Source organism: Ovis canadensis, chromosome 18 (assembly GCF_042477335.2).
Source record: "Ovis canadensis isolate MfBH-ARS-UI-01 breed Bighorn chromosome 18, ARS-UI_OviCan_v2, whole genome shotgun sequence".
Lineage (NCBI taxonomy): Eukaryota > Metazoa > Chordata > Mammalia > Artiodactyla > Bovidae > Ovis > Ovis canadensis.
This window is the reverse complement of record NC_091262.1, coordinates 52,294,921-52,367,009: the sequence shown is the minus strand read 5'-3', so window position 1 is coordinate 52,367,009 and position 72,089 is coordinate 52,294,921.

The window sequence follows — 72,089 nt, the reverse complement described above, 5'->3', positions numbered from 1 at the left end:
AAATGGGCTGTATGGGGCAGAGCCAAAAGTAGAAATAGGAAAATCACTGGTATTTTCAGTTGAGAGATTATGCAAAGAATGCTTGAACTAATGGTATTATAGTGTGGTGACAGGAAAGAGATGAATAAAAGAGATTTTAATGAGAAAATCTGACACAATATAGTCATTAATTAAATATTTAGAGTAACCATAGCTATCTACAAAGATTCTGACTGGAATGGTGTGATTTATCATTCACTAAAGCAGGGAATGTAGGAAGGGGTGCTGGTCTGAAGGAGAAGAAGATGAGCTGAGTCTCTATAGATGTAGAGTGGCTGTGAGACTGAGTTTGGAGCTGAGAATAGATCATGGAGAGTCACCAGTTCATACAAGTTTTAGATGAAACCATAGGTATATATGATCAATGGAGTACATGCAATGCAGGAGGAGCAGAGGGTCTGTGATGCAATGCTTAGAAGGTATCAAAGATTAGGAAAGTGAAAGTGATGTCACTCAGTCGTGTCCGACTCTTTTTGACCCCACGGACTGTAGCCTGCCGGGCTCCTCCATCCGTGGGATTTTCCAGGCAAGAATACCGGAGTGGGTTGCCATTTCCTTCTCCAGGGGAGAAGATCCCCTGGAGAAAACAAGATCGATCTCAAAGATTAGAGAGAGCATAAATTGTGGGGGAGGGGACCATAGGGTTAGACACATCTTCTAAAGAGACATGGAGGGAAGGAAGTGCCAGTTTCACCTTAAAATTTAGGTCAAAAAGCCCCACTGGATTTGATCAGAACTGTATCTTTCTATTGTAAGCGACATAAAATCCAAACTCCATGTGTCATCTTATTTGTGTGTGTTAGCTGCTCAGTCATGTCCAACTCTTTGCGACCCTGTGGACTGTATCCTGCCAGGTTCCTCTGTTCATGGAATTCTCCACGCAAGAATACCAGAGTGGGTGGTCATTTTCTTCTCCAGGGGATCTTGTTTTTACCATGCTTCTCTTTGGGCTTCCCAGGTAACTCAGTGGTGAAGAATTCACCTGCCAAGCAGGAGACATGGGTTCAATCCTTGGCTTAGAAAGACCCCCTGGAGAAGGGGATTTTGTTTACCTTGTTTCCACTGGTAAACAAGACAGAGCATGTTCCCACTGTTAAACTGGTAAACTACAGCTGCTAGGAAGTATCTGATGCTCAAAATAAGTTAATTGGATATTTGACAAATAAATAAATACATGAAGTAGTGAGAAGGGTAGGCATTGGGGAGAGGAAAGCCCAGGGAAAAGTTGTACTACAGCATTTAGAAGTCTGAAAGCAATTGTTTTCTATTGAATTTCACAAAAGGGTCACCAAAGACACTGATAGGAGTAGTTTGACTAGAATATTAGAAGCAGAATTCAAACACCTAAGCCTGAGGAATGAAAGAAAACAAATGAGTGAAGAAAACAAATTTATTCTTTCCTTTCAAGAAGCAGGACTGTACAGAAAGAAGACAAAGAAATATTTAGAAGAGTAGCTCTTTAAAAGTAAATACAAGCAAGCATACAACCCAGAAACAACTTAGAGTGTTAGAGACACTTCTGAAAGCTATAAGGTCAATGTTTCTGTTTTGCTTACTTTTTAGTTTGAAACATTTTTGAACTTAAAAGGTTGCAAGAACGTTTCTAAGAATTCCCTTTTCATGTAAAGGCCGCATTCAAGTTTCAGTAATTATACCATTTAGTCTTTAAGCAAAAAGATCCAGTCCAGGATCCTGTGTTGTACACAGCTGTCTAGTAATACTAAAATTTTTCACTTTGAAAGAGTTCCTCAGTCTCACATTGACTTTTATTACTTTGATATTTCTAAAGATTGCAGTGCAGTCATTTTGTAGGATGTCCTTTAAGTTGGTCAATCTGTTTCTTCATGACTAGACCCAGGCAAAGTTATTCGGCTGGAATATCACAGAAGTGATGCTGGTTTTTTTCGCATTGTCTTCTACTGAGTGGTATGTGATATCGATCTCATTACTGGAGATTTTAACTTTCATCATTTGATTTTGTAACTGTAAAATCACATTTTATCCAATTTAATATCATATTTCATTAGTAAATATTTTATGGAGAGGCACTTTGAAATTATACAAAATTCTGTTTCTTATCCAACTTTCACCCACTATTTTGAGTATGTATTGGAATATATTTTTTCAATTATCATTACTGCAGTGGTGGCCAAATGGTGATTTTTCCAATTACAGCTTTCTTTCTTCATTTGTTAACTATCATTCTATTGTAAGGAAGAGCTAACTCTGCCTTCCATTATTTTCTTTCTTTATATCAAATTAAAGTCTTGAATTGCTATTTTATTCATTTGATATAAACATCACTGTCATTATTTAACTTGATGCTTAAATTGTCACAGATTTGGACACTGTAGTTTTTTTTTTTTTTTTTTTTTTACTTTACAATATTGTATTGGTTCTGCCACACATCAACATGAATCTGCCACGGGCGTACACGTGTTCCCCATCCTGAACCCCCCTCCCACCTCCCTCCTTGTACCATCCCTTTTGTTTTTAATATAGAAATAATTTTGAACACTCTTGCATTTTTGGAAAATAAACCAGTAGAACAGTGACGTTCTATCTTGGCTGTGATCAAATTCACCCAAGGAGCTTTTAAATATCTTAATGTCCAGGCCAAACACTGCACAAATTAAACAAGCATTTTTGGAACTGAAACCCAGCTATAAATATTTTTCAAGCTCTCCAGTGATTCTGATCTGGAATCAAGTTTAAGAACTTGATTAAGATCTGCAACCAAGTTTAAGAACCACTGAAGAGAGAGGGGAAGGATAGGAAATACAGCAGAGATAGATAAGTGATAAATGACATGTATATGAAGATTAGGGGAAGGAGGCTCTCTAAGGGCATAAGTATAAGAGCAGGATCCAATTTGTTTTCTGTGGGTGAGGAATTAAGAGGCTGAAGAATTTCCCATGTAATAATTCTTTTTGTTTCTGTAAAGAATCCGGTGAATTTGTATGTTGAGATTTAGAGTAAATGGTGATGGAGACCAGCAAGGATTAAAATAGCTGTTGTGAGGAGTTAAAAATACAATGTAACCATACAACAGGTAGATTCTATTGAGATATTTAAGGTCTTTTCTTGAGGTGGGGAGCGGGGGTGGGAAACTCAAAATTAATGATAATTTCCCTCGAATTTGCATTTAGTCAAGTAAATGCAAAAAGATAAGAGTTTCAAAAACTGAAGGGCTGGGTTGAAATACAGGGGCTAGAATTGACAGAGAAGTTGACTATAAGAAGGGTCAAATTGTGGGAATATGAATAGTATCAGAGATATGAACATCTTCTAAACATCTTTAACAGCAGTGGTTGGATTTTCAGGCTCTGTGGCAGGAATTGTATTTGGAGGCACAAGAGTTATTTTTGGCAACTGTAAGTCATCTTTCCCTTCAATATATCAAAAGTGGAAAATTGGTGCCTGTTATTCTATTTTGCGTTTGTTGTGCTCAGGGGCTTGCCATGTTTAGGACACCTGAAGCGTTCTACCTGAGCTTCTACCTGTATAACTTGTGATTTCATGTTTTTGATACATAAGATGTCTTAGCTTTATCCTTTTATGGTTGCAGCTTACCCTGATTCTGATTCTTCAGCTTTGGTGCTTCAGTGCCTCTTTGTTTTCGTTTTCATCGTTATTAGGTAGACCCTTCCTGGTAGGCAGACCTCATGCGTAGGCTATTTTAGAGAAACTGTCATACAACGAGTTCTAATTACAATCCATTTGAAAAAAATATTCCGTTCAATTTTCTTTTTTTAAAACAAGCTCTTCAAAAGAAGACTGACTTTTATTTTCTTTGGTAGAAAATAGGCATTTCAGTAAAGCTCTGAGTCACAGTCTGTTATTCATAACAGGGATAAGATTTCAAGTATGAGTACAGCCATCACACTAGAGTTTTAAAATATTTCCTCATGAGTTTTCATTATTTGTGACTGTCATAAAATGATAGCAGTTTCATTGTGGTAAAATAGAACAGTTTTATGGCAAAAACAAGGCCACTTTAATTTTTTTAACTTGATAAATAGAAATAGATGGTGAATAATTATATATGTAACTAAATTAAGGAAAACAAAATTATTAAGATAAATATTGGGAAAAAAACCCTTAAATTCAGCACTGAAGCATGTGATGAAAAATTAATGCTGTAGCGAAGCCACAATACTGCAGGTTTAATAGAGCTAAAGCAGCAGGTTGCCCCATGTCAAGAATCTAGAGAACATAGCAAGCTTAGGCATGATTCAAGCAGGAGGTTCAATGTGATAACCAAGGTACATCAGGGAAGAGTTATAATTGGGGAAACAATTCACAATCAGCAGGAAGACGGTGACCCAAGGAAACTCTGCCAATTTTCCCACAATTATCTGTCAATTCTCCCATCAGTGGACAGGCAACAATAGCTTTGGGGAAAGAAAAAGGGTTAGATGCTTGTGTGGGTTTACCAAGGCCCTGGACTTATTTTTTTCCTTTAGAGCCTTGAGTACTTATCAGTTCCAACTGAAAACCATGAAGCTTAGTTAAGATGTGAACATCAAAGATCTCAAGCATTTCTCAGGAAACTTGAGACTGAGAGAATTAATTTACAAGAGCAGCTATATCTCCCTTGTTAATGCTTTCAGGATTGGTAGTGGCCTTGGGTTCATGTGGAGACAAAGTGAAATCAAACTGGCAACTGTTGAGCTGAATTCAGAATTTTAAAAGAAGAATAGAGAAAGCAATGAAGCTTTCAAAACAAATCTCTTCTGAGTACATGTTAAGACTTTGCTACCTTCCAGGAGACTTCCCTGGTGGTCCAGTGGTTAAGAATATACCTTCCAATGCAGGGGACGTGGGTTCAGTCCCTGACTGGGGCACTCAGGGAACTGAGATCCTACACGCTGGAGGGCAGCTACTGAACCCAGAAACCACAACTAGAAAGAAGGCCACATATGCAAATAAGACCCAATGCACCAATAAATAAATAAATAAATAAATAAATAAATAAAACTTTGCTACCTGCCCCAAATCCAAATTATAGATGCCTGACACAACTTACATTTGTATTTCACTAGTATTAATAATTCATGATTGCTGCTTGGAGTTGGTGCTTTGTAAGCACATTTTTTATACAGCAAAGTAAAGAACCCCGTAAGTTTCACTGTTGTATGGGACTGTGTACTGTGGGAAATGATTAATTGCTCTAGCCTGGAATCAAAGACCCACTTTGCCTCTAATGTTATCCATATTTTTCACTCCTCCTTACCATTACCCTTCTAAACATACATCTACAAACACACAGCTTTGAAACTAACAAAGGCAAAATATGATCTTTTCTAAGTTACTCAGTTTTTAAGTACTTGACTTCCCTATTATCTACCAATATTTTTAATTGATTAATAGTGGGTTTAGTTTTAAAACTTGTTAATAAGATTGACATCTTTTTAGATTTTTATTTCAGTCTTAGCATTTATTTTAGATTAGGAATCCATCTCAAAGAAAACAAGGAAATAGCATTTTCATATTATTTGCCTCGATTGATGTATTATCTTCCAGATTCTGCCTGAAAGTCACAGGATATTTTTTTTTGAGATTTATATATTTGTGAGTTTTAGATTTAGATTAAGAAAATCCTATTTTTAATGAAAGCATTACTTACTGAAACGCATCTTTTTATCTGAACACACTTCATTGATAAATTGAAATTCTAACTATTGATCTTTATATGTAAATCTGGAATGAAGTTTTTTTAAAAACGCCATTTTTCCATTTTATTTCTATTAGACTCCTTTCTTTGATATTTCATTTGTCAAATATCAGAGTCATCTCAGGAAAATTAGAATCATTGTTGGTGAATAACCAACTTCAACAGGTTTAGTAATTTTGTCTTCTGGGCCTATCTAGAGTGGCAATTACAAAGGTTACAGTGTCAGTTAATCTGTAAACAACTTTGTTTTGGAAGTAGGCCATTGAATAGTCAAATATACTCTTACTTTTTACATTTTACTCCAAATACTAAAATCATAACAAATAACAGTAGGAAATTTTCCCTTACTAGGGGTTTCAGCCACATATAAAAAAAGATTCTGAGGAAATACTTTGCTGTGTTGCCTGACCTTTCTGTTTTATAACCCATTAGTTTAGTGAACTTCAGAGAGATAACTTTATTTCTTTAGACTTTAATCAATTACATCAACAATGGGTAGGGTAAATTTTTACCTCTTTCCCTGGTGGCTAAGTCAGTAAGAATTTGCCTGCAATGTAGGAGACTGCCTGCAATGCAAGAGATCCCGGTTTGATCCCTGGGGGTTGGGGGTGGGGGAGGACGTGGGGGAATTTTCTGGAGAAGGAAATGGCAACTCACTCCTGTATTCCTGTCTGGAAAATCCCATGGATAGAAGTTCCTCATGGGCTACGGTCCATGGGGTCACAAGAGTCGGACATGACTTAGTAACTAAACCACCACCACAATGTACCAGATCTTTGAATAATATTCAGTAGCTAACACTAATATCATTTTTTATGTGTGAGGTGGTGCTCTAAATGTTTGCTGAATATTAATTCACTTAATCTTCACTAGGTCCCAATGAAGTATATGTTATTATCTTCATCTTACAATGAAGAAACTAAAGAAGAGAGAGGTTAAATAACTTTCCCCTGGTCACAGAACGCAGGCTATTTTACATAAGATTCTATCCATGGGCTACAAATTGAACAGGCTTAACCATCAATGAAAAGCATCAGGTCATATATTGATTCTATGATGTAAGTGATGTGCTTGATTTTGGTTAATTGGCATTAAATTATATGTAACTTGAACATATAACTTTAAAGTGGTGCTTAAATTATCAACTGATATAATCACTCATAGCTGTGCAACAGGCACAACTTTCCTCAAGACCTTTTTCTTCTCCTGCCTTCAATTCAGCTAGTGCGGTAAACTGTGTTCCCCATCCCAACTAAAAACAGAAAATAGTGGATTTAAACTCAGCATACAGAGAGGAGGTCTTTATCACGTATCCAAGATTGGTTCCCACAAAGAATAAAATGAACTAACCAGCTTCACAATGATAGGAGTCTTTTGAATAAAGGAAGCAGCATGTACAGCTGTAGCTAATTACAAATTTGGGCTTCACTTTTGTTAACAGCAGACTAATGTTTGCATACAAAGCATTTGTGGCAAATAAATAGCTTTAATAAGTGGGGAAAAAAGACAGTAAGCAATACAATGCCAGGGGTAATTACAGCTATGTTTGCAAAAGCCACAAATGCAGTATATAATTATCTTAATATGAAAAATGGAGATTATCTCATATTCGAAGCTCTTTATTAGGGATAATTCTAACATTTGCATATTCTAGTATTTGAACAGTTGTCTGATTTTGACTTAATTTTCTTGATGTTCTACTTTATATAACACATAGGAATACAAAATAATGCAGCCTCAATGAATAAATCTGTTTATGAATGAGATATTTGAAACATACTTGATCATAGATATATAGCTTTCAGCTTGGTATGATTTACCGATCTAGTTAGGCATGGTATAGAAAGGGTATTAAGAGTGCACATAACTCATCTAAAGTAATGCTACTCACAAACCATTCCTTCCACTGCTCTCCCCTCTCAAATAAAGATATCAACCCTTTTTATTCTGCCATGAAAACAGCAGTGTAGAACTACTGTATCACATTACAAGACTGATAGAAAAGCCAAACAACAGATCTAGGTTCTATGTCACCTGAATTAGACTTTGTCCTGAGAGGCAAATAAGGTTAATACAGAAGATAATTATACATTGACCTTCATGTAACAGTAATTGTAACTGAATTTAACATTCTGGTAAAAGATGGAAAGAAGAAATCATTCATAAAAAGCTTATATTTATCCATGCAAAAATCTACACAGAAATGTTTAAAGTAGCTTTATTCATAACTGCCAAATTGGGAAGCCATCAAAATATCTCTCAAGAGGTGAATGAATAAAGAAGTGTTGGTACATCCTTACACTGGAATGTTGTTCAACAATAAAAAGAAATAAGCTATCTAGTCATGAAAAGATCTGGAGGAACCTTAAATGCATACCACCAAGTCAAAGAAGCCAAACTGAAAAGACTATACATGCTATATGATTCCAACTTACATGACATTTTGGAAAAGGCAAAGCTACAGTGACCGAGAAAGATCATGGTTGCCAGAGGTTCAGGGAGACAGGGAGAAGAATGAATAGGTGAAGCACAGGGGATTTTTAGTGCAGTGAAACTATTTTGTATGACATTGTAATGCTGGATGCATGTCATTCTGTATTTGTCAGAACCTTGTAGAATGTTCAACACAAAGAGTGAAACCTGGTATAAATTACAGACTTTTGTTAATCATAGTGCATTAATATTGGTTCATCAATTATAACAAATATACCACACTAATAATCCAAGATGTTACTAATGGAATCCTGTGTGTTTGCAGGGGTAAGGAGGTTAAAGTATATGTGAACTTTGTATTTCCAGTCAGTTTTTCTGTAAACCTAAAACTTCTCTAAAAAAATTGACTATCAAAATATATACATATATGTGTACACATATATATATATAACATTAATGACAAATGGAAAGGGAGATTATTTAAAATTCAAGAACAGGAGCTCTGAAGTTATCTTACTTTTAGCAAGGTAAGATCAATCAAAGACTATTTCTGGTGAGTAGGGCCTAAAATTTTCTCCTAAACTCATGTTAGAATGCCTCTTTTTTAATTACAGAAAAATATTAACATTTAAAACACTGAAAGTGAGTATTGATTTGTCAGTATTCTGTGATTCTATTAACACTCTTCTATTACCAGAAGCTCTTATTCCTTTTTGTTAGGTTAAAAACTCAGTGAAACTAAAATGAGAAAAAAGTCATATACTTACTATATTTGCCTGGAAGTAGGGAAGCAAAGGAAAAGAAGCACTTACTGATACAAATAACAGGTATATTTTAAATTAGACACAAAAATCAAATAATATTTTTAAAGTGCCTTTAAATTACGATTATGTAAAAAACTGGATAATAAAGAGGGAAAAAATCTATACTCAGGGAAATAAAACCCACTCCAGTGTTCTTGCCTGGAGAATCCCAGGGACGGGGGAGCCTGGTGGGCTGCTGTCTCTGGAGTCGCACAGAGTCGGACACGACTGAAAGGACGTAGCAGCAGCAGCAGCAAGCCAAACTAAAATTTTGCCTCATTTTTTAAAAGAGAAATATGATAAAGAAAAATTTAATTTCAAAATAGCTTTTTAAACAAATAGGGTCACAGTATTAGTTTATGAGTTTATGGACAGGCTGTTCTAGAGCTGCTTAATAAACTAAATAAAAGCAGTCTACCTGGGTTATATAATACTTTTCTTATAGTTTTAAAGAAAATCTTTTTGTTGATAATAAGAAATTCTTTAAAATAGGAAGAAACAGACTGGGTTACAGAATATCCACTTGTAGGGCTGTTAGATAAAATTCAGGATGCAAAGTGAGGTCTAGTTTCAGACAAACACCATGTTTTAATTTTTAATATAAATATATTCCATAAAATATTTGGTACATATTTATGTGAAAATTTATTTTTTAAATAAAATTTTTCTGGATTTATTTTTGTTTTTAAATCTGGCAACCTGACATTTTGCCAGTCTTACATTTTTATAAGCCTTGAAGAATGTAGAATTTAACTAGTTAACTTCATTTTCACCCATATTTCTGGAATTGTCAAAAATACAATCCCAAAATGACAATGGAATACGTAAATAAGCACTCATGTTTTAAATGCTTGCTTCTTGTAAGATTCTGGGCTAAGCTTAGTTGGTAAATATTCTGCCTTTATAGAGGATATACCAGTGAAGCATATGCAGATGATTATAATGGACTATTATTTTAATTTGATGTAAATTTGCACATAAAGACATAACTATTGCATGTGATTGATACAGATGTTCAAGAAATCTTTTGATAAATATCCACAGCAAAAGCTATTTAAATAAATATAGCTGTCAGAAGCTAGAGGGATATCTTACAAAGAGCAATCAAATAGAAAGGATAAATAGACACTTCTGGCAGGAGCAGCATAAGTATCAACAGAGAAATTCACCAGAGATAAGAGTTTGGCTAGTTTTATTTAATATTTATATGCACTATCTGTTAGAAGAAGTGTACAATAAAATTCCCAACTTTGATTGAAATGCCAAGCTTATGAGGATAAACAGGGTATTTTTGGGAAACTGTGAATGTAGCCAAAACATGTGGTAGATGAATTCTAGTGTTGGCTATTTCAATGCAATGCCTTGCAGGAACATAGGCAAACTGTATTTTTAAGTTGCTGGCCTCCAAATTAGTTGTTTTGCAAGGTTACTAGGGCTAGTTATTGCAATCCCTAAAAAATTATCAGATAAGTATGCTACTATGACCAGAAACATCCAATACAATTCTTAATAACATAAGGCAAATTACAAGGAAAATTAAAGTTATTATTGTATACCTAGGTTAATCCATAGTACGTTTTTGTCTGGATTTTTATGCAAACCAATGCATTTAGATAATAATTTAAAACTGGAATTTGTTTAGGAAACTGGAAATGATCAAAGAGTAGAACATTGTTGTCACAAATAACTGGATTTTTCCCCTTTTAAAAGCTAACATTCCATTCCATTTTCTTTATTCATTCATCCCTCTATAGACATTTAGGATGCATCCTTGTATTGGCTATTGTGAATAATGATATCATGAATATGGAAATTCAGATGTCCATTCAAGGTCTTGGTTTCAATTCTTTTGAATATATTCCTAAAGGAGGGATCATATGATAGTACTATTTTCTGGATCATATGATAGTACTGTTTTTTTTGAGGAACTTCCATACTGTTTCCCATAGTGGCTGCACCAATTTGCCTTCCCACTTTTATGTTCCCTTTTGTCCACATCCTTGGGAATGTACATCATCTTTTGGTTTTTGATAATAGTCATCCTAAAACCACTGTCTCCTTTTCTTTTGATTTGCATTTCCCTGATAATTAATGATAGTTGGCATCTTTTCAAATACCTGTTGGCTTTTTGAAGGTGGTGCATTGGTAAAGAATCCTCCCGCCGATGCAGAAGACACAATTCGATCCCTGGGTTGAGAAGATCCCCAAGAATAGGAAATGGGAACCCATTCCATAGATTGTGAAGTCAGACATGACTAAGCACGCACAGATGCACAATTGGCCTTTTGTGTGTCTTCTTTGGAGAAAGGTCTATTCAAATCCTTTGCCCATTTTTTAAATTGAGCTTTTATTTTTTCCTATTGAGTTTTAGGAGTTCCTTATATATTTTGTTTTTGTTTTTGTTTTTTTTTTTCCTTTTTCTCTCTCTCTTTTTTTAAAATTTTATTTATTTATTTATTTTATATATAGTTTTTTATTTTTTAAATTTTAAAATCTTTAATTCTTACATGCGTTCCCAAACATGAACCCCCCTCCCACCTCCCTCCCCACAACATCTCTCTGGGTCATCCCCATGCACCAGCCCCAAGCATGCTGCATCCTGCGTCAGACATAGACTGGCAATTCAATTCTTACATGATAGTATACATGTTAGAATGCCATTCTCCCAAATCATCCCACCCTCTCCCTCTCCCTCTGAGTCCAAAAGTCCGTTATACACATCTGTGTCTTTTTTCCTGTCTTGCATACAGGGTCGTCATTGCCATCTTCCTAAATTCCATATATATGTGTTAGTATACTGTATTGGTGTTTTTCTTTCTGGCTTACTTCCCTCTGTATAATTGGCTCCAGTTTCATCCATCTCATCAGAACTGATTCAAATGAATTCTTTTTAACAGCTGAGTAATACTCCATTGTGTATATGTACCACAGCTTTCTTATCCATTCATCTGCTGATGGACATCTAGGTTGTTTCCATGTCCTGGCTATTATAAACAGTGCTGCGATGAACATTGGGGTACATGTGTCTCTTTCAATTCTGGTTTCCTCGGTGTGTATGCCCAGCGGTGGGATTGCTGGGTCATAAGGTAGTTCTATTTGCAATTTTTAAAGGAATCTCCACACTGTTCTCCATAGTGGCTGTACTAGTTTGCATTCCCACCAACAGTGTAGGAGGGTTCCCTTTTCTCCACACCCTCTCCAGCATTTATTGCTTGCCGATTTTTGGATCGCAGCCATTCTGACTGGTGTGAAGTGGTACCTCATTGTGGTTTTGATTTGCATTTCTCTAATAATGAGTGATGTTGAGCATCTTTCATGTGTTTGTTAGCCATCCGTATGTCTTCTTTGGAGAAATGTCTATTTAGTTCTTTGGCCCATTTTTTGATTGGGTCGTTTATTTTTCTGGAATTGAGCTGCATAAGTTGCTTGTATATTTTTGAGATTAGTTGTTTGTCAGTTGCTTCATTTGCTATTATTTTCTCCCATTCAGAAGGCTGTCTTTTCACCTTGCTTATATTTTCCTTTGTTGTGCAGAAGCTTTTAATTTTAATTAGATCCCATTTGTTTATTTTTGCTTTTATTTCCAGCATTCTGGGAGGTGGATCATAGAGGATCCTGCTGTGATTTATGTCTGAGAGTGTTTTGCCTATGTTCTCCTCTAGGAGTTTTATAGTTTCTGATCTTACATTTAGATCTTTAATCCATTTTGAGTTTGTTTTTGTGTGTGATGTTAGAAAGTGATCTAGTTTCATTCTTTTACAAGTGGTTGACCAGTTTTCCCAGCACCACTTGTTAAAGAGATTGTCTTTACTCCATTGTATATTCTTGCCTCCTTTGTCAAAGATAAGGTGTCCATATGTGTGTGGATTTATCTCTGGGCTTTCTATTTTGTTCCATTGATCTATATGTCTGTCTTTGTGCCAGTACCATACTGTCTGGATGACTGTGGCTTTGTAGTAGAGCCTGAAGTCAGGCAAGTTGATTCCTCCAGTTCCATTCTTCTTTCTCAAGATTGCTTTGGCTATTCGAGGTTTTTTGTATTTCCATACAAATCTTGAAATTATTTGCTCTAGTTCTGTGAAAAATGTGGCTGGTAGCTTGATAGGGATTGCATTGAATTTGTAAATTGCTTTGGGTAGTATACTCATTTTCACTATATTGATTCTTCTGATCCATGAACATGGTATATTTCTCCATCTATTAGTGTCCTCTTTGATTTCTTTCATCAGTGTTTTATAGTTTTCTATATATAGGTCTTTAGTTTCTTTAGGTAGATATATTCCTAAGTATTTTATTCTTTTCGTTGCAATGGTGAATGGAATTGTTTCCTTAATTTCTTTTTCTACTTTCTCATTATTCGTGTATAGGAATGCAAGGGATTTCTGTGTGTTGATTTTATATCCTGCAACTTTACTATATTCATTGATGAGCTCTAGTAATTTTCTGGTGGAGTCTTTAGGGTTTTCCATGTAGAGGATCATGTCATCTGCAAATAGTGAGAGTTTTACTTCTTCTTTTCCAATTTGGATTCCTTTTATTTCTTTTTCTGCTCTGATTGCTGTGGCCAAAACTTCCAGAACTATGTTGAATATATTTTGGATATTAACCCTTTATCACATATATGGTTTGCAAATACTTTCTTCAATTTCTTAGCTTGCCTTTTCATTTTGTTGATTATATCCTTTGCCGTACAAATGCTTTTTAGTTGATGTAATCCCATTTTTTAATTTTTGTTGCTGAAGCTTTTGGCATTATATCCAAGAAATCATTGCCAAAGTCAATCTCAGGAAGCTTTTTCCCTGTGTTTTCTTCATGGAGTTTCACTGTTTCAGGTCTTACATTCAAGGCTTACTTTATTTGAGTTTATTTTTGTGTGTATCATAAGGGTCCAAATTAATTATTTTGCAAGTCGATATCCATTTTACCCAACACTTTTTTGAAGAGATTGTTATTTCACCATATGTATGTAGTCTTGGCACCACTGTCAAAATTCATTTTACCATATAGGTGAAATTTTAGTTGTGTGTGCTAAGTCCCTTCAGTCATGTCCAACTTTGCAACCCCGTGGAGCCTGCCAGGCTCCTCTGCCCATCATATTCTCCAGGCAAGAATACTGGAGTGGGTTGCCATTTCCTGCTCTAGGGGATCTTCTTGACCCAGGGATGAAACTAATGTCTCTTATGTCTTCTGCATTGGCAGGCGGGTTCTTTACCATGAGTGCCACCTGGGAAGCCTGAAGATTTGTTTATAAGATCCTGATTTTCTTTCATTAGTCTGTATGTCTATTTTTAATGCCATAATCATTCTATATTGATTACTGTGGCTTTGTAATATGTTTTGAAATCAGGGATTATGGTGCCTCCAGCTTTGTTCTTTCTCAAGATCGTTTTGGCTATTTAGGATTCTTTCTTTCTCCATACAAATTTTAGTTTATTGTTCTTCTTATTTCTGAGAAAAATAACCACTGGAATTTTTATCAAGATTGTACTGAATCTGCAGACTTCTATGGGTGGTGTGGGCATTTTAATAATATTCAGTGGTGAACGCAAAATGTCTTTTAATTTATTTGTTGTGAAATTTCTTTGATGAATGTTCTGTACTTTTCAGATATGTCTTTTACCACCTTGGTTAAGTTTATTCTTAACTGTTCTATTTATGATCCTGTTGTAAGTGAGATTATTTTAATTTTCTTTTTAGAGTTCTTTTAGTTAGTACATCAAAATACAACTGATGTTTTGTATGTTTATTTGTATACTACAACTTTACTGAGTTTGTTAGTTTTAATAGGCTTTTTTGGTATAATCTTTAGAGATTTTATGCATGTAACAAGGAATGATGCTAAAGCTGAAACTCTAGTAGTTTGGCCACCTCATGCAAAGAGTTGACTCATTGGAAAAGACTTTGATGCTGGGAAGGATTGTGGGTGGGAGGAAAAGGGGACGACAGAGGATGAGATGGCTGGATGGCATCACGGACTTGGTGGATGTGAGTCTGAGTGAACTCCAGGAGATGGTGATGGACAGGGAGGCCTGCGATTCATGGAGTCACAAAGAGTTGGACACAATTGAGCGACTGAACTGAACTGATGAATATTACGTTATCTGCAAACAGATAATTTGAATTCTTCCTTTAAATTTGGATGCATTTACATCTTTTTCTTGCTTAATTTCTCCGGCTAGGACTTCCAATACTATATAAATAAAAACAAGAGACATCCTTGTCTTGTTCCTGATCATAGAGGAAAAGCTTGCAGATTTTCACTGGTGAGTATACCTGTGGGCATGCTGTGTATGGCCTTTACTAGGTTGAGGTAATTTCTTTCTATTCCTAGTTTGTTAAGTGTTTTTAATCACATGGATATTTAACTTTTTTCATTTGTTTTTTCTGTATCTATTGATATGATCATATAATTTTTACTTCTATTCTGTTAATGTGGTGTTTTACATTGCTCAGTTTTATATGTTGGATCACCTTATAGCCCAGGGATACATCCCAGAGACTTGTTCATGGTGTTTGAACCTTTTAATGTGTAGTTGAATACAGTTTGCTAATATTTTGTTGAGAATTTTTGTGTTTATGTTTATCAGAAATATTTGCCTCTAATTTTCTTGTAGTGTCCGTATCTGGCTTTAGTATTAGGGTAATACTAGTCTTATAAAGTGAGTTGGGCAGTCTTCCCTTCCTTCAGTGTTTTTTCAAGAGTTTGAGAAGTATTGGCATTAATTCGTCTTTAAATGCTTGATGAAATTTACCTGCAAAGCTATATTATTCTAGGATTTTCTTTTTTGGAAGGTTTTTATGTACTGATTAAGGTGATTAAATCACCATACTAGTAATTAGTATGTTCAGACTTTTTTATTTTTTCCTGATGCTGTCTTGATTGATTTTGGTTTTTGAGATTTATCTATTTTTTCTATGTTGTCCAATTGTTGGTGTATAATTGTTTATAAGTTCCTATGATCTTTTTCTTTATTTAATGTCTCCTATTTAATTTATAATTTTATTCTTCCCTTTTTCTTAGTCTAAAGTTTCATCAATACTGCAGATAGTTTCAGAAAACAACTTCTAGTTTTGTTATTTTTTTATTCTCTAATCTATTTCTGCTCTAGTATTTATCATTTCCTCTGTTCTGCAAAAAGTCCTTAGTTCTTTTTTTTTTTTTCAAGGTCTAAAGTTAAACTTTTATTTGAGGGAGTTCTTTTTTAATAATCCATTTATTCCTATAAGGAGCCCTCAGTGCTGCTTTTGCTACACCCAATAAATCCTGGTACGTTATGTTTTCGTTTTTGTCTTGTGATATTTAAAATTTTTCTTTTTAAAGATGTCTTCTATAAGCCAATGTTTGACCAATAGAATGTTTGTTAATTTCCACATAAATCTGAATTTCCTAATTTTCCTTATATTATTGATTTGTATTAATAATTTAATTCCATTATTGAATGAAATGATAATTGAGATATTTCAACTTTATTAAATTTATTAATACTTCTTTTGTGACATAATATATAATCTGTCCTGTATAATTTTCTTTCTGTGCTTTAAAAGAATGTGCATTCTGTGACTCTGGTGTGGAATGTATTATATACGTCTGTTAGGTCCAGTAGGTCTATAGTGTTGGACAAGTAGTTTGTTCCGTCATTAATTTTCTATGTGGATGTTCCATTCACTGTTGAAAATTTAGTATTAAAATCTCCCATGCTTATTGTGTAGCTATGTACTTCTTTCAGATCTGCATACTTAGAAACTTTGATGCTGGTTTAATCATGCCGTCATGACTGACTCTTGTGACCCCGTGGACTGTAGCTCACCAGGTTCTGTCCATGGGATTTCCCAGGCAAAAATACTGTAGTGGGTTGCCATCTGTGATACTTATGTTCTATTTGGTCTGACATGAGTATAGACATTTCTCTCTTTTGATTTTCATTTACATAGCTGTCCTTGAATCTAAATTATCTTGTAGACAACATGTAGCTGGAGCTTGTCGTTGTCTTTTAGATGTTGAGTTGTGTCTGACTCTTTATGACCCTATGGACTGTAGCCTGCCAGGTTCCTCTGTCCATGAGATTTCGCAGTGGGTTGCCATTTCCTTCTCAAGATGGAACTCATTGTTCTACTTAGTAACTCTGTGTTTTTGATTATGAAATTCAATACATTTACATTTAAAATTATTGATAGGTAAGAACTTATTACTGATATTTTGTTAATTATTTTTTGTGAGTTCTGTAGTTCATTTTTCTTTTTTCATTTTTGATTTGGTGTTTTTTTTATATTGATATGCTTTGATTTCTTTCTAGTTTTCTATTGCATGAGCATATTCTTTGAGTATTTAGTCTATAGTTGTCCGGAGGAGTATGTAAAAGATTTTATAGTTATAACAGTTTTTTTTTAAAGATGATAATAACAACTTTAATTATAAACTAAACTGTACAATTTTACTTCTTCCTTCTTACAGCATTTTGTTAACAATATAATAATTTGCATCTTTATTTTATACAATTATTATATTGTATTCCAGTTTGTGTAGTTATAGTTACCATAAGTCTTACACTAAAATTAAAAGTGCCTTAGGAACCACCTTTACAATTTTACTTTATTGTATATTTGTGTGTATATTTGCCTTTAACTGTGAAATTTATACTTTCATATCTTATTTTGTTGCTTTCAGGATTATTTCCTTTCCACTTGAAGAACTTTTTTTTTTTTTTAATTCTTATAAAGCAGGTCTAATGGTTATCAACTCCCTAAGTTTTTGTTTCTCTGGAAAAGTGTATTTCTCTTTCATTTTTAAAGAATAATTTCTACTGAAAATAGTATTTTTGATTGACTGCTCTTATTTCTTCCAGCGTTTTGAATATATCCTCCAATTCTGTCCTGACTTACAAGGTTTCTGCTGAGATACTCACTAATAGCCTTCTAAGGGTTTCCTCATATCTGATGTCTCTTTTTTCTTGTTCATTTCAAATTTTTTTCTTTGACTTTTGATTGTTATGTATCTCAGTGTAGAGTTCTTTAGATTCAATTCAAAGATTCTTGGAATGTTTTACATTTCATGAATGTGAATGCCTATTTTGCTCTCTAGATTTGAGAAGTTTTCAGCTATTTTTAGAATTTTTTAATTTTATATTGACAAATAGTTGATTAAGAATGCTGTATTAGTTTCAGGTGTATAGCAAAGTTCTCAGTAGGTCCTTGTTTGTTATATATTTATATAATGTATTATTATTATATATTTATATATGTTATATATAAATTATGTATGGAACCCCTTTCTCTTTCTCTTCTCCTGGGATTCATATAAAGCATAGTTTGTTTATGATGTGCCATATGTTCTATAGGCTTTCTCACTTTTTAAAATTATTTTTCTTTTTACTCTGATTGGGTTATTTCTAATGACCTATCTTCAAGTTGAATGATACTTTCTTCTGATTGATCAAGTCTACATTTAAACCTCTCTTGAATTTTTCAACTCAGTCATTGTGTTTTTCAGTTCCAGAAATTCTGTTTCTGTTTTATTGTTTCTGTATCTTTTCTGAAATTCTCATTTTGTTTTAGTATGGTTTTCTTGATTTCATTATTTGCCTGTCTATTCTCTTGTAGCACACTGAACTTCTTAAAGACCATTCTTTTAACTCTTTGTTAGTTAATTTGTAGATCTCCATTTCTTTGGGTCTAGTTACTGAAGTTTATTTTACTGTTTTGATGAAGCTATGCTTCATTATTTTTTTCTGTAGCTTTGCATTGCTATGTGCATTTGAAGTAGTCACCTCTTGAAGTCTTTATGGACTGATTTCAGGAGGAAAAGACTTTCACAGGACAACCAAGCTAGAGATTATATGTATATATCTATATTATTTTTTCTATTATAGTTTATTATAAGATATTGAATATGTACATTATCATATATGAAATAGCTAAACAAGGATTTACTGTTTACCATTATTTTCAACTCTGGGTGGTTGTTAAATTGGATTTCTGAGAGTGGATGTGTGCTGAGACCTCTTTTTCCATTGTTTTTCAGATTTCACTGCTTACCCCTTTTCAACTGGATTGTATTGATACTTAATACATGTTATTAAGGGAAATGTTAATCATTTGCCTAGTATATATATATAAGTGAAGTCACTCAGTCGTGTCCGACTCTTTGCGACCCCATGGACTATAGCCTATCAGGCTCCTCTGTCCATGGGATTTTCCAGGCAAGAGTGCTGGAGTGGATTGCCATTTCCTTCTCCAGGGATCTTCCCTACCCAGGAATCGAACCTGGGTCTCCCGCATTGCAGGCAGATGCTTTACTGTCTGAGCCACCAGGGAAGCCCCAGTATATACAGTATATATATATATATATATATGTTCTCTTAAATCTTCCATTTTTGTTAATGAGTCATTTATAATTTCTGTTGTTGCAATAAAGTTTTGGATTTATTAAAATCAAATTTATCAAACTAATATCAATTTTTTTTGCTCCTTGTGTCCTACTGAGATCTTTTTCTCTCCTGAAATATCAGTCTATAGGGCTTAATTTCTTTAATAAATCTAAAAATTTAGGTTTTCATTCACTTGGATTTTATTTTTATGAACTCTGTGCCATAGAATATGCTGTATAATATGCATAGACAGCTTGTTAAATCTTCCTAGTAATTTATGTCATTTATTACTATTGGTTTTTAATCCTAGAACTGCTTTTGTATCTTGTCTGCATTAGCAACTGCGAATATACTTGCCACCATTTGTTTATAATTTTAACTCAAACTTGACTGAAAATAAGTTGATAATCTTGTCTCCCAAATAATATAAACATGTTAGAATTTTTAATTCCAAGCTCCTCTCATACCATCATCATAATCTTATCTGTTATTGTTTTGCAATATTTTATTTTCAATTTGTTTTCAAAACTGTTCAAGACATTATTATCATTTTATACAACTGACTTTTAGTTGGATCAACTCACATATTTACTGATCTACTTGTTCAGTTTTTTTTTTTTTAATCTTATTTGTTCCTTCTGAGTTGAGATTCCTTCTTACTGGAGTTTATCCATTAGTAGTTACTCTAGAGAGGTTCCGTTAGTGGCAAATTATCTCTCCATTTTGTTGTCTAAATATGTCTTTCATTTGCTCTCTACATTGAATTATTGTTCATCTGAACTCAGAATTTAGGTCAACAATCATTTTCTTTCATTACTTTGCTGTTATTATCCCATTATCTTCTGGCTTCTGCTTTTGTGGCTGAGAGTTTTTTGTGTGTGAGGGGAGTGTAATTTTACTTTTAAAAATGCAATGTTTTAGCTTCAGTTCCCATAAAATATTCCTTTTTTTTTGGTTTCTATTTTAAAGTTTTAGCATGATCATCTAATCATGGAGTTATTCTATGTATTATGTTCAAGATGCTTTATAAATCCCAAATATGAAAACTCTCTGCTTTTTAAATATTAAATTTTTCTATTATTTGTTTTCTCCTTTGCAATACATGTTAGACCAAGGTTGAGCTCATCTTTGTCTACTCATCATGCCTCTTACTCTCCTTTCCTTAGCATGTTCTGCTTTATATAGTTGTGTTGCATTTGGGATAATTTTCTCCCATCTTTCTTGTAGTTTATGAACTTTCTCTTTAAACATCTAATTTATCATATAATTCACATATTTGATTTTTAATTTCTATGATTATATTTTCCTTGAAAGTCTGAATTAATTATATGTCTATATATGCCTCCTTTTAACAACTTATTGTCTTTGTTAATGTTTTCACTGTTTTTTTGGAATACTCTTGCTTATTTGATGATCCGACGGATGTTGGTAATTTGATCTCTGGTTCTCTGCCTTTTCTAAATCCCACTTGAACATCTGGAAGTTCACAGTTCATGTACTGTTGAAGCCTGGCTTAGAGAATTTTGAGCATTACTTTGCTAGAGTGTGAGATGAGTGCAAAAGTGTGGTAGTTTGAGCATTCTTTGGCGTTGCCTTTCTTTGGGATTGGAATAAAAACTGACTTTTTCCAGTCCTGAGGCCACTGCTGAGTTTTCCAAATTTGCTGGCATATCAAGTGGAACACTTTCACAGCATCATCTTTTAGGATTTGAAACAGCTCAACTGGAATTCCATCACCTCCACTAACATTGTAGTGATGCTTCCTAAGGTCCACTTGACTTCACATTCCAGGATGTCTGGCTCTAGGTGAGTGATAATACCATTGTGATTATCTGAGTCATGAAGATCTTTTTTGTCTAGTTCTTCTGTGTATTCTTGCCACCTCTTCTTAATATCTTCTGCTTCTGTTAGGTCCATACCACTTCTGTCCTTTATTGAGCCCATCTTTGCATGAAATATTCCCTTGGTATCTCTAATGTTCTTGAAGCGATCTCTAGTCTTTCCCATTCTATTGCTTTCCTGTATTTCTTTATACTGATCACTGAGGAAGGCTTTCTTATATCACCTTGCTATTCTTTGGAACTCTACATTCCTTTTCTCCTTTGGTTTTCTCTTCTCTTCTTTTCACAGATGTTTGTAAGTCCTCCTCAGACAGCCATTTTGCTTTTTTGCATTTCTTTTTCTTGGGGATGATCTTGATCCCTGTCTCCTGTACAATGTCGTGAGCCTCCATCCATAGTTTTTCAGGCACTCTGTCTATCATATCTAATATCTTAAATCTATTTCTCACTTCCACTGTATAATCACAAGGGATTTTATTTAGGTCATACCCGAATGGTCTAGCGGTTTTCCCTACTTTCTTCAATTAAAGTCTGAATTTGGTAATAATGAGTTCATGATCTGAGCCACAGTCAGCTCCCAGTCTTGTTTTTGCTGACTGTATAGAACTTCTCCATCTTTGGCTGCAAAGAATATAATCATCTAGTTTCGGTATTGACCATCTGGTGATGTCCATATAGAGTCATCTCATGAGTTTTCGGAAGAGGGTATTTGCTATGACCAGTGTGTTCTCTTTGAAAACTCTATTAGCCTTTACCCTCCTTCATTCTGTACTCCAAAGCCAAATCTGCCTGTTACGCCAGGTGTTTCTTGACTTCCTATTTTTTTTCATTCCAGTCCCCTATAATGAAAAGGACATCTATTTTGGGTGTTAGTTCTATAAGGTCTTGTTTAGGTCTTCATAGAACCATTCAATTTCAGCTTCTTCAGCATTACTGGCTGGGGCATAGACTTGGATTACCATGATATTGAATGGTTTGCCTTGGAAACTAACTGAGAACATTCTGCCATTTTTGAGATTGCATCCAAGTACTGCATTTCAGACTCTTTTGTTGACTATGATGGCTACTCCATTTCTTCTAAGGGATTCTTGCCACAGTAGTAGATATAATGGTCATCTGAATTAAATTCACCCTTGCCAGTCCAGTTTAGTTTGCTGATTCCTAAAAATGTTGACATTCACACTTGCTGTCTCCTGTTTGACCACTTCCAATTTGCCTTGATTCATGGACCTAACAGTCAAGGTTCCTATAGAATATTGCTCTTACAGCATTGGACTTTGCTTCTATCACCAGCCCCATCCACAGCTGGGTGCTATTTTTGCTTTGGCTCCGTCTCTTCATTCTTTCTGGAGTTATTTCTCCAATGATCTCCAGTAGCATATTGGGCACCTACCAACCTGGGAGTTCATCTTCCAGTGTCCTGTCTTTTTGCCTTTTCATACTGTTCATGGGATTCTCAAGGCAAGAATACTGAAGTGGTTTGCAATTCCCTTCTCCGGTAGACCACCTATTGTCAGAACTCTCCACCATAACCCATGCAAAAAAGCAAGAGAGTTCCATAAAAACATCTATTTCTGCTTTATTGACTATGCCAAAGCCTTTGACTGTGTGGATCACAACAAACTGTGGAAATAACTTAAAGATATGGAATTACTAGACCACTTGACCTGCCTCTTGAGAAATTTGTATGCAGGTCAGGAAGAAATTGTTAGAACTGGACATGGAACAACAGACTGGTTCCAAATAGGAAAAGGAGTATCAAGGCTGTATATTTTCACCCTGCTTATTTAATTTACATGTAGAGTACATCATGAGAAACACTAGGCTGAATGAAGCACAAGCTGGAATCAAGATTGCCAGGAGAGTTATCAATAACCTTAGATATGCAGATGACACCACCCTTATGGCAGAAAGTGAAGAAAAACTAAAGAGCTTCTTAGTGAAAATGAAAGTTGTGAGTGAAAAAGTTGGCTTAAAGCTCAGCATTCAGAAAACCAAGATCATGGCATCTGGTCCCAGCATTTCATGGCAAATAGATGGGGAAACAGTTGAAACAGTGAGAGACTTTATTTTTCTAGGCTCCAAAATCACTGCAGATGGTAATTGCAGCCATGAAATTAAAAGACACTTACTCCATGGAGGAAAAGTTATTAGCAACCTAGATAGCATATTAAAAAGCAGAGATATTACTTTGCCAACAAAGGTCCATCTAGCCAAGCTATGGTTTTTCCAGTAGTCATGTATGGATGTGAGAGCTGGACTATAAAGAAATCTGAGCGCTGAAGAATTGATGCTTTTGAACTGTGGTGTTGAAGAAGACTCTTGAGAGTCTCTTGGACTGCAAGAAGATCCAACCAGTCCATCCTAAAGGAAATCAGTCCTGAATATCCATTGGAAGGACTGATGCTGAAGCTGAACCTCCAATACTTTGGCCACCTGATATGAAAAACTGACTCATTTGAAAAGCCCCTGATGTTGGGAAAGATTGAAAGCGGGAAGAGGAGACGATAGAGGATGAGATGGCTGGATGGCATCACTGACTCCATGGACATGAGTTTGGGTACTCTCTGTCAGTTGGTGATGGACAGGGAGGCCTGGCATGCTGTAGTCCATGGTGTCACAAAGAGTGGGACACAACTGAGCGACTGAACTGAGCTGACTGAAAGTTTTCCATTCTTCTCTTACATATTTAATCATTTCGTGGTATACATGGTGGTTTAATGTTGATGTTACTTATATCTGAGAATTCTCAAGGCTAACAATTTCATTGTGTGTTTTTAAATTTTAAGCGGCATTATCTTCAATGAGGATTGAAGTAACAATATAGGGCAACCAGTGTGGAGGGATTTTCCTTCCATAATAGTTATGCATTTGCTTTTAAAAAGTACTTTAAAACTTCCAGTAGTTTCTGCCTGAAATTTTCGTTTATTTCTTTTCTGACCAGGCAGTGTTGAAAAATTTATCCCCAGATCTGTTGTGGTCAGGCATGTGGTTTCAGAACCTCAGGGCAAATATATCAGAGCATAGCCAAAAGAGACCACCTTGTTTGTCATACCATTTTACCAGAGTACAGTTATTTTTCTTTTTCAGCCTTTCATTGGAGTTCCACCCCCTTGAGTGGAACTTTATATGAGAATCTCAGTCCTAATTTTTTGTTTTAACTTGCTCCATGTCTTCATCTCTTAAATACATCGTGACATTAAAAAGCTGCAGGGTTTCTTGGGCTGGTGATTCTCAAACACACTTGGTTGAACCTTGTAAGCAAGTTTTGGTTGACACAGGTTGGAGACCATGTCAGATATTTTTAAACTGGGAGCCAGGGATACTAACCATCCTAAATTCCTATGTTACAGAGCCAAAAAATGAATAGTTGGCCTACCCTAAATACCACCAACTTCTCATGAAGAAATACTGACATCAACCGGGATAATCACTATGTCAGCCCATGCACTTACCATCTTCATTTTTAGTTCTGTGTTCATTTTTGATCTCTAGTAATATCCAGTAATATTCCTTACTTTTCTCCAAGCTCATCTAGTCTACAGAAAAAAAATTTATGGTGTAATACTTATCATTATACAACTTAAAGTTTTTTTTTCTTTTTTAAATTTTTTAAAAAAATTTTAAGGTTTTTTTTTTCCAACTTGTGTAATCTGTTATATTACTAAAACAAGATTTCTGAATTTCTGTGTGCATTAATATTTATAGTGTGCATCTATATCTGTTAATCTACATATCTCACTATTTATATGTCATATTATTTTTCTATTTGTCTTAATTTAAATATGAGTTGAAAATACATATACTTATATTGACCTTATGCTAATAATTATTATTTGTGGGGCTTCTCTGGTGATGCAGAGGTTAAAGCGTCTGTCTGCAATGTGGGAGACCTGGGTTAGATCCCTGGGTCGGGAAGATCCCCTGGAGAAGGAAATGGCAACCCACTCCAGTATTCTTGCCTGGAGAATCCCATGGACGGAGGAACTTGGTGGGCTACAGTTCACCGGTCGCAAAGAGTCGGACACGACTGAACAACTTCACTTATCTGTAACTTTTGATGTGATTTCTTTGCGAATTTTGAAATTTTTTACAATGTTTAAATTATGCATAATATCATGTTTTCTTTCTTTTAAGAGAACACTAGCTGAATGAATATATTTATTATACATGCATGCATACTAAGTCGCTTCGGTGGTATTCAGCTGTTTGTGACCCCATAAACTGTATCCTGCCAGGCTACTCCGTCCATGGTATTCTCTAGGCAAGAACAATTAAATCAGTTGCTGTTCCCTCCTCCAGGGAATCTTCCCCACCCAGGGATAGAACCCACATCTCTTTTATCTCCTGCATTGGCAGACATGTTTTTTACCACTAGCGCCACCTGGAAAGCCCCTACTGATTATAATTGAAGACAATAAAATCAGGAAAAGTTATGATGAAATATAACTGTTTCTCAAATCTCGGAAGCCTAGTATTAAAGATGAAAGTGTAGCCTTTCCTTTAGAAACAGATGACAAAAGCAGAGTAGCTCTGTCTGTAACCCAAAAGGCAGTCATCAAATTTGCCTCCCAAACACTATTCACATTAATTTTTTTCCTTTGTGTTCCTGTCTATGTAGGCTTGGAAACTGAAATTTCAACCTTCTATCATAGTTCAAAGCTAGGGGTCCTCATTTGATCTGCTTCTGGCCACTGATATTTATGTGGAAGACTCCCTGTTGGGATTGAGGGTAGTAGACAGATGTCTGTATTTAGAAGCTCAAAATTACCAGGTTTCAGGCTACGCCTTGATGATCAGTTTGGTTGTATTTACATGTTAAATGAGGGCCAGAAACATAAGAAATACAAGTTGACTGTATTTTTGACAGGAGAATTTTTTAAAAAACTCTGGCCCTGGCCAGCTACAGTTTGTTAATTCAATCCCTAATTCAAACACTGCATCTCTTCAGATGGATGAAAAATACTGTATCTCTTAAAATGAATGGAGGGGAAAGAAAAAGTCACTATAGCCATGCAGGTTGCAGGAAGAATATCTCTATCCCCTTTGTCCAAAGTGCTGCCTTGATGGACAATGAAAAAAGATTTTTGCGCTGAGGAGAGATGACAATTTCCAGTATATCTGATCAGGAAAATTTTTCCATTGTAGAGCAGTGAGTCTCACTAATCCTATCAGCTAGTTCTGATATATATTGATTTAGATATGAGATATAGATTGGATGCAGCTGAATGATTTTCATGCTCGCTTTTTCCAAATGGGATTTTTTTATTGCAGTTCCTTTCTTCTCAACCACTGTATATTTTGGATGCCAAGGGCAAATGAGTTATCTATTAGGCATGCAATCTGAATTCAGTGACTAGATGAACTTTGGAGCTTTCCCTCCTGAGTGGTGAGTGAGAATGTTCTGTGTAATGGGGAAAAGGATATATATGAATTTTGAGTAGACAGGGGTAAATAATTGATCTACCTCCTTTGAAGTCAGAATTGGGCAGACATGTTTCAATTTTAGTTGAAATGGAAGTATCCTGAGTGTAGTTTCTGTGATAATATAAAAGGACAGTCTCAAGGGGTAGAGCCTTTGACTCTTCTGTCTTTTGCCTTCCTGTAACTAAGATATGATGTCTGGATAGTCGGCAGTTCTGTTGTGAATTTTAGGTACTTAATGCAAAGACAGCACTATGATCTCTGATGTCACCACCGAGCCAACTCTAGCATCTCTATTTTTGGATTGTTGTTCAAGTTTTCTATTATATGCAAAATGGAGAGTTTTATTATCTTAACCCCTTTGGGAGTTACAGTGTGAAGACAGATATTGTTCTTGGATTTCTAAGACCTGTCTTCATTATTCATATAATGTTTGACTGGGACAATTACTGAATAGTGATTGAATCCACTTTTGTCTCCTTTGTCCTTTCCCTTCTTTCTTCTTTGTACATTTCCTTTTTTAATCATTTGAAATATTTGTTCATTTAATGGTCACCTGTTACCATCCATTACATTAAAATGGTATTCTATAAAGGCATTTTGCTGCACTGTAGCTCAGATTTGCTGTGAGGCTCTTCATTTATAAAGTAATGTATTCAGTTACTTTGCATTCAGTTTTGTGTTCAAATTTTAGTCATAATTTATTTTTGTTGTTAGACTTTCAAGATTCAGTTCAGTTCAGTTCAGTCACTCAGTCGTGTCCGACTCTTTGCGACCCCATGAATCGCAGGACGCCAGGCCTTCCTGTCCATCACCATCTCCTGGAGTTCACTCAGACTCATGTCCATTGAGTCCGTGATGCCACCCAGCCATTTCATCCTCAGCCATCCCCTTCTCCTCCTGCCCCCAAACTCTCCCAGCGTCAGAGTCTTTTCCAATGAGTCAACTCTTCTCATGAGGTGGCCAAAGTACTGGAGCTTCAGCTTTAGCATCATTCCTTCCAAAGAAATCCCAGGGTTGATCTCCTTCAGAATGGATTGGTTGGATCTTCTTGCAGTCCAAGGGACTCTCAAGAGTCTTCTCCAACACCACAGTTCAAAAGCATCAATTCTTTGGTGATCAGCTTTCTTCTCAGTCCAACTCTCACATCCATACATGGCCACAGGGAAAACCATAGCCTTGACTAGACGGCCCTTATTTGGCAAAGTAATGTCTCTGCTTTTGAATATACTATCTAGGTTGGTCATAACTTTTCTTCCAAGGAGTAAGTGTCTTTTAATTTCATGGCTGCAATCACCATCTGCAGTGATTTTGGAGCCCCCAAAAATAAAATCTGAGACTGTTTTTATTGTTACCCCGTCTATTTCCCATGAAGTAATGGGACCAGATGCCATGATCTTCGTTTTCTGAATGTTGAGCTTTAAGCCAACTTTTTCTCTCTCCTCTTTCAAGATTACCCTGTTATAATACCCTTCTTTAATGCATGTCTAAAAATTTTGTAGATGAATGATACTCTGAAAATATCACATATTCCAACTTTATTATTTACTTATTGAATGCTACTTAATATGATAGAGATTTTGTTCACGTGACATCTTATTTACTGTATATAATAATCCAAAGGCTGATGTCATTGTTCTTGTATATATTAGGACAATAAAATTCAGGAAAATATAACTTAATAAATATTCTATTCAGTATTATTGCACTGTGCTATTCACTTTGAGGACACAAAAGATTTGTTCTCAGCTCCATGGCCTCACAGTTCGAAAAGGAAATTCATAGGCAATATGAGAGGTGCAGTAGAATCCCAGGGGAGGAGGACCTGATAGGAAAGGATTTTCAATGGAGGTGATATTAGAGTTGAGTTTTATTTTATTTCATTTTATCATCTGTTATTATTTTATTTTAAATTTATTTAAATTGGAGGATAATTTCTTTACAATATTGTGGTGGTTTTTGCCATACACTGACATGAATCACCCATGGGTGCACGTGTCCCCTATATCTCAAACCCCTCCTTCATCCCTCCCCAGCTCATATTGAGTTACAGTTTTATCAGATAGAGGAAGGATGGTTGCTCTCTACAGGAAGAAAGTCATTCACATGAATGGCATATTCAATGAATTGTTAGTTTTTCTATGTAAATTAGAGCCATCTTTATAATCACTTGTTCTGCCTTTAATTACCATAATGACTATTGTCAGATAATTCACCTACTGCCTATTATTGGAATTTCCTCTCTGGACTTCTGAAAGTGGATAGAGGAAAAATTTGAATATTTGTATGGACTTCATTGAACATTCCCAGTAGAGCTTTAAATAGAAACAACATTATTTTCTCAGGAAAATAAGTACAAAATTCAGCATTCATAAAATTTGAGTTGCTTGACCAGTTTTTCACACTATCTCAGTATAAATTAATCAAGTTTAATCTTATGGATCAATTCTTGACTAAGAATTTAAACTAAGAACAGTTTCATATGAATTTCCCTTTTTGTTATCCTAAACTACATTTCCAAGGTATGAAACATATGTTGTAAGGAATCAGTATTATTATTATTTTTATTTATTTTTTTTCAAGCTAGTGTTAATTTTATTTATTTTTTAATTTCTTTGTTTTATTTATTTTTTACTTTACAATATTGTATTAGTTTTGCCATACATCAACATGAATCCATCACAGGTATACACATGTTCTCCATCCTGAATCCCCCCTCCCTCCGCCCTCCCCATACCATCCCTCTGGGTCTTCCCAGTGCACCAGCCCCAAGTATCCAGTATCATGCATCTAACCTGGACTGGTAATTTGTTTCTTATATGATATTATACATGTTTCAATGCCATTCTCCCAAATTATCCCACCCTCTTCCTCTCCCACAGAGTCCAAAATTCTGTTCTATACATCTGTGTCTCTCTTGCTATCTCACATACAGGGTTATCATTCCCATCTTTCTAAATTCCATATATATGCGTTAGTATACTGTATTAGTGTTTTTCTTTCTGACTTACTTCACTCTGTATAATAGGCTCCAGTTTCATCCATCTTATTAGAACTGATTCAAATGCATTCTTTTTAATGGCTGAGTAATACTCCATTGTGTATATGTACCACAGCTAAGCACCAAAGAATTGATGCTTTTGAACTGTGGTGTTGGAGAAGACTCTTGCGAGTCCCGTGGACTGCAAGGAGATCCAACCAGTCCATTCTAAAGGAGATCAGCCCTGAGATTTCTTTGGAGGGAATGATGCTAAAGCTGAAGCTCCAGTACTTTGGCCACCTCATGAGAAGAGTTGACTCATTGGAAAAGACTCTGATGCTGGGAGGGAATGGGGGCAGGAGAAGAAGGGGACGACCGAGGATGAGATGGCTGGATGGCATCACTGACTCGATGGACGTGAGTCTGAGTGAACTCTGGGAGTTGGTGATGGACAGGGAGGCCTGGCGTCCTGCGATTCATGGGGTCACAAAGAGTCGGACAGGACTGAGCGACTGAACTGAGCTGAACTGAACTGAACCACAGTTAAATTTTACTTGTTTTATTCTGCCCTGGGTCTTCATTGCTTTTTGTGTGCACTTCCACTTACTCTCATTGCTGTGAGTGAGGGCTACTCTCCTTGCTTACTTCTCTTGCTGTGGAGCACAGGCTTTAGGTACACGGCCTTCAGTAGTTTCATCATGTGGGTTCAACAGTCATGGGATGCAGGTTCTAGGGCACACAGTAGTTTTGGCACACAGGCTTGGCAGTTGCGGGTTGCGGGCTCCGAGTACAGGTTTAGTAGTTGTGACACACTGGATTAGTTGCTCCACAGCACGTGGGATCTCCCTGGACCAGGGATAGAACCTGTGTCCCCTGCATTGGCAAGTGGATTCCGATCCACTCTACCCCCAGGTAAGTCCAAGGAATGATTATTGATACATTTTAAATGTAAAATTGTGTTCAGTCTTTGATCTTCAAGTTTGAGATACTGAATATATCTTTAAAATGATATATTAAAAAATAAATATTAAGGATATTGTGGGAATAGCATTAAAGATTCATATGGCCTTCTTTAATTTCTTTTTTTAACACAACAGTATGAGTTGACATAAAAATCAACGTTTTCTCAAAAAGTCATGGTTTTAGCTATATTTCTCCTGTCCACACCATATTATAAAGTACTTATGTTATGAAAAGCAAAGTTTTACCTATAAGGTAATGCAAATTGAAGAAAGGTTCTCTTTAGATCTCACCTGGGATGAGGTGAGAAAAAAAAGTTATATTATTTGGTCTGAATCCAAAATGCTGGGCAGAAATGTGAAGTCAAGTAATTAGGAATGAAATTTGAATAGTTACTCTGCTTAAGCTTAGAGCAAGTGTCTGTTTCTGTAATTTTCATTTTGGAATCAAGTTATTATCAGGTTAATTCTTTATAGGCAATTTTTAAATGTAAATAATCTCTTAAACAATACAATAAATTCAACTATAATAGGTGGTAAAATTTTAATACCAGATTTGGCCTCACATTGGCAGTAAGCTATAGGATAAGATGATCTGTATATTAAAATATATATATATATATATATATATATATATATATATATATATATATAACCTCCTCTAAAGCTAGTAGGTTATGGGGAAAGTGTGCTGATGTGAATGAAAGGGAGAGAGAAGGGAAACTAAGAACAAACTATAAGAAATTAAAGCATAAGAATAATTTAATATATAATTTTCACTGAAATACAAATACGACTTTATAAAAGCCAGCAAACTCTGAAGTTAGGTGTAATTTAAAATTCCTGTTTTTATTTCTTCAAGGTGTTGAGACTTAATTGATCTACATCTTAGTCATTTCTATTGGATTTTGAATGCCACTAATATTTTAAGGAAGAATGCATCACAGAATTAGGGTAATAAAGACTTGTCTTAATGAACTTATGTGTCCTTTCTAAATGCAACTTCATTTTAGCATTGATGACAATAGCACTTAAATGAAATACAATGATTGATTCAAAGCCTCTGGGACAAAGTCTTGGTATATATTGGAAAGTAAATAAAGGTTATTTGTATGATTTTTATTATTCTCAAAAGAATGGATGGCAACAGGCAGTACTAATATATTGTCAAGTATAAGCTGAGGTGTGAGGTTCACCATCAATAAAAGTTCATGTATTTATAACAAATAAAATCAGAAGCCTTATATCCTGATTTATTCCAACTGCCTCATTTCTCAAGATAAGTGAAATATATCCAGTGAGATTGCATTCTAGGAGATCAATTATGATATATAGCTGCTCATAATTTGCAGGGATTAGCTCTTCATAATAAGGTCAACAGGATATATTCACTAGAAAATTAATAGAATATGGGCAGTCATTTATCTTCTTATTCACAAATTCAAGAATGAATAGCAATTTCACAAAAAAGGAATATTTTCTATTTTTGATTATGACACCTAGGACATGAGACATCCACTTAAGCCCCTGGGCCAGTGAATCTTTACCATCTTGTTTGGTTGTCAGTGAGTTTCTCCAAGGTCAGCTGGTAGAAGAAGAATTTAAAAAGTGCCCTATGATTCATTTATCCTCCAGTTGTTGGGCGGGGTTTTAAGTGAGGGTGCATATCTAGGGAAAAAGAAAGAAAGCAGGTGGCTAGGTCTATTCTTCTTGTGAATATGATGCTGGGCCTCCGGGAAAACAGACTAATGAAATATGTGAGGAGAGCAGTCCTTATCTATACAGTGTTTTGGGCAGAATGTCCTAGATTTGGGATTGCTTGTGATAAACAATCTGTTGATTTATGAGACATGGTTCTCATACAATTCTCTGGGGGTATAAAACAGTGACATTTCATAACTTTAGTACTATCTGCTATCTGAGGGGACTCAAGTACTTCTTAAAAAACTTGTCTATTATTTTGGGCAAGGGAGTGCATTCCTGTAACCACAAGAAAGGATGCGGGAGCCACAGGAGAGGAAGTCCTTGTCCTCTCCTTGCTTCACCCAGGCTTCTTGAATGTCTATATTCTCTAACATAGTCCCTAGTTATTAGTAAATCTTGATACTAGGTAAGTTCTTTGATCTATGAGGGTCTGATTTGACAAGCGCATCTTTTGAGTTAGCTCAAATGTCAAGAGCAAAATGATTAGGAGCCCATCTGGAAGCGTAACTTATATTGATATTATTACTGATGGAACAGTAGTTCTTTTAATAACAGTAGAACTTGTTTGGGACCAAAAGATTAGCATCAGATTCACAACTAATGATACAGCACAGTTAATATTTAAAGACCCAGTGATAAAACATAAAAACAGCCTTGAAAAATCTATATCCCCTTGCTGATTAAAATTTAGAGAGAAGTATATTATGGTCACTGGATATACGGTACTTCAAATTTAGCATTTTAATTTTAATGCATTTAAATGTAATTCTTGATGTTGGATGGTGCAGTACTTTTGAGGAGGAGATAAGAGTTCAGACCTTCTTACAGGGAGGAGGGTTGTTGCTCTTCCCCTCTCCCACCCCCCCCCCCCAATAATAATCCCAATCTTTCTTTGCAATATCTTGTTCTTTTTATTTTTTTCCTTTACTCTCAAATTTTGCAACTATCAAGAGTAATTCTTTGAGAAAGATGTTCTGAAATCTGTCTGCACTCCGACAATACAAGGTGAGGCAGGAGTCGATAGTGCAGGCACTGTGCCTTGAGCAGGGACTCATTTATAATGTTTGCCAATCCTTGATTTAAGCCAATCGACACATGACAAGGTCAGCTGGAATTAGATAAGACTGTTTCTAAAAAACGTGATGTTACCTTCAAAGATAGTCTATAAGCAGTTAAGGAATTCTTATTCTGATTTTCAAAGGCATAGTCCTCTCAAAGAATGAGAAAGGAGAGTAAAATAACTACTCTGACAGTGGAACTTTCAAAATAATTTATACAAAATGATTTGAAACAGCAAAAGATTTTTTTTCCCCTTTTCTCAAAGGCCAGATATTTATACAGCAAATCAAAAGAAACATCTTGGGAAGGGAATAGTGCATATTATCGAAAAGGCCTTTCACTCCCTCAAGAGTCTGCTCAGATGAGGCCTGTGTTAGAAATTCCTTAAGAGGAGAGGCCTTTTGATGTTGGTCTCATCTTCTTAATTCATTGAGAGCAAGCACTTCTTAATTAATTTAGAGCAAACCTCTTGGAACTGTAGCAAGGCACAGGATGGGGAACGTTATACATAGTTCTTTAAATTGTCTACAGCCTGCTGAATATGTACTTTAAGTGCTTTCTTCAGAAATTTATTTCCTTGGACTGTTCTGAGGTACTTATCCAGATCTTTGATTTTTTTTTTTTTCTTTCTGAGTAAGTAGAAAAGTAACATTGTGTTCCTAATTGAATATTCTCTTCTAAATTTTTGTTTCAGGAGTTTTCTATTTATGAATTCTATTTAATATCAGAATAAGACAGACTTTGGTTTGCATCCCAATTTGACTGTTTGACTCAGAGTAAGCTACTTTATCTCCCCAAGACTAATTTTTCTCTTCTGAAAATATAGGCAATTGAAATACTACATCATAAGTTTGTTTGAGGACTATATGAGATAAATTAATGAAAATAATGCATCAAATACTTTAGCACATGGTAAGAACTCAGTGAACTCTATAAGTTATTATTGCTACAAAAAGTACCTCTTAGGTTTAGCACGTTCAACAGAGAGTAGAAATACTGTATTAATTCAGAGTATACTCAGAGAGATCTTGGAAAAGTAGCTTTTGTTAATCCCTTTGATTTCAGGGAGATGGTTTAATACGGCAGAACTATCATCTATTATATTTTCATTTTTATGACAGTACTAATAATCCACTGATTATCCCAGTTAAACAATGCTATAATTATTTGTGTGTATAAATGTGCTGATGTGTCCCATACAAAGCAAAAGCAATCTTCTATAAGTATGAGCCTGATTTTTCCTACTCTGGGCTAAAGGATCTTGACCTGATATGAGTACAGACCATATCTGAAGGAAAGCAGGGAATTTATCGCAACAACTGCATTATTCATTTATCTATCTATCTATCTATCTATCTATCTATATATATATATATATACCCCGCTCCTATTGTCAGTTTTATCAGAATTAGTGATTAACAAAACATACAAATAATTTGTTGAGGGTAAGTAAAACCCAAAACACCCAGACCATTTTATTATATGTGTGCATGTGTGCTCAGTTGTGTCCAACTCTTTGTGACCATATGGACTGTAGCCCGCCAGGCTCCTCTGTCCATGGTATTCTCCAGGCAAGAATACTGCAGTGAGTTGCCTGCAGGGCAATCCTCCTCTAGGAGGGGAATCTTTCCCAGCCAGTGATTGAATGCATGTCCCCTATGTCTCCTTGCATTGGCAAGCAGTTCTTTACCTAGGAAGCTACTTATTACATGCATATAGTATATATTGACTATACCTATCTATACAATACATATATATATATATATATATATATACACACAAAGATTTTTTATCAGTTTTTGTATATCCTTATAAGAATTTAATAATGATCTTCATCAATATGTTAGGAAATGGTGTTATGGGAGTCCCATTTGATTCATTTTTGGTTCTGTTTTCCTGTGGCTTGAAGTAGTCCATTCTCAATTTGTATAAAGCTTACCAACATTATCACCTTTTGTTCTGATCTCAAAGAGTTTTAGTTTTGTTTGCCAGTGAAAAATGCTGCATGAATGGGTAACTCTGACTAACCTATGAATGCTGTATCTGGAAATTGTGTACTCTAACTTGTGGGAATGTTTTGTGGTCAGAAAACTGCAGTATATGGTTACAGTAATATTGATTGTGGTCTTAAAGTCATGTTTATTGGGAAGGAATTATTTATTCTTAGGGTTTGAGCAAAAAAATTATTTCACCTTTATGAACTATGTAAGGTGACCAACAGTCCTGATTTTCCCAGAATTAAGGAATTTTCTGTGATATAGGATTTTCAGCTTTAAAACTGGGAAAATTTGGGGCAAATGGAAATGATTTTGTTACAGAATCTTTGTGACACTTTTCAGTCAGTTCAGTTCAGTCACTCAATTGTGTCCATCTCTTTGCAACCCCATGGACTGCAGCATGCTAGGCCTCCCTGTCCATCACCAACTCTTCAAGTTTACTCAAACTCACTTTTATGTTACATTAAAAATCCTCTGGATATGACAGATGTACATAAATATAAATGTGTTATGCACTATATAATAAGAACTTTTCTGCTGTATCTCATAAAAACTTGAAATGACCCTGTGAGGTGGGTATTAGCATATTTTTAAAATGAGGAAGCTAAAGCTTTGAGAGAGTAAGCATCTAACATCTATCTATTATCAGCTACTATATATATATATATCATATATAATATTTATAATAGTTATATATCACAGGCAATGTCTATCCATAGAATCATGATTTTATGATATTGTTACCATTTTCTTCTGCCATCAGAAATTTTTTGAATATGTTTTCTTCTTAATGATTGAGTAAAATTTGACAAATCATGTTCGAAATTAGCTATCTTCTTCCCTTCATAAGGACAGTTTGCCTACAGAAAAGGAACTAGGGAGCCCCAGTTTTTTTGGAATTATTGGTCATAGAAAACCCTCTACCTCTTATTTTGATCAATCCTTCCTTTTTTAAAGGACTTCCCTGGTGGCTCAGATGGTAAAGTGTTTACCTACAATGCAGGAGACCCAGGTTTGATCCCTGGGTTGGGAAGATCCCCTGGAGAAGGAAATGACAACCCACTCCAGTACTCTTGCCTGGAAAATCCCATGGATGGGATGCAGTCCATGGTATCACAAAGAGTCGGACATGACTGAGTGACTTCACTTTCCTTTCCTTTCCTTTTCTTTTTAAAATTGCCCCCAGACCACTTGATTGTCCCATTGGAACCAATTAAAGGTCAACCATATACCTGAAAACCAATTAGCAAGTCTCCCCCACTTCCAAAAATACAAATCCCCCTTGATAGAATGCTTGCCAAGGATTCAGTCTTCCTTCTTTTTTTTTTTTTTTTTTTAACTTTATAAAACTTGCTGTGTTGTGCTAAGTGGCTTCAGTCATGTCTGACTCTTTCGACCCCATTGACTGGAGCCCACCAGGCTCCTCTGTTCATGGAATTCTCAAGGCAAGAATACAGTAATGGGTTGCCATTTCCTTTTTCAGGGGATCTTCCTGACCTAGGGATCGAAACTACATCTCTTGAGTCTCCTGCATTGGCCAGCAGGATCTTTACACTAAAGCTTACTCTCCTTTATAACATCTTTGACGCCTTGCTGAAATGAAAGTGATGGCTGAAAGATTTCCTTGCTGAAAGTTTATAAAGGCTGCTGCTTCTGTGTAGTCACTAAATTGTGTCTGACTCTTTGTGACCCTATGGCCTGTAGCCTGCCAGGCTCCTCTGTCCATGAATAGTCTTTGTTAATTTTGTCTTGGACTTATCTTTGTGTTTAAGAAGTAAAATAAAAATGCATTAGTGTTACACAGTTCTAACATCTACAGATTTCCACGATTTTCTTATATGGACACAATGAGTTACATTAAAACATAAGAACCCCCACTCTCACAGTTCTTTCTCTTCTCTCTACCAAGGTTCTTCCTATCTCTGACCTTATACTTCAATTGATAAAACCTGTTTGATTGTTTGGGAGCACACATCTGCTAACTGTCATAGTAACTGTGTTGTGGAGGAGAGTGATGAAAGAGTAGTCTAATGTTCTCAAAAGTGGTATTCACTCCAAGCAGGAAGAGTTCTGTGTTTCTGATTGTTATGGGCCCCATTGACTATGTTAAAGCCTTTAAATGTGTGGATTACAACAAATTGGAAAATTCTTAAAGAGATGGAAATACCAGAACACCTTACCTGCCTCCTGAGAAACCTGCATGCAGATCAAGAAGGAACAGTTAGAACCAGAAATGGAACAATGGACTGGTTTTAAATTGGGAAAAGAGTAATTCAAGGCTGTATATTGTCACCCTGATTATTTAATTTATATGCAGAGTACATCATGAGAAATGCCAGGCTGGGTGAAGCACAAACTGGAATCAAGATTGCCTGGAGAAATAACAGTAACTTCAGATATGCAGATGACACCATCCTTATGGCAGGAAGCAAAGAGGAATTGAAGAGCCTCTTGATGAAACTGAAACAGAAGAGTGAAAAACCTGGTTTAAAACTCAACATTCAAAAAACAAAGATTATGGCATCTGGTCCCATCACTTCATGGCAAATAGATGAAGAACAGTGGAAATAGTGAGACTTTATTTTCTTGGGCTCCAAAATCACTGCAGATGGTGACTGCAGCCACAAAACTGAAAGACACTTGCTCCTTGGAAGAAAAACTATGACAAACATAGACAGCTTATTAAAAAGTAAAGGCATTATTTTGCCAACAAAAGTCCATATGGTCAAAGCTGTGGTTTTTCCCATAGTCTTGTATAGATGTGAGAGTTAGATCTTGGTAAAGAAGGCTGAAAGCTGAAGAATTGATGCTTTTATACTGTGGTATTGGAGAAGACTCTCAAGAGTCCCTTGGACTGCAAGGAGATCAAACCAGTCAATCCTAAAGGAAGTCAATCCTGAATATTCATTGGAAAGACTGATGCTGAAGCTGAAGTTCCAATACTTTGGCCACCTGATATGAAGAGATAACTCATTAGAAAAGACCCTGATGCTGGGGAAGATTGAAGGCAGGAGGAGAAAGGGATGACAGAGGATGAGATTGTTGGATGGCATCAGTGATTCAATGGACATCAGTTTGAGCAAGCTCCAGGAAATGGTGAAGGTCAGGGAAGCTTAGCATGCTATAGTCCATGGAGTCACAAAGAGTTGGACACAGCTGAGTCAGTGAACAATAAATGGGCTCCAGGGAGCAGATATAATATATGTGTACAGTTGGTAATTTAATATAATCTACATGTTTCTTTTCTAAACCAAAAACATTTTTTTTAAATTAGTTGTGGACGAGCCATTTACTTCCTTATGTAGAAATGAAATGAAAAAAAAAAAAAAAAGTAAAAGTTGATAAGCAGCAAAGTGTATGAAGATATACCTTTCATTTCTTAAAGTTTTCTTATTCCTCCTGTAATTGCATATTTTTAAGTTGGGTTGATGCTTTCTCATAAAGTCCTGGCTTTAGAGTTTTAAAGGCTTTAGATTTTTAAAGGAGGGGATTAGGGAGAAAGGGTTAAAGGGTGGAAAGTCACACAACATTTTGTTACTCATTTGGTCACTGCTGCAAGTGACTGATTCTTTTTTTCTCTTAAAATAGTTTTATCTTATTTATTTATTTATCTTTGGCTATGCTGGGTCTTTGTTGCTGCACAGGTTTTTCTCCAGTTGAGATGAGCTGGAGCTACCTTCTAGCTCCAGGGCATGGGCTTCTCATTGCAGTGGCTTCTCTTGTTGTGGAACACAGGCTCAGTAGTTGTGGAGCATGGCTTAGTTGCTCTGAGGCACATAGGATCTTCCTGTCTTCCTAGATCAGGGATTGAACCCATTTCTCCTGCATGGCAGGTGCCTACTTTACCACTGATCCACTGGAGGAACCCAAGACTGATGTTGGAGCCTGATGAATTGTCCACTCTGGGGGAAAATGAGGCAATATTTATTTCCCTTTATGCACTAATGGTGTATAAAGGTCAATGGTGGTCCTACAAATTTAGCTCCTTCAAATTTCTGTAATGTATGAGTGTAAAATATTTCCCCACTAATATATCATGCCTGTGAATCAGAGATTCCTGAGAAGAAAGGGAAATATATGAGGCTCTGGCAAAGGTGAAACATAGACTTGATTTACCTGTCAGAAACTGGTTAAAACCTGTGTATAACTGGTGATTATAAGCCAGAGCTTTGAGTAAGAGGTAAAGCTGAGAAGATTTTAAGTGCTATATAAGATATATCTGGTCATTGTCATGGATCAGGCAGTTCAATTACTCAGTCATGTCCAACTCTTTGCGACCCCAAGGACCGCAGCACGCCAGGCTTCCCTGTCCATAACCAAATCCTGGAGCTTACTCAAACTCATGTCAGTGATGCCACCCAACCATCTCATCCTCTGTCATCCCCTTCTCTTCCTGTCTTTAATCTTTCTGAGCATCAGGGTCTTTTCCAATGAGTCAGTTATTCACATCAGGTGGCCAAAGTTTTGGAGTTTCAGCTTCAGCATAAGTCCTTCTAATGAGTATTCAGGACTGATTTCCTTTAGGATAGACTGGCTGGATCTCCTTGCAGTCCATGAGACTCTCAAGAGTCTTCTCCAACACCACAGTTTAAAAGCATCAATTCTTCCACACTCAGCTTTCTTTATGGTCCAATTCTCACATCTGTACATGACTACTGGAAAAACCGTAGCTTTGACTAGATGGACCTTTGCTGGCAAAGTATGTCTCTGCTTTTTAATATGCTGTCTAGGTTGGTCATAGTTTTTCTTCCAAAGAGCAAGTGTCTTTTAATTTCATGGCTGCAGTTACTATCTGCAGTGATTTTGGAGACTAGAAAAATAAAGTCTGTCACTGTATTCACTGTTTCCCCACCCATTTAGCATGAAGTGATGGGACCAGATGCCATGATCTATGTTTTCTGAATGTTGAGCTTTAAGCCAACTTTTTCACTCTCCTCTTTCACTTTCATCAAGAGGCTCTTTTGTTTTTCTTCATTTTCTGCCATAGGGTGGTATTATCTGCATATCTGAGGTTATTGGTATTTCTCCTGGCAATCTTCAGTCCAGCTTGTGCTTCATCCAGCCTGACATTTCAGAATATGTATTCTGCATATAAATTAAACAAGCAGGGTGACCATATACAGCCTTGATGTACTCCTTTTCATATTTGGAACCAGTCTGTTGTTCCATGTCTGGTTCTAACTGTTGCCTCTTGACCTGTATACAGATTTCTCAGGAGGCAGGTCAGGTGTCTAGTATTCCCAACTTTTTGTTTCACAGTTTGTTGTGATCCACACAGTCAAAGGCTTTGGCATAGTCAATAAAACAGAAGTAGATATTTTTCTGGAACTCTCTTGCTTTCTTGATTATCCAATGGATGTTGGCACTTTGATCTCTGGTTCTTCTGTCTTTTCTAAATTCAGCTTGAATGTTTGGAAGTTCATAGTTCATGTACTCTTGAAGCCTGGCTTGGAGAATTTTGAGCATTACTTTGCTAGCATGTGAGATGAGTGCAATTGTGCGGTAGTTTGAGCATTCTTTGTCATTGCCCTTCTTTGGGATTGGAATTAAAACTGACCTTTTCCAGTCCAGTGGCCACTGCTGAGTTTTCCAAATTTGCTGGCATATTGAGTGCAGCACTTTCACAGCATCATCTTTCAGGATTTGAAATAGCTCAACTGAAATTCCATCGCCTCCACTAGCTTTGTTTGTAGTGACGCTTCCTAAGGCCCACTTGACTCCTTATTCCATGATGTCTGGCTCTAGGTGAGTGATCACACCATGGTGGTTATCTGGGTCATGAAGATCTTTTTGTGTAGTTTTTCTGCATATTCTTCCCACCTCTTCTTAATATCTTCTACTTCTGTTAGGTCCAGACCATTTCTGTCCTTTATTTTGCCCATCTTTGCATGAAATATTCCCTTGGTATCTCTAATGTTTTTGAAGAGATCTCTAGTCTTTCCCATTCTATTGGTTTCCTCTATTTCTTTGCACTGATCACTGAGGAAGGCTTTCTTATCTCTCCTTGGTATTCTTTGGAACTCTGCATTCAAATGGAGTATATCTTTCCTTTTCTACTTTGCCTTTTGCTTTTATTCTATTCTCAGCTCTTTATAAGGCCTCCTCAGGCATTCATTTTGTCTTTTTGCATTTCTTTTTTGGGGGATGGTCTTGATTACTGCCTCCTGTACAATGGCATGAGCCTCTGTCCATAGTTGTTCTGGTACTCTGTCAGATCTAGTCCCTTAAATCTATTTCTCACTTCCACTGTATAATCATAGGGGATTTGGTTTAGGTCATACCTGAATGGTCTAGTGGTTTTCCCTGCTTTCTTAAATTTCCATCTGAATTTGGTAATAAGGAGTTCATGATCTGAACCACAGTCAGCTCCTGGTTTTGTTTTTGTTGACTATATAGAGCTTCTCCATCTTTGGCTGCAAAGAATATAATCAATCTGATTTCGGTGTTGACCATCTGGTGATGTCCATGTATACAGTCTTCTCCTGTGTTGTTGGAAGAGGGTGTTTGCTATGACCAGTGCATTCTCTTTACAAACCTCTGTTAGCCTTTGACCTGCTTTGTTTTGTACTCCATGGCCAAATTTGCCTGTTACTCCAGGTGTTTCTTGACTTCCTACTTTCGCATTCCAGTCCCCTATAATGAAAAGGACATCATTTTGGGGTGTTAGTTCTGAAAGGTCTTGTAGGTTTTCAAAGAACTGTTCAACTTCAGCTTCTTCATTGTTCCTGGTCGGGACATGGACTTGGATTTCTGTGATATTGAAAATTTTGTCTTGGAAACTAACAGCGATCACCCTCTCATTTTTGAAATTATATCCAAGCACTGCATTTTGAACTCTTTTGTTGACCATGATGGCTACTCCATTTCTTCTAAGGGATTGGTGCCCACAGTAGTAGATATAATGGTCATCTGAGTTAAATTCACCCATTCCAGTCCATTTTAGTTTGCTGATTCCTAAAATTTCAATGTTCACTCTTGCCATCTCCTGTTTGACCACTTCCAATTTGCCTTGTTTTATGGACCTAACATTTCAGATTCCTATGCAATATTGCTCTTTACAGCATTATACTTTACTTCCATCACCAGTTACATCTACAACTCTATGTTGTTTTTGCTTTGGCTCCATCTCTTCATTCTTTCTGGAGTCATGGATAATTTTATGTAAATACAATGCAGGAGACCCGAGTCGTCTGTTCAGTCCTTGGGTTGGGAAGATCCTCTGGAGAAGGAAATGTCAGCCCGCTCCAGTATTCTTGCCTGGATAATCCCATGAACAGAAGAGCTTGGTGGGCTACAGTCCATCGGGTAGCAATGGTCCGGCATGACTGAGTGACTGAAAAACAACAGATGTCATGCTATATCTTCTAGGTTCCCCAAGTCATTTTCATTTCACACGTTGGCAATTCAGCCCATTCTCATTTTGAAATTTGCAGTAGAAATCACAATAGTTTTCATGGAAGTTCTTAACTCAAGAAATCAGAATATTTGGCATTTTAATTGTGTGATTTTTCTAAATTTCAAAATTTATATCAAACATGGTTGTATAAGCTTTGATATCCCTAGTGAATTTGCTTATTGATTTTAACTTACACTGAATTTATTTTGTTAGTCATCTGAAACATTCTATATTTCTTTGTTTCTCACTGACTTCTGCATATGCTTTTATTTTGCACAGGAGAGACAATGCTAAATTAGTATAGTCCTGCTAAGTATCAGAAAGTGAAGTCCTTCATCAATTTCAATTATAAATGTTTTATCTGCCTAGAGATTCAAATTATTAAAATCAGACAAAGAAAATTAATCAGATCAAATTCTATATGCAAGAGGCAACCAAAAGCTTTATGTTCTATCAGTAACACAGGTGCTTGACACTATTTAATGGAACACAGTGGTGTACCATAATGTCTTGACAACCTGAAGTGTGCCTCCTGAATAGACTTGTGAAACTTTAATTGGATAGGAGACTACTCCACGAGGGACCACTAGCACTTTAATAGCTAGTTGCAGACCCCTAGTGAGGTTGAATAATTACAATCAAGGAGCTATAGCCGTTTCCATGACTGCACTTATACTTCTGCAGAAAGGCCCATTTTCCTCGACATGACAGTTCACTTTGTATTAATTATAGATTACATGCTTCAGCCCTCTATCATTATGCTAGCATATTCTCATAAAGGATGGTACATTAACCATGAAACACTGTATTCATTGCATGTATGACTGTTCAGCTCCCTGCCCTGAGTGTGTGTGTGTATGGAAGAAAGGGGGAAAAAAGGTCATTTTATAAATATCAATGGCACCAGATGTGCAAATAACAAATCAAAAGGCAGCAAAGCAGAGGCTGGCACACTCTCAACCTAAAATGGAGCTATCACATGTACTTTCCCCTCTATTTCTATTTTCTAGCACATGTTGGTAAAAAATGGAACAGGCTTGAAATATAGTTAACATTAAATAATTGAGCTATTCATTTCACGAGAAGAATCACCTGCAAAACTACTCCTAACTATCACTCATCACTATTGCTCTCTTTCTGGGAATGGCAACCATAGATCTTGGTCTGGATAAGGGAACTCATAGCAGATAATCTGTGTGTCCATCACTGGTATAAAGCTTAAAATAACATGATTTCATTATGAAAAACTCTCTCTAAACTGGGACTTACTTACTCTACAGCAAAAGTAAACAGAAGCACTTTTACAATAAACTATGTAGTATTCAATTTCCAGACCATCTAATGGCAACATCTGTGCCCATTTAACCATTGGTCTTGTTTACAGGGATAATAAAATTGAGGGAAGTGGGGCAATACTGACAAATTTTTCCTTAAGGCAGTAAAATACCTCTATTCACGATAAAATTGCATCATGATTTCTAAAAATGGAATTCAGTAGATCAGTTGTGTTTAACGCTAATGTGTCATATGTATTTCAACTGTATCTTAGCTCTTTCAGTATAAAATGTATCAATATACAAACCTCAAACTTCTAAAAAATATTACCGTAATGTTGCTTCCTTCTAATCACATATCATGGTGAGGATTAGGCAGGTTGCTAGATATTTTCTATCAAGCTTTCTATAACTGTCTTTGCCTTTCATGTTTTTGAATACTCATTTTCCAGAGAGGTGTCAGAATCAGATATTTTAACTTTTAAGCAATGTTTGGTGGATTAGTCATTATAATTTAGTAGCAGATTTGTTTCTTACCTCTAGAAATTGCTGTAACTTTTTAGTATGTGCTTAGTTGCTCAGTCATGTCCAAGTCTTTGCAACCCCATGGCCTGTAGCCCTTCAGGCTCCTCTGTGCATGGGGATTCTCCAGGCAAGAATGCTGGAGTGGGTTGCCATGCTCTCCAGGGAACATTTTAGTATAAAAAATTTCAAAAGCAGAGAGAGTGTTTTAGTGTTGATTTTCCCACTTAACACTTCTACCATTTTAAAAATAATGAAGTGATTTATTACTATATGAAATATAGTAATAAACTCATAGTGGTGGTGGTTTAGTTCCTAAGTCACATCCAACTCTTGCGACCCCTCAGACTGTAGCCTGCCAAGCTCCTCTGCCTAGGGGATTCTTCAGGCAAGAGTATTTGAGTGGGTTGCCATTTTCTTCTCCAGGGGATCTTCCCAGCCCCAGAATTGAACCCAGGTCTTCTGTATTACAGGCAAATTCTTTACTGACTGAGCTATGAGGGAAGCCCGAAAGTGAAAGTGAAGTGGAAGTGAAAGTCACTCAGTTGTGTCTGATTCTTTGCAACCCCATGGCTTATACAGTCCATGGAATTCTCCAGGCCAGAATACTGGAGTGGGTAGCCTTTCCTTTCTCTGGGGAATCTTCCTAACCCAGGAATCGAACCAGGGTCTCCTGCACTGCAGGTGGATTTATTTTTGGCAACTGAGCTATCAGGGAAGCCCAATAAACTCATAGATTTATTCATATAGATAGGTATATTTCTGTCCATTATAGCTACCTTTAATGTTGCTCAAAATGTTCTAACTTCGACCTGTGAAATCTCCCCAAATTACATTAAAAGACATTTGTCCTTAAAACCAACAATCTTTCATAACCTCCTTGGTATTAAAATGGGGTCCAAGTTCATACTGTAGATTCTTGCTATAAACCTGGTTATCAGTCACCTCTTCCAAGAAGCCCTGGTTCTTTTGAACAGAAAATGGTATGTAGAGACCACAAACCTCACAACAGAGATGATTTTTGATGACAGACTTATCAGTATTTCTTAAACCTTTCAATTGGACAATGATAGGGAGGAGCCTGGTAGGCTATAGTCCATGTGGTTGCTAAGAGTCCGGCATGACTGAGCGACTTCACTTTCACTTTTCACTTTCATGCATTGGAGAAGGAAATGGCACCCCACTCCAGTACTCTTACCTGGAGAATCCCAGGGACAGAGGAGCCTAGTGGGCTGCCGTCTATGGGGTTGCACAAAGTCAGACACGACTGAAGAGACTTAGTAGTAGCAGCAGGAAATCTCTAATTTTTTAAAGAAAAATGTGCCATGGGTTCCCACTTTTTAAAGTTCAAACTTAATTTACAGAGATTTTGCTTAATTCTTTTATTTTTCTAATTGCATTACTCTTCCTATATCTGAAAAATTTTGTTTCTAATTGAATTGACATAATTTGTTAATATAATAAATATAATTTTCAGTACTAATGATATAACTGAAAAAAACCAAAGAATTTGACTCTTTTTAACTTAAAAACCTCACTGTCTTACCACAACTTCTCTCTGTATGACTTGTCAACCAATTTTGTATTGGCTTATTTATTTCATTTTTCTACAATTTTTAATGTATTTTATGTGGAGATGTATATGTGTGTATATTTCACATATGGTTATATTTCACAAATATGTAGACTTTTGTACATTCCAAATTTAAATTTACAATGTTAGTTAAAAATTTAAATGAAGTCTCACTTTTTACACCTGTCTCAGCAGCATACACCTATACCTATTTGTTCCCATCTCTATAGGTAACTTTTTTCAGTGTTCATGTATATTCACACTTTCTTAGATAAATGTTGGCTTACTTTAGCATACACTCATTTCCTCCACTTTGATGTGTTTCATTTATATATCCTAGAGGATCTGCATAGCACTAATTAGAGATATTTCTTATTTGTTTTACAACTTCAGAATACTTTATTACAGGGATGTTTCATTATTAACTCAGTTTCTTATTGACGATCTTTTGGGTTGCTTTTAGTCCTTTTCTATAATGATTAGTTATCATAGCATATTTTAGTCATCAGTTTCTTGATGAATTTCTCAAAATTCACCAATTGTCTATAAAGGCAAAGGCTGGATGAGGTTATCTCTGTTGGGTTTATCTAGATGGTGTATATCAACATGGGTTAATTATGTATGATTCAGAAAAGAATGTTTCTGTAATCCTTGTTTGTTTTTACATGTGCATATTCAGTACATTTGGTAAGTAATAAAGAAATAAAAGGGCTTACTTGGTGGCTCAGTGATAAAGAACCCGCCTGCCAATGCAGGAGATGTGAATTTGATCCCTGGGTGGGGAAGATCCCCTGGAGAAGAAAGTAGCAACACACTCCAGGACTCTGGCCTATCAAATCCCATGGACAGAGGAATATGGTGGCTATATCTATGGGGTCACAAAGAATCAGACATGATTTAGTCATGTTTAGACATGACATGACTAAACAACAACATAGAAATAAAAGCTTCAGAATTTATTGGGCATTCTTTCTTTATCATGATCAGAATTGCATAATGATTGCTAAAAGAGTATGTCTCCATTTTTAATTACCTAAAGCAGAGGAATACGAATGTCAGGGAGGAAGGCGATATGTCTCCCTGATACTGACAATGTTTTTATTTCCTGAGAGAAGAGAAAAAGGATATTTCAAACAAAAATGCATTTCTTCTTCAGGAAATTTTAGGTTAGGTATTTCCTCCAACAATAGATAGCCAAATACCAGGGAAGCTCTTCCTTTTTAAGATTGCACCAGTGGGTTTGCAAACTGATGATCTGAGAGTCTACAAATGTAATTTGTGTAGCCAAATCCCATTGCCTTTGGCAGAGACATCCTCTTCATTAAGTCACAGCCCTTGTTCTTCCCTATTCCTTGCATTTCTGCTGCTTCACTTATTTATTTAAATATCAGGCCTATAAAGACATTTGAGTTTATAAAATATCCCTGATAGAGTTTTTGCTCAGAAAGTGTGAAGGTAAGAGATTATAAATTTAGATTTCTACCTTTTAAAACTTGATTCAACTTGTTACGTAAGACTTATGGTGGCACTTAAGGTATAATTGACATTGTCTTTCACAGAGTTACATCCTGAGGGTGATTTTCCTTAAGCATAATGTACCACAACTAGAAAATTCTCTGGTTATTTGTTTATTAGAATGACCAGGGAACTTACTTTCTAGTCAAACTTTATTTGTGAAATTGATTTTTTAAATAATAATAGCTGATATAATGTAAATGTGTATGTCAGTATGTCAGACACTTTTCTAAGAGCTTTACCTAGCAACCCTATGAGGTATGCGCATGTGCGCTTAGTTGCTTAGTCTGGTTGCTCAGCTGTATCTGACTCTGCAACCCTATGGATTGTAGTCCACCAGGTTCTTCTGTCCATAGCATTTTCCAGGCAAGAATATTGGAGTGGGTTGCCATTTCCTACTCCAAGGGTTCTTCCAGACCCAGGGATCAAACCCATGTCTCCTATGCCTCTTGCATTAGCAAGTAGAGCCATTACCACTGAGCCACCTGGAAAGCCACCCTATAAGGTACTACTCTTTCTTTATAGAGGAGGATAATAAAGTATAAAGATCTTAATCAACTAGCTATCAGTTGACACTGCTAAATATTAGTAGATTTTGAAGTCATCTAGACTTGGGAGTGAGAAATAGATTTAAGGGACTAGATCATGAGAAACACTGGGCTAGATGAAGCACAAGCTGGAATCAAGATTGCAGGGAGAAATATCAATAACCTCAGATATGCAGATGACACCAGCCTTATGGCAGAAAGTGAAGAAAAACTAAAGAGCCTCTTGGTGACAGTGAAAGAGGAGATGAAAAATTTGGGTTAAAGCTCAACATTCAGAAAATGAAGATCATGGCATCGTCCCATCACTTCATGGCAAATAGATGGGGAAACAGTGGAAACAGTGGCAGATTTGACTTTTGGGGCTCCAAAATCACTTCAGATGGTGATTGCAGTCATGAAATTAAAAGACACTTATTCCATGGAAGAAAAGTTATGACCAACCTAGATAGCCTATTAAAATGCAGAGACATTACTTTGCCAACAAAGGTCCATCTAGTCAAGGCTATGCTTTTTCCAGTAGTCATGTATGGATGTGAGAGTTAGACTATAAAGAAAGCTGAGTGCTGAAGAATTGACTCTTTTGAACTGTGGTGTTGGAGAGGACTCTTGAGAGTCCCTTAAACTAATGGAGATCCAACCAGTCCATCCTAGAGATCAGTCCTCAGTGTTCATTGGAAGGACTGATTTTGAAGCTGAAACTGATATTTTGGCTACTTGATGCAAAGAGCTGACTCATTTGAAAAGATCCTGATGCTGGGAAAGATTGAAGGCAGGTGGAGAAGGGGACGACAGAGGATGAGGTGGTTGGATCGCATTACCGGCTCAGTGGACATGAGTTTGAGTAAACTCTGGGAGTTGGTGATGGACAGGGAGGCCTGGCGTGCTGCAGTTCATGGAGTCACAAAGAGTCAGGCACAAATGGGAGTGACTGAGCTGAACTGAGACATGATCCAGAATCCATGCTGTTAGCACGTTCTGCTTCTTTATTTATTTCATAGTCTCACTTGGGATAATTCTAGTCAATTCTGAAAACATGCCAGTTGTCTCTTTATGACTCTGTTTTTGAAAACATTTCTATAGCAACTGTGAGGCATGTGATTGGAGAAGCCTCACAGATCTGACCCTGTTACTTCTTTCTTTATATTCATGGTGTTATATAACCATTTAGAAAATATAAGTTTTAGGGAAAATCAAAGAATGAATTTAATTGCTGCACTTTCAGGAATTTGATTCCTTACAAAAGTTTCTTAGAAGACACAAATTTCATTATGGGCCCTCCTGAGAAATCTCTTTAATTCATGGTACTTGCTGTTATGCTGAAACATCAACCTTCTCTCCAGGAAGCCCTGGTTCCTGACTTCCCTTTGAACTCACCTTTTGCACTGTCTCTCCATGCCACCCACCAGACACTGCCTCAACCTTCCATGTCCTTGCCCTCATTTATGTTTGCTCAGTTGCTCAGTCGTGTCTGATTCTTTGTGACCTCATGGACTGTAGCCTGCCAGACTCCTCTGTCCATGGGATTTTCCTGACAAGAATACAGGAGTGGGTTGCCATTTTTCCTCTAGGGAATCTTTCTGACCCATGGATTGAACCTGTGTCTCTGGCATGTCTCCTGAGATGCAGACAGGTTCTTTATTTCTGAGATATCAGTAAAGCTTATTTATATGTTTACTAATGTCTAAAACCATTTTAAAAAATTTAAGTTTTATTTTTTAGCAGCCAATTAACAATGTTGTGATAGTTTTAGGTGAATAGCAAAGGGACTCAGCCATACATATACATTTATCCATTCATCCCCAAACATCCCTCTAATCCAGGCTCACACATAACATTGAACAGAGTTCCATATGGATACAGTAGGTTTTTGCTGGTTATACATTTTAAATATAACAAGTTGTATATTGTCTTCCCAAAGTCCTAACTATCCCTTCCCCTGGCAAGCATGAGTTTGTTTTCTAAGTCTGTGAATCTTTCTGTTTTTAGGTATGTTCACTTGTATCACTTCTTTTTAGATTCTACATATAAGGAATGTCATGTGATATTTCCCCTTCTCTTTCTGACTTAGTTCACTCAATATGGTACTCTCTAGGTCTATCTGTGTTGCTGTAAATGACTTTATTTCATTTGTTTTAATGGCTGAATAATATTCCATTGTATATATGTACCATGTCTTCTTCATTCCATATTCCAAGGACAAATTTACCTGTGACTCCAGGTGTTTCTTGACTTCCTACTTTTGCATTCCAGTCCCCTATAATGAAAAGGACATCTGTTTGGGGTGTCAGTTCTAAAAAGTCTTGTAGGTCTTCATAGAACCGTTCAACTTCAGCTTCTTCAGCATTACTGGTTGGGGCATAGACTTGGATTACTGTGCTATTGAATGGTTTGCCTTGGAAAGGAACAGAGATCATTCTGTCGTTTTTGAGATTCCATTCAAGTACTGCATATCAGACTCTTGTTGACCATGATGGCTACTCCATTTATTCTAAGGGATTCCTGCCTGCAGTAGTAGATATAATGGTCATCTGAGTTAAATTCACCCATTCCAGTCCATTTTAGTTCTCTGATTCCTAGAATGTTGACATTCACTCTTGCTGTCTATTGTTTGGCCTTGGAATAGGGAATGAAGCAGGGCAAAGAATAATAGAGTTTTGCCAAGAAAATGCACTGGTCATAGCAAACACCCTCTTCCAACAACACAAGAGAAGACTCTATACATGGACATCACCAGATGGTCAACATTGAAATAAGATTGATTATATTCTTTGCAGCCAAAAATGGAGAAGCTCTATATAGTCAACAAAAACAAGACCAGGAGCTGACTGTGGCTCAGATCATGAACTCCTTATTACCAAATTCAGACTTAAATTGAAGAAAGTAGGGAAAACCACTAGACTATTCAGGTATGACCTAAAACAAATGCTTTATGATTATACAGTGGAAGTGAGAAATAGATTTAAGGGCCTAGATCTGATAGATAGAGTGCCTGATGAACTATGGACTGAGATTCGCGACATTGTACAGGAGACAGGGATCAAGACCATCTCCACGGAAAAGAAATGCATAAAAGAAAAATGGCTGTCTGGGGAGGCCTTACAAATAGCTATGAAGAGAAGAGAGGCGAAGAGCAAAGGAGAAAAGGAAAGATATAAGCATCTGAATGCAGAATTCCAAAAAATAACAAGAAGAGATAAGAAAACTTTCCTCAGTAATCAATGCAAAGAAATACAGGAAAAGAACAGAATGGGAAAGACTAGAGATCTCTTCAAGAAAATTAGAGATACCAAAGGAACATTTCATGCAAAGATGGGCTCGACAAGGACAGAAATGGTCTGGACCTAACAGAAGCAGAAGATATTAAGAAGAGATGGCAAGAATACACAGAAGAAATGTACAAAAAGATTTTCACGACCCAGATAATCATGATGGTGTGATCACTAATCTAGAACCAAACATCCTGGAATGTGAAGTCAAGTGGGCCTTAGAAAGCATCACTATGAACAAAGCTAGTGGAGGTGATGGCATTCCAGTAGAGCTATTTCAAATCCTGAATGATGATGCTGTGAAAGTGCTGCACTCAATATTCCAACAAATTTGGGAAACTCAGCAGTGGCCACAGGCCTGGAAAATGTCAGTTTTCATTCCAATCCCAAAGAAAGGCAATGCCAAAGAATGTTCAAACTACTGCACAATTGCACTCATCTCACATGCTAGTAAGGTAATGCTCAAAGTTCTCCAAGCCAGGCTTCAGCAATACGTGAACCATGAAATTCCTGACGTTCAAGCTGGTTTTAAAAAAAGGCAGAGGAACCAGAGATCAAATTGCCAACATCTGTTGGATCATTGAAAAAGCAAGAGAGTTCCAGAAAAACATTATTTCTGCTTTATTGTCTATGCCAAAGCCTTTGACTGTGTGGATCACAATAAACTGTGGAAAATTCTTCAAGAGATGAGAATACCAGACCACCTGACCTGCCTCTTGAGAAACCTGTATGTAGGAGAGGAAGCAACAGTTAGAACTGGACATGGAACAACAGACTGGTTCTATATAGGAAAAGGAGTATGTCAAGGCTGTATATTGTCACCCTGCTTATTTACCTTATATGCAGAGTACATCATGAGAAACGCTGGGCTGGAAGAAGCACAAGCTGGAATCAAGATTGCTGGGAGAAATATCACTAACCTCAGATATGAAGATGACATCACCCTTATGGCAGAAAGTGAAGAGGAGCTAAAAAGCCTCTTGATGAAAGTGAAAGAGGAGAGTGAAAAAGTTGGCTTAAAGCTCTACATTCAGAAAATGAAGATCATGGCATCTTGTCCCATCACTTCATGGGAAATAGATGGGGAAACAGTGGAAACAGTGTCAGACTTTGTTTTTTGGGGCTCCAAAATCACTGCAGATGGTGACTGCAGCCATGAAATTAAAAGACACTTACTCCTTGTTAGAAATGTTATGACCAAGCTAGATAGCATAATGAAAAGTAGAGACATTACTTTGGCAACAAAGGTCTGTCTGGTCAAGGCTATGGCTTTTCCAGTGGTCATGTATGGATGTGAAATTTGGACTATGAAGAAAGCTGAGTGCCAAAGAATTGACTCTTTTGAACTGTGGTGTTGGAGAAGACCCCTGAGAGTCCGTTGGACTGCAAGGAGATCCAACCAGTCCATCCTGATGGAGATCAGCCCTGGAATTTCTTTGGAAGGAATGATGCTGAAGCTGAAACTCCAGTACTTTGGCCACCTCTTGCAAAAAGTTAACTCATTGGAAAAGACTCTGATGCTGGGAGGGATTGAGGGCAGGAGAAGAAGGGGATGACAGAGGATGAGATGGCTAGATGGCATCCCTGACTCGGTGGACGTGAGTCTGAGTGAACTCTGGGATTTGGTGATGGACAGGGAAGCCTGGCGTGCTGCGATTCATGGGGTCGCAAAGAGTCGGACATGACTGAGTGACTGAAAAACTAAACTAACCATGTCTTCTTTATCCATTCCTCTGTTGATGGACATTTAGGTTGTTTCCATGTCTTGGCTAATGTAAACAGTGCTTCAGTGAGCATTGGAATACATGTTTCTTTTGAGGCCATGTTTTTCTCTGGATATATGCCCAAGAGTTGGATTGCAGAATCATATGGTAGCTCTATTTTTATTTTTTTAAGGAACCTTCATACTGTTCTCCATAGCGGCTGTACCAATTGACATTCCCTCCAAAGTGTGGAAAGGTTCTTTTCTCTGCACACCCTCTCAAGCATTTGTTGTTTGTAGATTTTTTGATGATAACCTTTCCAACTGGTTTGAGGTTTTAATTTTAATCTCATTGTAGTTTTAATTTGCATTTCTGTAATAACTAGTGATGTTGAACATCTTTTCATGTACCTATTGGCCATCAGTATGTCTGCTTTATGGAAATGTCTATTCTGGTCTTCTGCCCATCGTTTGAGTGGGCTGTTTGTATGACGCTAATAAGTGTTATAGCTGTTTGTAAATTTTGGAGACTAATCCTTTATCTGTCACATCGTTTGCAAATATTTTCTCCCAATCTGTTTTTTGTCTTTACATTTTGTTTATTGTTTGCTTTGAAAAAGCTTTTGAGTTTAAGTAGGTCCCATTTGTTTATTTTTGCTTTTATTTCCATTATTCTGGGAGATGGATTGAAAAAAAAATGCTTCTGTGATTTATGTCAGAGAGTGTTCTGCCTATGTTTTCCTCTATGAGTTGTATAGTGTCCGGTCTAACATGTAGTTCTTTAATCCAGTTTGAGCTTATTTTTGTATGAAGTTAAGGAATGATCTAATTTCATTCTTTCACATGTGACTGTCCAGTTTTCCCAGCACCTTTTGTTGAAGAGACTGTTTTTCCAACATTGTGTAATATCACCACCTTTGTCATAGATTAATTGACTATAGTTGCATGGGCTTATTTCTGAGTTTTCTAATCTGTTCCATTAATCTTTATTTCTATTTTCATGTCATTACTATACTGTTTTAATGACTGGAATTTTGTAGTATAGTCTGAAGTTAGGGGCCCTGATTTCTTCAGCTTTGTTTTTCTATTTCAAGATTGCTTTGGCTATTCAGGGTCTTTTGTGTGTCCATACAAATTTTGAGACTTTTTTGTTCTAGTTCTGTGAAAAATGCCATTGGTAATTTGATAGGGATTGCATTGAATCTGTAGATTGCCTTGGGTAGTATAGTCATGTTGACAATATTCATTCTTCTGATCCACAAACATGGTATATCTTTCCATCTGTTTATGTCTTCTTTAATTTCTTTTATCAACATCTTATGCTTTTTGAAGTACAGGTCCTTTGTCTCCTTAGGTTGGTTTATTCCTAGGTGTTTTATTCTTTTTAATGCAGTGGTAAATGGAATTGCTTCTTGAATTTCTCTTTCTGATCTTTCATTGTTAATGTACAGAAATGTAGCAGATTTCTGTGTATTAATTTTGTAACCTATAATTTTACCAAATTAATTGATAAATTCTAGAAGTTTTCTGGTAGCTTCTTTAGGATCTTCTATGCATAGTATCATGTCATCTGCAAACAGTGACAGTTTAGCTTCTTTTCCAGTTTAGATTCCATTTACTTCTTTTTCTTCTCTGATTGCTAAGCTAGGACTTACAAAGCTTTGTTGAATAAAAGTGGTGAGAGTGGGCATCCTTGTCTTGTTCCTAATCTTAGAGGGAATGCTTTCAGCTTTTCACCATTGAATATGAAGCTAGCTGTAGGTTTGTTATATACGGCCTTTATTATGTTGAGATATGTACCATTTATGCCCACTTTCTGGAGAGTTTTTGTTATAAATGGGTGCTGAACTTTGTCAAAAGCCTTTTCTACATTTATTGAAATGATCATATGGTTTTTATTCTTCAATTTGTTGCTATGGTATATCACATTGATTGATTTGCAGATGTTGAAAAATCCTTACATCCCTGGGATGAATCCCATGTGATCATGGTGTATCATCTTTTAAATGAATTGTTGGATACAGATTGCTAGTATTTTGTTGAGGATTCTTGTATCTATGTTCATCAATGATATTGGCCTCTATTTTTCTTTTTTGGTGGTATCTCCGTCTGGTTTTGATATCAGGGTGATGGTGGCCTCATAAAGTGAGTTGGGAAGTTGTCCTTCCTCTGCGACTTTTTGGAAAAGTTTCAGAAGGATAGGTGTTAACTCTTCTCTAATTGGTTGACAAAATTCACATACAAGGCTGTCAGGTCCTGGAAAATTGTTCTTTGGGAGGATTTTAATCACAGTTTCAAAATCAGTGCTTGTGAATGGTGTGTTCATATTTTCTATTTTTTCCTGGTTCCATCCAGGGAGACTGTACCTTTCTAAGAATTTTTCCATTTCTTCCAGGTTGTCCATTTTATTAGTATACCATTGTTCACAGTCTCTTATGATTCTTGGCATTTCTATAAAGTCAGTTGTAAGTTTTCCTCTTTTATTTCTAATTTTACTGATTTGAGTCCTCTCCCTTTTTTTCTAAATGAGTCTGGCTAAAGGTTTATCTGATTTCGGTGTTGACAATCTGGTGATGTCCATGTGTAGAGTCTTCTCTTGTGTTGTTGGAAGAGGGTGTTTGCTATGACCAGTGCATTTTCTTGGCAAAACTCTATTAGTCTTTGCCCTGCTTCATTCTGCATTCCAAAGCCAAATTTGCCTGTTACTTCAGGTGTTTCTTGACTTCCTACTTTTGCATTCCAGTCCCCTATAATGAAAAGGACATCTTTTTTGGGTGTCAGTTCTAAAAGGTCTTGTAGGTCTTCATAGAACCATTCAGCTTCAGCTTCTTCTGCATTACTGGTTGGGGCATAGGCTTGGATTACTGTGATATTGAATGGTTTGTCTTGGAAATGAACAGAGATCATTCTGTCATTTTTTAGATTGCATCCAAGTGCTGCATTTCAGACTCTTTTGTTGACCATGATGGCTACTCCGTTTCTTCTGAGGGATTCCTGCCTGAAGTAGTAGATATAATGGTCATCTGAGTTAAATTCACCCATTCCAGTGCATTTTAGTTCGCTGATTCCTAGAATGTTGACATTTACCCTTGACATCACTTGTTTGACCACTTCCAATTTGCCTTGATTCATGGACCTGACATTCCAGGTTCCTATGCAATATTGCACTTTACAGCATCGGATCTTGCATCTATCACCAGTCACATCCATAACTGGGTATTGTTTTTGCTTTGGCTCCATCCCTTCATTCTTTCTGGAGTTATTTCTCCTCTGATCTCCAGTAGCATATTGGGCACCTAATGATCTGGGGAGTTCCTCTATTGGTATACTATCATATTGCCTTTTCATACTGTTCATGGGGTTCTCAAGGCAAGAATACTGAAGTGGCTTGCCATTCCCTTCTCCAGTGGGCCACATTCTGTCAGACCTCTCCACCATGACTGGCCCGTCTTGGGTTGCCCTGCAGGCATGGCTTGGTTTCATTGCGTTAGACAAAGCTGTGGTCCTAGTGTGATTAGATGGACTAGATTTCTGTGAGTATGGTTTCAGTGTGTCTGCCCTCTGATGCCCTCTTGCAACACCTACCATCTTACTTGGGTTTCTCTTACCTTGGATGTGGGGATATCTCTTCACGGCTGCTCCAGCAAAGGACAGCTGCTGCTCCTTACCTTGGATGAGGGTTATCTCCTTATCGCCACCGTTCCTGACCTTCAACATGGGATAGCTCCTCTAGGCTCTCCTGCGCCTGCGCAACCACCACTCCTTGGGCTGCTCCTCCCGGCTGTGGCCCTGGCCTCTGGCGTGGGTGGCTCTTTCCAGCTGCTGTCCCTAGCCTCGGGCTTGGGGTGGCTCCTTAGGGTCACTGCCCCTGACCTCGGATGCGGGGTGTCTTCTCCCAGCTGCTTCTGGCCTCGGACGCGAGGTAGCTCCTCTTGGTCGCTGCCCTAACCTCGGACACAGGGTAGCTCCTCTTGGCCGTTCCTGCACCATCACAACCTGTCACTCTAGGCTGCTGCCCCTGACCTCGGATGTGGGTAGCTTCTCGAAAGTAGGAAGTCAAGAAACACCTGGAGTAACACGCAAATTTGGCCTTGGAATGTGGAATGAAGCAGGGTAAAGACCAATAGAGTTTTGCCAAGAAAATGCACTGGTCATAGCAAACACCCTCTTCCAACAATGCAAGAGAAGACTCTATACATGGACATCACCAGATTGTCAACACCGAAATCAGATTGATTATATTCTATGCAGCAAAAGATGGAGAAGATCTATATAGTCAACAAAAACAAGACCAGGAGCTGACTGTGGCTCAGATCATGAACTCCTTATTACCAAATTCAGACTTAAATTGAAGAAAGTAGGGAAAACCGCTAGACCATTCAGGTATGACCTAAATCAAATCCCTTATGATTATACAGTGGAAGTGAGAAATAGATTTAAGGGCCTAGATCTGATAAATAGAGTGCCTGATGAACTATGGAATGAAGTTCGTGACATTGTGCAGGAGACAGGGATAAAGACCATCCCCATGGAAAAGAAATGTTAAAAAGCAAAATGGCTGTCTGGGAGGCCTTACAAATAGCTGTTAAGAGAAGAGAGATGAAAAGCAAAGGAGAAAAAGAACGATATAGGCATCTAAATGCAGAGTTACAAAGAATAGCAAGAAGAGATAAGGAAGCCTTCTTCAGTGATCAGTGCAAAGAAATAGAGGAAAACAACAGATTGGGAAAGACCAGAGATCTCTTCAAGAAAATTAGAGATATCAAGGGAACATTTCATGCAAAGATGCACTCGATAAAGGACAGACATGTTCTGGACCTAACAGAAGCAGAAGATATTAAGAAGAGTGGCAAGAATACACACAAGAACTGTACAGAAAATATCTTCACGACCCAGATAGTCATGATGATGTGATCACTAATCTAGAACCAGACATCCTGGAATGTGAAGTCAAGTGGGCCTTAGAAAGCATCACTACGAACAAAGCTAGTGGAGGTGATGGAATTCCAGTTGAGCTGTTTCAAATCCTGAAAGATGATGCTGTGAAAGTGTTGCACTCAATATGCCAGCAAATTTGGAAAACTCAGCAGTGGCCACAGGACTGGAAAAGGTCAGTTTTCATTCCAATCCCAAAGAAAGCCAATGCCAAAGAATGTTCAAACTACCGCACAATTGCACTCATCTCACATGCTAGTAAGGTAATGCTCAAAATTCTCCAAGCCAGGCTTCAGCAATATGTGAACCGTGAACTCCCTGACGTTCAAGCTGGTTTTAGAAAAGGCAGAGGAACCAGAGATCAAATTGCCAACATCTGTTGGATCATCAAAAAAGCAAGAAAGTTCCAGAAAAACATCTATTTCTGCTTTATTACTATGCCAAAGCCTTTGACTGTGTGGATCACAATAAACTGTGGAAAATTGTGAAATAGATGGAAATACCAGACCACCTGACCTGCCTCTTGAGATATCTGTATGCAGGTCAGGAAGCAACAGTTAGAACTGGACATGGAACAACAGACTGGTTCCAAATAGGAAAAGGAGTACGTCAAGGCTGTATATTGTCACCCTGCTTATTTAACTTCTATGCAGAGTACATCATGAGAAACGCTGGACTGGGAGAAACAAGCTGGAATCAAGATTGCTGGGAGAAATATCAATAACCTCAGATATGCAGATGACACACCCTTATGTCAAAAAGTGAAGAGGAGCTAAAAAGCCTCTTGGTAAAAGTGAAAGAGGTGAGCGAAAAAGTTGGCCTAAATCTCAACATTCAGAAAATGAAGATCATGACATCAGGTCCCATCACTTCATGGGAAATAGATGGGGAAACAGTGGAAACAGTGTCACACTTTATTTTTTTTTAGCTCCAGAATCACTGCAGATGGTGACTTCAGCCATGAAATTAAAAGATGCTTACTCCTTGGAAGAAAAGTTATGACCAACCTAGATAGCATATTCAAAAGCAGAGACATTACTTTGCCGACTAAGGTCCGTCTAGTCAAGGCTATGGTTTTTCCTGTGGTCATGTATGGATGTGAGAGTTGGACTGTGAAGAAGGCTGAGTGCTGAAGAATTGATGTTTTTGAACTGTGGTGTTGGAGAAAACTCTTGAGAGTGCTTTGGACTACAAGGAGATCCAACCAGTCCATTCTGAAGGAGATCAACCCTGGGGTTTCTTTGGAAGGAATGATGCTAAAGCTGAAACTCCAACACTTTGTCCACCTCATGTGAAGAGTTGACTCATTGGAAAAGACTCTGATGCTGGGAGGGATTGGGGGCAGGAGGAGAAGGGGACGACGGAGGATGAGATGGCTGGATGGCATCATGGACTCAATGGACGTGAGTCTGAGTGAACTCCAGGAGATGGTGTTGAACAGGGAGGCCTGTCTTTCTGCGACTCATAGGGTTGTAAAGAGTTGGACACGACTGAGTGACTGAACTGAACTGAAAGACTTATCAATCTTGTTTATCTTTTCAACGAACCAGCTTTAGTTTCATTGATCTTTGTGATTGTTTTCTTTGTCTCTATTATATTTATTTCTCCTTCGATCTTTTTGATTTCCTTCCTTCTACTAACTTTAGATTCTGTTTATTCATCTTTTTCTAGGTGTTTTAGGTGTAGGGGTAGGTTGTTTATTTGAGATTTCTGGAGGTAAGATTATATTGCTTTAAAATTCATTCTTAAAACTACTTTTGTTGCATCCCTAATGCTTTGGTCTGTTTGTGCTTTCATTTTCACTTGTTTCTTGGTATTTATTTCTTCTTTAATTTCTTCAGTGATCCAAAGGTTGCTTAGTAGCATATTGTTTAGCTGCCACATATTTATGTTTCTTAGAGCTTATTTCTTGTAGTTTATTTCTAATATCATAGCATTGTGATCAGAAAAGAAGCTTGATATGATTTCAATTTTCTTAAATTTACCAAGGCTTGGTTTGTGGCCTAGCATGTGGGCAATCCTGGAGAATGTTCAGTGTGCCCTTGAGAAAAAATGTAGTCTGCTGCTTTGGGATGGAATGCTCTATAAATATCAGTTAAGTTCAACTCATCTAAAGGATCATTTAAGGCTTGCGTTTCTTTATTGACTTTCTGTCTGGATGATCTGTCCATTGATAAACATTAGGTATTAAAGTTCCCCACAATTACTGTGTTACTGTCAATTTCTCCCTTTATAGTTGTTAGTATTTCCCTTACATATTGAGGTGCTCCTGTGTTGAGGGCCTATATAAGAATTATAAAAATTTGTAACTGTTGTGTCTTTTTCTTGGATTGAATCCTTGATCATTAGGTAGTGTCTTTTGTCTGTTATAGCAATCTTTATTTTAAAGTCTATTTTAAATGCTCATTAAATTCTCATACTCTCATACGAGTATTGCTACTCCAGCTTACTTATGATTTCAATTTGTCTGAATACATTCTACCATCCCCTTAATTTCAGTCTGTAAGTGTCCATTGATAAGAATTGGATCTCTTTAGACAACATATATATGGGTCTTCTTTTCGTATCCACCCAGGCAGCCTGTGTCTTTTGGTTGGTGTATTTATTCCATTTAAATTTAAGGTAATTGTTGGTGTCTATGCACTTATCTCACATGCTAGTAAAGTAATGTTCAAAATACTCCAAGCCAGGCTTCAGCAATACATGGACCGTGAACTTCCAGATGTTCAAGCTGGTTTTACAAAAGGCAGAGGAACTAGAGATCAAATTTCAAACATCCACTGGATCATTGAAAAAGCAAGAGAGTTCAAGAAAAACATCTTTTTCTGCTTTATTGACTATGCCAAAGCTTTTGACTGTGTGGATCACAATAAACTGGAAAATTCTGAAAGAGATGGGAATACCAGACGACCTGACCTGCCTCTTGATAAACCTATATGCAGGTCAGGAAGCAACAGTTAGAACTGGACATGGAACAACAGACTGGTTCCAAATTGGAAAAGGAGTATGTCAAGGCTGTATACTATCACCCTGGCTTATTTAACTTATATACAGAGTACATCATGATAAATGCTGGGCTGGAAGAAGCACAAGCTAGAATCAAGATTGCAGGAGAAATATCAGTAACCTCAGATATGCAGATGACATCACCCTTATGGCAGAAAGTGAAGAGGAACTAAAAAGCCTCTTGATGAAGGTGAAAGAGGAGAGAGGAAAACTTGGCTTAAAGCTCAACATTCAGAAAACGAAGATCATGGCATGTAGTCTCATCACTTCATGGGAAATAGATGGAAAAACAGTGGAAACAGTGTCAGACTTTGTTTTTTTGGGCTCCAAAATCACTGCAGATGGTGATTGTAGCCATGAAATTACAAGACGCTTACTCTGTGGAAGGAAAGTTATGACCAACCTAGATAGCATATTCAAAAGCAGAGACATTACTTTGCCAACAAAGGTCCATCTAGTCAAGGCTATGGTTTTTCAAGTGGTCATGTATGGATGTGAGATTTAGACTGTGAAGAAAGCAGAGCACCAAAGAATTGATGCTTTTGAACTGTGGTGTTGGAGAAGACTCTTGAGAGTCCCTTGGACTGCAAGGAGATCCAACCAGTCCATTCTGAAGATCAGCCCTGGGATTTCTTTTGAAGGAATGATGCTAAAGCTGAAACTTCAGTTCTTTTGTGACCTCATGTGAAGAGTTGACTCATTGGAAAAGACTGATGCTGGGAGGGATTGGGGGTAGGAGGAGAAGGGGATGGCAGAGGATGAGATGGCTGGATGGCATCACCGACTTGATAGCCGTGAGTCTGGGCGAACTCCAGGAGTTGGTGATGGACAGGGAGCCCTGCGTGCTGCAGTCTATGGGGTTGCAAAGAGTCGGACATGACTGAGCGACTGAACTGAACTGACAGAACTGATGTTCCTATTTAATTCAGTAGCTTAGTCGTGTCTGACTCTTTGCGACCCCATAGACTGCAGCAAGCAAGGCCTCTCTGTTTCTCACCAACTCCCAGAGTTTTCTCAAATTTCACCGAGTTTGAGTTAACTCAAACTCCATTGAGTTGGTGATGCTATCCTACCATCTCATCCTCTGTCTTCCTCTTCTCTTGCCTTCAATTTTCCCAGCATCAGGGTTTTTCCAATGAGTCAACTCTTCGCATCAGGTGGCCAAAGTATTGGAGTTTCAGCTTCAGCATCAGTCTTTCCAGTGAACATGCAGGACTGATTTTCTTTAGGATGGACTGGTTGGATCTCCTTGCAGCCCATGAGACTCTCAAGAGTCTTCTAGAACACCACAGTTCAAAATGATCAATTCTTAGGAGCTCAGCTTTCTTTATAGTCCAACTCTCACATCCATACATGTCTACTGGTAAAACTATAGCCTTGACTAGATGGACCTTTGTTGGCAAAGTAATGTTTCTGCTTTTTTATGTGCTATCTAGTTTGGTCATAACTTTTCTTCAGGCATAAGCATCTTTTTATTTCATGGCTGCAGTCATGATCTGCAGTGATTTTGGAGCCCTGAAAAATAGTCTGCTACTACTTCCACTGTTTCTCAATCTGTTTTCCATGAAGTGATGGGACCGCATGCCCTGATCTTCGTTTTCTGAATGTTGAGTTTTAAGCCAACTTTTTCACTCTCCTCTTTCACTTTTATCAAGAGGCTTTTTAGTTCTTCTTCACTTACTGCCATAAAGATGATGTCATCTGCATATCTGAGGTTTTTGATATTTCTCCCAGCAATCTTGATTCTAGCTTGTGCTTCTTCCAGCCCAGCATTTCTCATGATGTATTCTGCATATAAGCTAGATAAGCAGGGTGACAATATACAGTCTCGATGTACTCCGTTCCCGATTTGTAACAAGTCTGTTGTTCCATGTCCAGTTCTAACTGTTGCTTCCTGACGTGCATACAGATTTTGCAAGCAGCTGGTCAGGTGGTCTGGTATTCCCATCTCTTGAAGAATTTTCCACAGTTTGTTGTGATCCATGCAGTCAAAGACTTTGGCATGGTCAATAAAGCAGAAATAGATGTTTTTCTGGATTTTTTTTTTTTTTTGATGATACAAGAGATGTTAGCAATTTGATCCCTGGCTCCTCTGCCTTTTCTAAAACCAGCTTGAACATCTGGAAGTTCACGGTGCATGTACTGTTGAAGCCTGGCTCGTAGAATTTTGAGCATTATTTTGCTAGCATGTGAGACGAGTGCAATTTGTGTGGTAGTTTGAGCATTCTTTGGCATTGTGTTTTTTTGGGATTGGAATGAAAACTGATCTTTCCAGTCCTGTGGCCACTGCTGAGTTTTCCAAATTTGCTGGCATATTGAGTGCAACACTTTCACAGCATCATCATTCAGGATTTGAAATAGCTCAACTGGAATTCCCTCACTTCCACTAGCTTTGTTCATAGTGATGCTTCCTAAGGCCCACTTGACTTCACATTCCTGGATGTCTGGCTCTAGGTGAGTGATCACACCGTTATGACTATCTGATTCGTGAAGATCTATTTTTGTGTACGTCTTCTGTGTATTCTTGCCACTTCTTCTTAACATCTTCTGCTTCTGAAAGGTCCACAACTTCTCTCCTTTATTGAGCCCATCTTTGCATGAACTGTTCCCTTGGTATCTAATTTTCTTGAAGAGATCTCTAGTCTTTCCCATTCTATTGTGTTCCTCTATATCTTTGTGTTGATCACTCAGGTGGCTTTCTTATCTCTCTTTGCTATTCTTTGGAACTCTGCATTCAAATGAGTATATATATCTTTCCTTTTCTCCTTTCCTTTTCACCTCTCTTCTTTTTACAGCTATTTGTAAGGCCTCTACAGACAGCCATTTTGCTTTTTAGCATTTCTTTTTCTTGGGAATGGTCTGGATCCCTCTCTCCTATACAATGTCATGAACCTCCATCCATAGTTCTTCATGTAGTCTATCTAATGGATATAGTCCATTTCTCACTTCCACTGTATAGCCGTTAGGGATTTGATTTAAGTCCTACTTGAATGGTCCAACTAGTCAAGGCTATGGTTTTTCCTGTGGTCATGTATGTATGTGAGAGTTGGACTGTGAAGAAGGCTGAGCACCGAAGAATTGATCCTTTTGAACTGTGGCATTGGAGAAGACTCTTGAAAGTCCCTTGGACTGCAAGGAGATCCAACCAGTCCATTCTGAAAGAGAGCAGTCCTGCGATTTCTTTGGAAGGAATGATGCTAAAGCTGAAACTCCAGGACTTTGGCGACCTCATGCGAAGAGTTGACTCATTGGAAAAGACTCTGATGCTGGGAGGGATTGGGGGCAGGAGGAGAAGGGGACGACTGAGGATGAGATGGCTGGATGGCATCACTGACTTGATGGACGTGAGTCTGAGTGAACTCCGGGAGTTGGCGATGGACAGGGAGGCCTGGCGTGCTGCAGTTCATGGGGTTGCAGAGTTGGACATGACTGAGCGACTGAACTGCACTGAACTTAATGGTCTAGTGGTTTTCCCTACTTTTTTCAATTTATGTCTGAATTTGGCAATTAGGAGTTCATGATCTGAGCCACAGTCAGCTCCTGGTCTTGTTTTTTCTGCCTGTATAGAACGTCTCCATCTTTGTCTGCAAAGAATATAATGAATCTGATTTCGGTGTTGACCATCAGGGGATGTCCATGTGTAGAGTCTTCTCTTGTGTGGTTGGAAGTGGATGTTTGCTATGACCAGTGCATTCTATTGTAAGAACTCTATTAGACTTTGCCCTGCTTTATTCTCTACTCCAAGGCCAAATATATCTGTTACTCCAGGTGTTTTTTGACTTACTACTTTTGCATTCCAGTCGCTTATAATGAAAGGGACATTTTTTTGAGTGTTAATTCTAGAAGGTCCTGTAGGTCTTCATAGAAACGTTCTACTTCAGCTTCTCCAGCATTACTGGCCAGACATAGACTTGGATTACCATGATATTGAATGGTTTGCCTTGGAAATGAACAGAGATCATTCTGTCATTTTTGAGACTGCATCCAAGAACTGCATTTTGGACTCTGTTGACTATGATGGCTATTCCGTTTCTTCTAAGGGATTCTTGCCCACATTAGTAGATATAATGGCCATCTTAGTTAAATTCACCAATTCCAGGGCATTTTATGTTCCTATTTATTACTATTTTGTTAATTTTGGGGGGTATAATTTTTTGTAGATCATTTACTTCCCTTTTGTTTCCTGCCTAGAGAAGTTTCTTTAGCTTTGGTTTGGTAGTGCCGAGTTCTCTTTTGCTTGTCTGGAAAGCTTTGGATTTCTCCATCAAATCTGAATGAGAGTCTTCCTGAGTAGAGTATTCTTGCTTGTAGGTTCTTCTCTTGGAATATATTGTGCAATCCCCTCTGGCTTGTAAAGTTTTTGTTCAGATATTTTTGATAACCTTATGGGAGTTGCCTTGTATATTTTTTTCCCTTGTTGCTGTTAATAATTTATCTTTGTCTTTAGTTTTTGTCAGTGTGATTATCATGCATCTCAGTGTGTTCCTCCTTGGATTTATCCTGCCTGGTACTTTCTGTGCTTTCTATACATGGTTGACTATTTCCTTTTCCATGTTGAGGAAGTTACAGCTATTGTCTCTTCAAATATTTTCTCAGGTCCTTTGTCTTGTCCTTCTGGGATCTCTATAATGCAAATATTCATGCATTTTATACTGTCCCATAGGTCTGTTTTGCTGGCTTCATTTCTTTTTATTCTTTTTTCTATATTCTGTTTTGCAGCATTGATTTTCACCATTCTCTGTTCCAGGTGATTTGTTGTTCTTTTGCTTCAGGTATTCTGCTATGGATTCCTTCTGGTGTATTGTTCATCCTTTTAATTGGTTCTTTAGTTCTTCTAGGTCATTGGTAACTATTTCTTGCATCTTCTCCATCTTTGCCTCCATTCTTTTTCAGAAATCCTGCATCATCTTCACTGTCATTGTTCTGAATTATATTTCTGGGAGGTTTTCTACCTCCACCTCATTTAGTTGTTTTCCTGGGCATTTATCTTGTTCCTTTCAGTTCAGTTCAGTTGCTCAGTCCTGCCCAACTCTTTGAGACTCCATGAATCGCAGCACACCAGGCCTCCCTCTCCATCACCAACTCCCGGAGTTCACTCAGACTCGCGTCCATCGAGTCAGTGATGCCATCCAGCCATCTCATCCTCAGTCGTCCCCTTCTCCTCCTGCCCCCAATCCCTCCCAGCTTCAAAGTCTTCTCCAATGAGTCAACTCTTCGCATGAGGTGGCCAAAGTCCTGGAGTTTCAGCTTTAGCATCATTCCTTCCAAAGAAATCGCAGGACTGCTCTCTTTCTGAGTGGACTGGTTGGATCTCCTTGCAGTCCAAGGGACTCTCAAGAGTCTTCTGCAACACCACAGTTTAAAAACATCAGTTCTTCAGTGCTCAGCCTTTTTCACAGTCCAACTCTCACATCCATACATGACTACTGGAAAAATCATAGCCTTGACTAGACGGACCATAGTCGGTAATGTCTCTGCTTTTGAATATGCTATCTAGATTGCTCATAACTTTTCTTCCAAGGAGTAAGCGTCTTAATTTCATGGCTGCAATCACCATCTGCACTGATTTTGGAGCCCCCAAAAATAAAGTCTGACACTGTTTCCACTGTTTCCCCATTTATTTCCCGTGAAGTGAAGGGACCGGATGCCATGATCTTCATTTTCTGAATGTTGAGCTTTAAGCCAACTTTTTCACTCTCCTCTTTCACTTTCATCAGGAGGCTTTTTATTTCCTCTTTACTTTCTGCCATAAGTGTGGTGTCATCTGCATATCTAGGGTTATTGATATTTCTCCCAGCAATTTTAATTCCAGCTTGTGTTTCTTCCAGTCCAGCGTTTCTCATGATGTATTCTGCATATAAGTTAAATAAGCAGGGTGACAATATACAGCCTTGACGTTCCTTTCCCTATTTGGAACCAGTCTGTTGTTCCATGTCCAGTTCAAACTGTTGCTTCCTGACCTGCATACAGATTTCTCAAGAGGTAGGTCAGGTGGTCTGGTATTCCCATCTCTTTCAGAATTTTCCACAGTTTATTGTGACCCACACAGTCAAAGGCTTTGGTATAGTCAATAAAGCAGAAATAGATGTTTTTCTGGAACTCTCTTGCTTTTTGCATGATCCAGCAGATGTTGGCAATTTGATCTCTGGTTCCTCTGCCTTTTCTAAAACCAGCTTGAACATCTGGAAGTTCATGGTTCACGTATTGCTGATGCCTGGCTTGGAGAATTTTGAGCATTACTTTACTAACATGTGAGATGAGTGCAACTGTGCAGTAGTTTCAGCATTCTTTGGCATTGGCTTTCTTTGGGATTGGAATGAAAACTGACCTTTTCCAGTCCTGTGGCCACTGCTGAGTTTTCCAAATTTGCTGGCATATTGAGTGCAACACTTTCACAGCATCATCTTTCAGGATTTGAAACAGCTCAACTGGAATTCCATCACCTCCACTAGCTTTATTCATAGTGATGCTTTCTAAGGCCCACTTGACTTCACATTCCAGGATGTCTGGCTCTAGATGAGTGATCACACCATCGTGATTATCCGTGTCGTGAAGATCCTTTTTGTACGGTTCTTCTGTGTAATCTTGCCATCTCTTCTTAATATCTTCTGCTTCTGTTAGGTCCATACCATTCCTGTCTTTTATCAAGCCCATCTTTGCATGAAATGTTCCCTTGGTATCTCTAATTTTCTTGAAGAGATCTCTAGCCTTTCCCATTCTGTTTTTTTTCCTCTATTTCTTTGCATTGATCACTGAAGAAGGCTTTCTTATCTCTTCTTGCTATTCTTTGAAACTCTGCTTTCAGATGCTTGTATCTTTCATTTTCTCCTTTACTTTTTGCTTCTCTTCTTTTCACAGCTGTTTGTAAGGCTTCCCCAGACAGCCATTTTTCTTTTTTGTGTTTCTTTTCCATGGGGATGGTCTTGATCCCTGTCTCCTGCACAATGTCACGGACCTCATTCCATAGTTCATCAGGCACTCTATCTATCAGATCTAGGCCCTTAAATCTATTTCTCACTTCCACTATATAATCATAAGGGATTTGATTGAGGTCATACCTGAGTGGTCTAGTGGTTTTCCCTGCTTTCTTCAATTTCCTTCTGAATTTGGTAATAAGGAGTTCATGATCTGAGCCACAGTCAGCTCCTGATCTTGTTTTTGTTGACTATATAGAGCTTCTCCATCTTTTGCTGCAGAGAATATAATCAATCTGATTTCGATGTTGACCATCTGGTGATGTCCATGTATAGAGTCTTCTCTTGTGTTGTTGGAAGAAGGTGTTTGCTATGACCAGTGCATTTTCTTGGCAAAACTTTATTAGTCTTTGCCCTGCTTCATTCCGTATTCCAAGGCTAAATTAACCAGTTACTCCAGGTGTTTCTTGACTTCCTACTTTTGCGTTCCAGTCCCCTATAATGAAAAGGATATCTTTTTTGGGTGTTGGTTCTAAAAGGTCTTGTATGTCTTCATAGAACTGTTCAACTTCAGCTTCTTCAGCATTACTGGTTGGGCCATAGACTTGGATTACTGTGATATTAAATGGTTTGCCTTGGAAAGGAACAGAGATCATTCTGTGGTTTTTGAGATTGTTCCTTTATCTATGAAGGAACAATCAAATAAATATCATATTTATTTATGAAGACATAATCCTATCTCTTCATTTGGAGTAGCTTTCTGTGTTTGTTATATTAGTTCTGGAAGCTGATGGGATTGTAGTTATTTCTTCTGTCTGACCTCTAGTAAATGAAGATAAGAGGCTTGTGCAAGCTTCCTGATGGGAGGGACTGGCTGTAGGGAGAACTGGGTCTTGCTCTGGTGGGCAGGGCCATGCTCAGTAAAACTTTAATCCAATTGTCTGTTGATGGATAGAGCTTTGCTCCCTCCCTGTTACTTGTTTGGCTTGAGAGCACCCAGGCCTGGTGACTGTATAGTGGGGCTATAGTGACCTCTAAGAGGACTTATGCCAACACTTGAATCTCCCAGGACTGCTGTTGCCAGTGCCCCTGACCCCATGGCAGTCTACTGCCAGCCCACATCTCTGTAGGAGACCCTCAGATACTCACAGGTAGTTCTGGCTGCAGCTCCTGTGGGGTCACTGCTTCTTTCCCCTGGGTCCTGGTACAGTTAAGATTTTGTTTGCATCCTCCAAGAGTCTCTGTTTCCCCCAGTACCGTGGAAGCTCTGTAATCAATTCTCACTGGCCTGCAAAGTCAGATTCCCTGGCGATTCCCAGTCCCTTGGCCAGATTCCTGGGCTGGGGAGCATGATATGGGGCCTAGATCCTTCACAACACTGTGAGAACTTCTTTGGTATTATTGTTCTCCAGTTTGTGAGTCACCCACACTGTGGGTATAAGATTTGATTCAATTGTAATTGTGCCCCTCCTATGGTTTTGTTGTGGCTTCTCTTTTGTCCTTGGATGAGGGGTATCTTTTTTAGTGGATTCCAGTGTCTTCCTCTCAATGGTTGTTCTACAGCTAGTTGTGATTTTGGTGCTCTGATACGAAAAGATGAGCACACATCCCTCTACTCTGCCTAAAACCATTGTTTGAAGTTTAGGGACAGTCTAAATGTCAATCTTTTCAAGTGTACATTATTTTTCCCCTTTAAAAAATTTGAATACATGCTGTTTACTTTATTAAATTATAAAATATATACACATTATTTATTTTATTCAATTATTTTTATCTTGCAAATATCTTTCTTGCATTTTTATTCAACAATTCTGTATATGGATGTCTCATCTCCTCAAATAGATTGCAGGCATCTTCAGATGATTAAATAAATTTTATGCTTGTACTTTATTTTCCCCTTACCCAGGACTAGTGTTATTACTGTAAGGAGGATGCATTCTCTAAAACATTAACTTTAATTGAAAGGAAGATTGTTTCTCAGTGAGTTGAATTAATTATATATTCAAGTCATACGTGGGACAGATATAAACTCATGGCTATAAATAGAAGATTTGCTTTCCCAAAAGTGTATGTGTGCATATGGACTTACTTGGTTATCATAGATGTGTGTATGTACACATACACAGAAACATATACAAACATAATACTACATAAACATACATTCCTTCAGAAAAGATATATATATATATATATACATACCTTTACCTACCAAACACTGTGTGTGTGTTTATGCACACACACATTTAAAGAGCAGTAAAGCAGAATAGGGATTATGCCAGAAAAAGTCCTGGCAACTTAAAAAAAGGAGTTTTTATAACCTCTTGTGTTGGCTATCAGAAATAACCCATCTCTTTCCACTCACAGCTGCATTGCTAATTAAATTGAATTGGTTCAATTTTAGCTGAACATTAATGGTATAATTGCATTGCTGTAAGTAATTAAAACCTTATCCTACTTACCCTGACAGATGGTTTGGTTGAAAGTTTCAACTGCAAAGGATAAAATTTATATAAGTGGATTCTAGAGAATAGACGCATTCACTCATATTTTGTTTGCCTGAGAAACAATTCCATAGACATTTATCCCACTGAACTTTGCTATGGGAGATAGTAGATGAAAACTTGTTGATCAGTGAGACTCTATTGGTATTCATTTCTTTACATGAATTGTTTTAACCTATTTTGATGATATTATTTACTATGATGGTTCAAAAATTAATGTATCATAACACTAAACTTGAATCTTAGAAGTCTAAGGAAAATTTGTATTTAAAGAAACAGTCATTTTGTTTCACATTATAAACATTTCTTTGACTCAGCTGTTCTTTCAAACTTATTTTAAACATGCAGTAGCTCAGCTGATAAAGAATCTCACTCCAGTATTCTTGGGCTTCCCTAGTGGCTCAGATGGCAAAGAGTCTACTGGCCATGTAGGAGACCTGAGTTCAATCTCTGGGTTGGGAAGATCCCCTGGAGGATAGCATGGCAACCTACTCCAGTATTCTTGCCTGGAGAATCCCCATGAACAAAGGAGCCTGGTGGTCTACCATCCATGGGGTCATGAACAGTCAGACATGACTGAGCGACTAAGCACACAAAGGAAAAGTAGGCCAGTATTGCATTAATAAAACTTTCCAGTCTCTCTGGAATTTATTCAGTTGTACATGATAGCAACTTTGCAACATATTATTAACAGTGTTGTTCTACTCTATGACACAGTTCTTTTACATAAGTCCTAGAATATTTTTAATAGGAGACATCTTCAATGAGGGCATAATTATATCAAATTGTATGAAACCTCAGAATTACTTCAGTCAGTGTATTGTGAGGGGCTGCCATGTAATGGCAACTTCTCTCCTATGCTCATTTTTTGGTCTTTTTTCTTTCTTTTGTTTGTTTTTCCTCTGCCTTTCTTCCCTTCCTTCCTTCTTGATTTACTTTAACATACTGCATCAGAATAAATACTGAGAAAAAAAATTCACGTCTTCTCCCAGAGGTTTCCAACCATGTCATAGATTTTGAAGTTTGTGTGAAAAGGTCTGAAAAGCAAAGACCATTGCAGGGATCTGGCCAAGTTGGATAAGCATGAAGACTACAGAATTCTTTTCTAGATCATTTTACACTTTTGTTCACTGAAATCTCCACTATACATGGATTCAGTTCTTGAAAAATGTTATTTGACTTTCTTTTTCTTGTTTGTGCCATGCTAAGTTGTTTCAGTCATGTGAATCCCCTCATTTTGTTTAGACAACTCTTAAGACCATCTATTAGAAAAAAATGTTAATAACATTTTAGTTTCAATTATCACCAGGAATATTAAGTTCAAATGACCTATCAAAGAGTGGAATGATTTTTTTAAAATATATATTTCTCTTTTAGTGTCTTAAAATCTTACAATGTTATTATAAATGAGTCTCATAATTAACTATCTCAATTTCTGTATGGATGAAAAATGCAGCATTTTATTCTATTTTGCTAGAATTATAGGATATTTCTGGGATATAATTTCATGTGATTGTCATCTGAAACATTTGAGAAAATACTGGTAGCTATAACCCAACATTTGGGGAAAACTAGTACATTTTCCCCAAAGTATTTGAAAATTTGGAATGCCCTTAGTTCCGTTGTGCTGTAGTGTGTTCAGTCGCGGTCGTGTCCA